Consider the following 72,089-nt stretch of genomic DNA (forward strand, 5'->3'; position numbering starts at 1 on the left):
CTTCCTTTTTGTATTTTCTTTGTTTTGTAGGCTTTTGGAAGAAAATAAAGCGTTTCTGGAAAAATTCCAAGCTTAAAGGGCAAATTGGGAAGATCTAGAAGATATGGTTAAGCTTAACCAATCATGGTTAAAGTTTAATCAAATAAAGGAAAGGATTAATTCGGAATTTCTCAATTTGAAGTCAAATCGGATTGGATGCAAAATTGGATTCTGAATACGTCTCGGTATTTTGGCCATAACTTTCAGCTCAGATATCAGATTGAGGTGATTCAAGCGGCATTGGAAAGATAACTCAAACTTATACAATTCATTGTGAAATAGCATTTTCCCAATTCGGAGCGTCGCAAGGCCAAAATCACGCCGCAAGATAGAACCGCAATTCTGGGCGAATCCTATTCCGATTTGGGCTTAGGTTTTCTTTAACCTAATTGGGCTTGGACTTAAATCTCCGAAATTCCTAGGATTACTAGGGCTTCTAGGACTCTCCTAAGCCCTATAAATAGACCTCTAAGCCTCACAATTGAGGGGGGATCAGACGAAGACGCGCCGGGGGCGCCGTTCTTGGTCGCTTTCCGTGTTTTCTGGGTTTTTGTAGCTTGGAACTCGAATTCTTTTGTAAGTTTTTAATTTTAATGAAGTAATTTAGTTTCTTTATGATTTCTTTTGTCATGAGAGGCTAATTCTTCAACTAAGGTTGAAGATGAAGCCTCACCATTGATTAGTTTTATATTTTTATGTTTCGTTCGTACAAATCCGTCGTTTAATGTAATGTATGTTCGTTTCAGTTCAATTGTGTGACAAAATTGTGATTGATTGTTGTTTATAAATCGTGAAAATGTTGGATATTTGTTGTGTTTCATCCAACGGATACATCGAATGATTTGATTGAGACTTATATCCATTGTGATTTACGGATACAATGGATGATTTGATCTCAATTGGATATTCGTTGTGATTTGTAATAGAGATGGATTCATCGAATGATTCAATTGGTTTATAAAAAAACAATAGAACATATATATAGGGTTTAATTGTTTGTCGGATGCATGAATGAAAACATAAGAATGTATACTTTGATTTGGTGAGGTGAATTCTAAAACCTTAGTCGTTTATCTTTTGATTATTTTTATTTTATTTAGTTTATGTTAGTTTATTTTCAAAGTCAAAATCATTCGGAACTAGGTTAAGATATAATTGATTTAGATAGAAATTAAATTTCACAAACACAATTCCCTGTGGATCGACCTCGCACTTGCACACACACTATATTGCACACGACTCGTGCGCTTGCGAGTACAATTAAATTTGTACATCAAATTTTGGCGCCGTTGCCTGGAATTTGTTTGTTTGTGAAAATTGATTTTTGTTTAAATTGATTTTATTTTTCTACTAGTTATTTTCATTTTACAGTTTGTTGCCTTTTATTTTTATTTGTTTCTGTTTATAGTTACTAATAAAAATAAAAAAAATAAAAAAGAGAAAAAGTTGTTTGTTTTTGTTGTTTCTGTTGCAGTTCTGCCGAAGGAACTAGTCCCTGCCAAAGCGCTTGATCGCACATCACCTACACTCGAGCGCATTCGAGCCTAACGCAGCAAGCATCCCGCGTGCCTGCACTCGACAATTCCGCAGGTGCGCGTGAGCGCACACCCCGAGCCCATGTACGCTCGATCTCACATCACTTGCGCTCGAGTGCACCTTCGCAGACTACACCAAAACGGGCCAGCACCTTGAATTTTGCCAAACTTATGTTTGGTCCGTTTTGTGAGTTTTTGTTTTGATTTTTTTTTTTAATTTTTTTAATTTTTGTTTATTTTATTTAAAAAAAAAAAAAAAAAAAAAAAAAACCAAAAAAAAAAATCCAAAAAAAATCCAAAAAAAAATTTTGGTTAATGTTTCATGTGGAAGTGTGCTTTGTTTAAAGAGTGAGGATAAGCATGAATTTTCCTTTAGGTAATTTTAATGCTACCCTTAGTTGTAGGACACCCGCTTTTTCCAACCATCCTCATCATTTTCACCCACATGGACCATGTTCATACTGCTCTAACCCTTATCATAGTTCAGGTAATTGTCCATCTTGGAGACAATTTTCCAATTTTTCACATGAGCAGATGAACACCAATTTCTCCAGTTTGGGGTCTGAATCAAATTTCAATTGCTACACCCTTGATTGGAGCAACCATTCTAATTTCTCGTGGCAAGCTAATGCTACGGGAAATTATGCTCTCCAATTTGATGAACTGCACCATCCTGAATATCCGCAGTTCGACAACCAATCCTCTACCCCTTCACCCTGCAATTATCCTCCACAAGATTTATCATTGGAAAACACCCTCAAAGAGTTCATACAGTCTAATGGCCAAACCTTGCAAGAGCTTAAAAATGCCACCATGGTCAACTCCCAAGCCATAAATGAAGTGAAGAATGCAGCCATGGCCAACACTCAAGCAATTGAAAAGTTGGATGGACAGCTTGGTTATTTAGTTGCTGAACTCACTAGAATAGAGGAAGAAGAGCTTCAAAGTCAGTTGATGGCTAAAAGGCACTACATGATTGATGAGGATGATTCTAGCAATCCTTATCATGAGCATGTCAAAGCCACCACCCCAATTAGGAGAGAGAAAATTGTTGATGAGACAAGTCTAGAGGACCTATTGGGAAAGTGCTTTGTTCAATTTGGATGTGACCTAGACCTTGACAAGTTACTTGAGCAAGCTGATGCCTTATCGGACTCCACTCCTAAGATGCGAATTGAAAATGGGGAAACCACTGAGATATCATTCCCTAACTCACCCTCATTAGCAGCTAAGCCTTTCATTGTGGGTAACCATGAGGAGAAAGAAAAAGAGGAGCAGGTTGATCACATTGAGCCCCCATCAACTCCAAATCGGTCCAGTGACAAGGGAGTGAGTACTGAAGCTCACTCCTTCATCAAAATCCCTCTTGAGACAATTCATGAACCCCAACCTTCAGTTCTTCAATGTCTCAAAGAGCCGTCTCATGCTAAAATTCTCAAGGATCTATGCACACAAGGTCACAAATCTAGGAACCATGTTCCTAAGAAGATCTTTCGAAGCAAGCAACTAGGCTACCTGAGACGGCAAAACATCCTTCCAGAGGGATATCAAATTCTTAAGAAGAAAGGATGGAAGGGATTGGTTGGACACCCAAATGATCGAGGAAAGTGTGGTATTCTTTCTTTCTTTTTATTTTCAGCACTTTATTTTGATTTATTTTCCTTTTTGTCATTTCATTTTGTGTCATTTTGTTTTTATTTCTATCAGCAATTAATCTTTTGATATTTGTTTCTATGAGAAAATATTGCTGCTAGATTTTGACAGGTGTTTTGGTGTTCAAGTCTGGGAGACGCCCTGGCCTTTGCACACTCGAGTTTCCGCATCCTACGGTATTGTGTCTCTTGCTACATTGGGGACAATGTGTCATTTAAGTTTGGGGGTGTGGACAAACACATTGTCTTTTTGTTTGTTTTTATCTGTTTGTTTTGTTTAAAAAAAAAAAAAAAAAAATTGTGCTATGTTGTTGATTGGTCATGAGTTACATCATAACTGTGGTTTGCATGTCATTAGTGTGTTTAACTTTTTGAACACTACATGTCATTAGAAATCCGAGTCCTTTGACTCATTTGGTGGATTAGAGAGACTTCACATGTCTGAGTTGATTATCACAAGCACACTAGCATAAAGTTTGTGAGGTATGAGATTTGGATTGATTAGGGTGTGCCTTGTAATTTGTAGGATGTGTCATTAGTGTGTTTAACTTTTTGAACACTACATGTCATTAGAAATCCGAGTCCTTTGACTCATTTGGTGGATTAGAGAGACTTCACATGTCTGAGTTGATTATCACAAGCACACTAGCATAAAGTTTGTGAGGTATGAGATTTGGATTGATTAGGGTGTGCCTTGTAATTTGTAGGATGAAGTGTTGATGAAACCTTGGCTTGAAGATAAAAAATTAAAAAAAAAAAAAAAAATTGTCATCATCAGTTTGAGCTTTTCATTGAGTAACCGGATCTCATGCCTCACTAAGCATTGAGTGTTCGCGTAAAAAGATGAGAAATTCAACTTGGTTGACTGTATGGCTAGTTTGGCTTTGTAGCCTTTTTGACTTGAGTAATTAAGCCTTAGGGATGTTTTACATCTAGTGCCCTAAAACCATCTGGTTTGGGAGTCACTGGCCCAATACTCGTTACATAGGTCAATTAGAAAGCTTAAGGGAGCCGAACATTGCACAGCCTACACAAAAAAAATGAAAATAAAAAAAATATATATAAAAATAAAAAATAAATAAAAAATGCATGTCTTGATCTAAGCCTTTGGTGTTTTCATTTGTGTAAATTCCTATGAATTTTGAGGTACACCAAACTTTGAGAAAAATTGAAGCCTCTTAACTTTGTGTTAGTCTCACTTTGCACATTTGGAGCTTGTGTTGTCTCAAATTTCCACCTTTGAGTTGAATGATTTGTGGTTGGCTTGATGATTTGATTGTGGTGTTTACTTTGTTAAACCTGCTCATGATATGAGAACCATATGTTTGTATGAAAATTGTGTTTGTCAATGACATAGTGCTAAAAATGTTTGTGGGTATCATTTCTATTAAACCCTCACGAGACTTCACTCGTCTTCTAGGGATGCCTAGGGGTTTAAAAGGCTTGTTGCATACGCTAAATGCAATCGTACATCCCACGAAAGATGAATTTATCTTTTGTTTACTGTTTTTCCATTCTTGTTTTTAGTTTTGTATTGCTAAGGGACTAGCAATATGTAAGTTTGGGGGTGTGATAAGTGCTAGAATATTCATATTTTCAGCCCTTAACTTGCATGTTTTAATCCTTTAGTTTTGGTTAATTAGGCCATTTTACTTCCTTTTTGTATTTTCTTTGTTTTGTAGGCTTTTGGAAGAAAATAAAGCGTTTCTGGAAAAATTCCAAGCTTAAAGGGCAAATTGGGAAGATCTAGAAGATATGGTTAAGCTTAACCAATCATGGTTAAAGTTTAATCAAATAAAGGAAAGGATTAATTCGGAATTTCTCAATTTGAAGTCAAATCGGATTGGATGCAAAATTGGATTCTGAATACGTCTCGGTATTTTGGCCATAACTTTCAGCTCAGATATTCGATTGAGGTGATTCAAGCGGCATTGGAAAGATAACTCAAACTTATACAATTCATTGTGAAATAGCATTTTCCCAATTCGGAGTGGTACAATGCCAAAATCACGCCGCAAGATAGGACCGCAATTCTGGGCGAATCCTATTCCGATTTGGGCTTAGGTTTTCTTTAACCTAATTGGGCTTGACTTAAATCTCCGAAATTCCTAGGATTACTAGGGCTTCTAGGACTCTCCTAAGCCCTATAAATAGACCTCTAAGCCTCACAATTGAGGGGGGATCAGACGAAGACGCGCCGGGGGCGCCGTTCTTGGTCGCTTTCCGTGTTTTCTGGGTTTTTGTAGCTTGGAACTCGAATTCTTTTGTAAGTTTTTAATTTTAATGAAGTAATTTAGTTTCTTTATGATTTCTTTTGTCATGAGAGGCTAATTCTTCAACTAAGGTTGAAGATGAAGCCTCACCATTGATTAGTTTTATATTTTTATGTTTCGTTCATACAAATCCGTCGTTTAATGTAATGTATGTTCGTTTCAGTTCAATTGTGTGACAAAATTGTGATTGATTGTTGTTTATAAATCGTGAAAATGTTGGATATTTGTTGTGTTTCATCCAACGGATACATCGAATGATTTGATTGAAACTTATATCCATTGTGATTTACGGATACAATGGATGATTTGATCTCAATTGGATATTCGTTGTGATTTGTAATAGAGATGGATTCATCGAATGATTCAATTGGTTTATAAAAAAACAATAGAACATATATATAGGGTTTAATTGTTTGTCGGATGCATGAATGAAAACATAAGAATGTATACTTTGATTTGGTGAGGTGAATTCTAAAACCTTAGTCGTTTATCTTTTGATTATTTTTATTTTATTTAGTTTATGTTAGTTTATTTTCAAAGTCAAAATCATTCGGAACTAGGTTAAGATATAATTGATTTAGATAGAAATTAAATTTCACAAACACAATTCCCTGTGGATCGACCTCGCACTTGCACACACACTATATTGCACACGACTCGTGCGCTTGCGAGTACAATTAAATTTGTACATCACGGACTTGAAAGAAATATTAGACAATTTTTCAGAAATCTTTGAGGAGTCTTGGGGTTTGCCTCCTAGAAGACAACATGATCACCGCATTCCACTCAAACCAGAGACGGGCCCAGTCAGTGTACGCCCATATCGGTATCCTCACTACCAGAAAAATGAAATCGAGAAAATAGTTTCTGGCTTATTAGAGTCAGGGGTGATTCGGCCTAGCACAAGCCCGTATTCATCACCAGTCTTATTAGTAAAGAAACACGATGGTTCTTGGCGCATGTGTGTTGATTATCGGGCCTTAAACAATATCACAATCAAGGACAAATTTCCTATACCGGTGATCGATGAGCTTTTGGATGAATTGCATGGGGCACAATTTTTCTCTAAACTGGATTTGAGGTCAGGTTACCATCAAATCAGGATGTACGCCGGAGAGGTGGAAAAGACAGCATTTCGAACTCATCAAGGGCACTACGAATTCCTTGTTATGCCATTTGGCCTCACAAATGCACCGTCAACACCAAGCACTCATGAATGACATCTTCTCCAAATTGCTCCGTAAGTTCGTTCTTGTTTTTTTTGATGACATATTAATTTATAGTGCGAATTGGAAGGACCATCTTGTACATGTAAATAGGGTATTAGAAATATTACGAGAAAACACGTTGTTTGTAAAGATGGAGAAATGTCAGTTTGGGTTGGAAGAAGTGCAGTATCTCTGCCACCTTATTAGCCAAAATGGGGTAGCCATGGACCCAGAAAAAATAGAAGCCATGAAAAATTGGCCTATCCCTAAAAACACAAAGGCTTTACGAGGGTTTCTAGGATTGACGGGGTATTACCGAAAATTTATTATGAAGTATGGGGAAATAGCAAAGCCTTTTACTCAATTATTAAAAAAGGATGCCTTTGGGTGGTCACCATTAGCGGAGCATGCCTTTGAGGAATTGAAGAAAGCCATGATTCGAGCTCCCGTCTTAGCGTTGCCCGATTTCTCTAAGGAGTTTGTAGTGGAATGTGATGCATGTGGGAGTGGTATAGGGGCTGTGTTAATGCAGGAAAGGCGCCCTATTGCTTACTTCAGCCAAGCTTTACAAGGACGGAACCTTCAATTATCAACCTATGAAAAGGAAATGCTTGCACTAGTCACAGCGGTGCAAAAGTGGAGACCGTACTTATTGGGCAACCATTTCATTATTCGCACTGATCACCAAAGTCTACAATACCTATGGCAGCAAGCTATCACTACTACAGCGCAGCAAAAATGGTTGGTCAAATTGCTTGGTTATGATTTTTCAATTGAGTACAAGAAGGGCGTAGAAAACGCAGTAGCAGATGCACTTTCAAGGAGAGCCGAATATGGAGAGTTGGCTGCCATTTCTCATCCCATACCACACTGGTTGGAGCCCATTCAAGAAGAAGTTGTTACAAAGCCACAATTGCAAGAGTTAGTGAAGAAAATTGAGGGGAAGAGGCAGTAGGGCCTTGGGAGTACAAAGGAGGGCTGATTTACTTCAAAAACAGAATATACCTTGATGGTAACTCTCCTCTTATATCTATGATCATCAGGGAATACCATTCTAGCACCCATGAAGGCTTCCACAAAACTATTCATAGAATAAGGTCAGTATTTTTTTGGGCTGGAATGAGGAGTCAGATTCGGAGTTTTATACAAGAATGCGATGTGTGTCAACGGCATAAGGCAGCTACTACTCAACCCAATGGACTATTGCAGCCCTTACCCATTCCGGAAGCAATTTGGACTGACATCTTTATGGATTTCATAGATGGGTTGCCAACTTCCAAGGGTAAGACAACCATATTTCTGGTAGTTGATAGATTGTCAAAGTATGGTCACTTTACTCCAATTAGCCATCCTTATACAGCCCCTGCTGTGGCCCAAGTTTTTTTTGAAAATATTTTCAAGTTGCATGGAATCCCAAAAACTATTGTATGTGATCGTGATCTGGCTTTCACCAGCTCTTTTTGGAAGGAACTTTTTCGCTTGAATGGAGTACAATTCAATTTTAGTTCTGCTTACCATCCCCAAACCGATGGTCAAACGGAAGTAGTAAATCGCACCATTGAAATGTATTTAAGGTGTTTTACAAGCTCCAAGCAAAGTGATTGGGTTCAGTGGCTGCCATGGGTAGAATTTTGTTATAATACAAGTCTACATTCAGCATTGGGGTGCACTCCTTTTCAGGTCGTCTACGGTAGAGAACCACCTACTTTGTTGTCGTATGTGCCGGGCACTTCAAAGGTAGCAGCAGTGGAACAACTCTTGGTGGATCGCGATGACATCATTAAAGAAGCCAAGGAGCATTTGAAAGAAGCACAAGCAAGAATGAAGAAAATCTATGATCAACACCACCAAGAGAGGGAGTTTAATGTGGGGGATTGGGTCTATTTGCGCCTACAACCTTATAGACAAATGTCGGTAGCAGTGAGGAAACACTTGAAGTTGTCTCCTAGATTTTATGTGCCATATCAGATTTTGGAAAAAATGGGGGCTGTTTCTTACAAGCTCAATCTTCCCTCAGGTTCCAAAATACATCATGTTTTCCATGTATCATTATTGAAGAAGCAAGTGGGGACAACTGTTGTGGTACAAGACACGCTGCCATATGTGGATAATGCAGAGGGAAGGGTGCTGCCAAGACCTAAAGTGGCACTGGAGTATCGCACCAGGAAGGGAATTACTGAAGTTTTAGTCCATTGGGAGGGGCTCTCTCCTGCTGATGCAACATGGGAGAATTTCAATGACATGCAGCTTCGGTTTCTATCCTTTGTCCTTGAGGACAAGGACAATTTCAAGGGGAAGGGAGTGTTACGTATAAGTGGCTAAGGGTTGGTGGGTGTGTCAACGTGGACAATGCAGTAATCTATTTCCATTAGGAGTCTTATCTTTATTGTTTTAGAGTTCTTATTATTTCCATTAGGAGTCTTATCTTTATTGTTTTAGGAGTTCTTATTCTTATCACTTGAGGAGATCTTATCCTTATTGCTTTAGGAGTCTTATCTTTATTGTTTTAGGAGTTCTTATCTTTATTGCTTTAGGAGTCATAAGTCACACACGTGTGGGACTATATTTCAGTTGTAATTCTATTCTTTAAATACTGCATTGCTATGGAATAAGAAGTCAATCAAGAATTTATTCAAACCTTGTGTTTGTGGGAGTTTAAGAGCTTCTCGAATTGCTCTACCAAAGGAGGTCCAGGATTCCTCGAAAATCCTACCGCTAGAATTGTTTTGCTTATTTTCTCAATAATAGGGAAGCTAAGGAGAGACGATCCTGGTAATTTTCCAGTTCATAAACCAGTTACGCGCTCGGAGTCCCGAAAACCATATTCTTGTATGGTTTCCAATGACTCTTTCTTTGATTCATAAACCAATTGTTGATTTGCTTATGAAATTAATTACTATTATTCTTGGATGTAACAGGATCTAAGCACATGTCCCAAACTCTATTTTTCCTTTTTGCATCTTTTTCTTTGGCTTTGACAAGAAATTTGCTGGCAATTTCCTTGTACTGAGAACCCAGAGGAAGAAATTTTCAATCGCGTTAAGAAAAAGAAAGATGAATGCAGGCCACAGTCAACATAAAAATTAAAAAGTAGGAAAAAAGCGCTGAGGTGACCGGCATTCAAAGTCAAAGGTAATCTATATATGTAACGAAATTTCTCATCACCCCTCCCTAACTAGAAGTTAATTTATATGCTAGCTGTTCCTCACAATTCTTTGAAAGCATTGAATTTAATGTTCAAGTGAGTCCATTATTGTCCATAGATCATTAAACGTGTGAAAAGAAGAAGAAAATATGCGACATTGTCCCACAAAGATCAACCATTTCCTTTACCAAATCGATGGTAAAGGAAATGAGGTATCCTATTCCTATTCAACGAAATTACTAATCACTTCCGGGGAATCGGGAAAGAAAGGTCGTCATCAAAAGGAGAGATGTGGTTAGTTGATGTTTGACGATGAATCCATGAAGTTAGTTGTGTTTATCTTTAAGCACATTAAACATTTTTTAAAACCATTGCACAAGAATAAGATGCCATATTATTTCCTTTACCATCGATTTGGTATATAACTTTGAATGAGTTTAAACATCTTACTGTTTAACGAATTTCCTTTAATTGACTGCTTGATTATCACTCTCCTCTGAATTCTTATGGATCAAAGTTTGAGGGATGCTGCTGAGCAAGGAAGTGTTGATGCCTTGTATGCATTGATACGGAGGGATGCAAATGTGTTGGACAAGATCGATGAAATTCAATTTGTTGAGACTCCTTTGCACATAGCTGCTTCTGCAGGGCACACCATGTTTGCCATGGAGATCATGAGGTTAAAACCCTCATTTGCTAGGAAGCTTAACCAAGATGGCTTCACCCCCATTCACCTTGCTTTGCAAAATAACAAAACCCGACTGGTGTACCTATTAGTTGCTGTTGATAAAGACCTTGTTCGTGTCCAAGGAAGGGAAGGTGTGACTCCTTTGCATTATGTAGCTCAAATAGGAAATCTTGATCCTCTGGCTGAATTTCTAGTTGCCTCCCCCATGTCTATAAAAGATGTAACAATTCAAGGAGAGACTGCTCTTCATATTGCCCTCAATAACAACCACCTACATGCTTTTGAGCTTCTTATAAGATGGCTTCAGCAGATCACAATTAAAGATGCCTCATTCTGAGAAAATGCATTGTTGAACTGGAAAGATGAGGAAGGGAACACTGTGTTGCACATTGCAGTATCCAACAATCAACCTCAGGCAAGTTCTCTCCACTCATGTTTTTCAATTAGGAAAATTTTGTGAGCGTTCTTTTTTGGGGGGGTTGGGGAGGGGGTGTCTTTCTTATTGCTCGAATGAATGATACTAAGGATTTATTTTTAGGAACATGTTAGCATTTGTCTTCCAATGATTTTCACTTCAGCTTATGGTACAAATCAGGGGCGAAACTACCCTTGGGCTTGGAGGACCCAGCTAGCCCCCCAAGCCAAGGGGTGGTCCCAAAAAAAAAAAAAAAAAAATACCTTTAAAAATAAACTTTTACCCCCACAAGATTTTTATTATTATTATTATTATTATTTTAATTTTGCCCTCCAAACTAAATATTCTAGTTTCGCCCCTGGTACCGATATTTTATGTCACTCTCTTCTTTTTTTCTTTAATTTGTTACTCTCTTCTTTTTTCTGTTTCTTTTTTTCTTTTTTTCTTTAATTTGTAACACTACCTTTTTTTCATCCATTAGTATGTAAAATTTTAGCATCTTTTTTTGGGAGGGTGGGGTTGAATATTGTAAACTCTTTTACAGAGATTGATCAGTAATTATACATCCATCACTACATTATACAGGCCGTGAGGTGGTTATTGAATGCTGGAGCTGATATAAACACTAAGAATTTAGGGGGTTTTACAGCTTTGGACATCTTGCAAGGACAAATACAAATCAACAACAGTGAGATTAAGGATATATATGTTATGTCGTGCTGGAGCTTTAAGTGCTTCTTCTCTTCCGACAGTAAAATCTCACGAAGTTTTCCTCAGATCTCCTATCCCAATTTATAAAAGGTTCGCAATATTGATGCTTCGTCAACAAATGAATATGACAAACGAGTTACGCAGTGTGTTGCTGCTGGTTGTGGTGTTGTTTGTAACAGCAACCTACCAAGCGGCACTCAGCCCCCCTGGAGTAACTAGCGAACATAATCTTGCCCCACACCAGGCTGGAAAATAAATCATGAATAAAACCTATTTTCTCCTACTCTTTTATGCTAATACTTTGTGCTTTGGTCTATCAGTCCTCATAATACTCTTTCTCCTCCCGATTGGTTTTACTAGTGCTTTGTGCTTCTCACCCATGATACTTCTCGATCTATCTGTGCTATCACATTTCAATTATAATCATACATCCATCTTCACATGCCCCCGTGAATCTTGGGTTGGCTTGTGCCACTATTATGCATTTCATGTTTCTAACTATTAATTTGTCCAAGACCCACAAAGAACTTGTACGGGGTTCCCATCTGGCCCAAAATTTAGTTTAGATTGGTAATGTTAGACTACAAGAAAGTGGGTACTGCAGAATTACACAGCTCGTTCGAGAAAATATCAAATGATTTCTTATGCTTTCACCTTTTTTATCAAGAAGCTTGTTGTACTTTCAATTGCATCATGTAGATATTTGTAATTGAATACTTTATCACATAGATGTACTTTATTTTTTAGGGTTAATAACTTTTTCAGTACCTGAGTTTTCACTTTTTTATTTTCCCCCCTAAGATTTAAAACATGACAAATCTAGTACCCAATCTATGAAAAAAAGGCAAAATCAATACCTCCGTTAGTTCCGTCAGTCCTACTTAACGGGTTTAGTAGGAAAATCAACAAGGAAAGCTTAGAACCCTAAAAAGTAAAAATAATTAAAAATTTAAAAATTTAAAAAATAAAAAAAAAACGAGCTGCCTCTGTTTGGTTGCCGAGAAAACAAGGGAAATAATGTGTTGCCGAGTTGACAAAAATTTATTTTTATTTCAGACACTATTACATGTCCAAGTTCTTTCGGGTAATTTCAGAGACTAGTTCCAAGCTTTCCTTGTTGATTTTCCTACTAAACCCGTTAAGTAGGACTAACGGAACTAACAGATGTATTGATTTTGTCTTTTCCCCATAAGTTGGGTACTAGATTTGTCATGTTTTAAAACTTATGGGGAAAAAAATAAAAAAGTGAAAACTCAGGTACCAAAAAAGTTATTAACCCTATTTTTTATTCAACCAATTTTTCTAACAAAATGCAGCTATGATACCATGTTGCAATAATGATGATGCGGAATATTGAGCGGAAGCAAGAGAGAGAATATGCACAAAGAACTTTACGGGTGGTTCAGTGTTAAACACTTACGTCCACCACTTGGAATACCCCTAAGGGGTACATTGTGCTCATTAACTTGATTTGTCTACAATACAAATATTCCTATTTATAGAGTAATGTCTAAATACAATTATAGTAATCAAATCCCCTTAATTTGATTATAATCTCAATATAATATAAGGTGTGATGTCTTTTTACTTCACTTTATCCTACACTTTCAACTGTTATCAAGAAGTGTATTGTTTTAATTTCAGTTTTATCAAATTTCTCTTTGTAATCGAAGAGTTTATGAAATAGATAATTTCTTTTATATAATTATATTCTGACTCTCCTTTTAACAAAATACTTATAAAGTCTTAATTATCCTCCAAAAAAATTATCACAAAAGCTCACCATGGTCGTGGAGGGCCATAGAGCCCATTTGGCACTCATGAGAATTAGAGAGCAGTCTCATAGTTGACTTTTGTTTAACTCGATAATTCCTACTATCGCACGAGCCAGCCTACGAATCTCGTCGAGGTCAATACATTGTTTATTAAGTTAAGCCGTTTGATTTAAACAATGTAGAATAAAAAATGGGCATAGAAGTACAATTTGGATATTTTTTTATTTTGTCCCTGTTCTAATTTCAATCTTTTTTTTTTTTTTTTTTTATATCATTTATATATTGTTTCAGACGGTCCTTAAATAATCCCTCACGCTTGGAACAAGCGGCGTAAATGCCTCCTTTTTTTTTTCTTTTTTCTTTTTTTTTTTTCTTTTTTTTTTTTAACAATATAGTCAGGCTGAGACAAAGGGGGACCTCGACTTGTTATCTTAAAAACAAACACTAGTGTTATTTTTACAGCGTCCTTTTAAAAAAATACCCTAACCAAAAGAAACTAATAATGTGATACATAAGTTTATATGATTCGGCCTATGACTTGCGTCCACAGGATAAAACCTTAAGGCTGCATTAAACTCTTATTTCTCTAAGTGAGTTTACAATATAACACGCTGATATGTTTATAGGATAATCATTTTGGATATAAATATACTTCTACTTTAGGGTTATTTTTTCAGCATATATCCTTAAAAAAATATACCCTAACCGAGAGAAACTAATAATGTGAGATAGAGATTTACGTGATTCGGTTTACGATGTGATAAAGCCCTAAGGCGGCATTAAGTCCTTATTTCTCTTAGTGAGTTTACAATATAGCATGCTCCTATTTATAGGATACTTATAAGGGATATAAATAAACTTCTACTCTAGCTAGTTAGGTTAGTTAGGTGAACATAATATAATAGTCTTCAACTGTGACTATTATTCTTGAACTCAATGATATATTCCAACAATAACATCTCTTGGCATTGTTTTTGTTAAATACCATAAAATTAGTGTGGCCAATTTATGTTATTTTTATGTAAATTAATAATTTTCTTCGTTTCTTTAAAAAGATTGTCGTGAAGTTAGGAAAAATTTACGACATTGCCGAAGAAACAACATCAAAGATTTCTTTCAAAAAAACATCAAAGATTGACACATACAATACAAGCAACAATTTATTTTTCCTATAACATGATAAAAGTTGCAAACCGGGATCAAGCGCCAATTTCTTATTTCAGGACATAAAACATTAAGTAAAAAGAAAAAGAAAAAATCTAATTTCTGAATAACTGGAATAGATTGTTAAAGAATTGATTTAAGTGATTAAATTTACATCTTCCTATAAGCTTAAGCGTTTTGGATAACTGGTAATTTAACATGGTATTAGAGCCAAAAAATCCTGGAATCGAACCTTGATTCTGTCAATTTACCCCCGAAGGGGAGTGTTAAAGTATTTGATTAAATTCACATTGCAATATCACTACAAGAAACTGACTCCTCAGGGGCGACTTATTAGGGGCGACTTTATAGTCGCCCCTAATACTCAACTATTAGGGGCGACTTTCAAAAGTCGCCCCTAATAGTTATGTATTAGCGTCCACATCCAAGTGGACGCTAATAGTCGACCCAAAAGATGAATAATAGGTTACTTATTAGGGTCGACTTTGTCGACCCTAAAGAGTGTGTGGAGGAATTAAAAAAAAAAAATTTATTCACTAATAGCGTCCACTCAAAGTGGACGCTGAAGAGTGATCATTAGGGTCGACTCTAAAGTCGACCCTAATGCCAAAGTATTAGTCGACCCTAAAGAGTATGTGGAGGAATTAAAAAAAGAAAAATAAAAAATAATTTTATTCACCTATAGCGTCCACTTTTAGTGGACGCTGAAGAGTGATCATTAGGGTCGACTTTAGAGTCGACCCTAATGCCAAAGTATTAGGGTCGACTTTGTCGACCCTAAAGAGTATGTGGAGGAATTAAAAAACGAAAAATAAAAAATAATTTTATTCACCTATAAGTGGACGCTGAAGATTGATCATTAGGGTCGACTTTAGAGTCGACCCTAATGCCAAAGTATTAGGGTCGACAAAGTCGACCCTAAAGAGTATGTGGAGGAATTAAAAAAAATAAAAAATAAAATAATTTTATTCACCAATAGCGTCCACTCAAAGTGGACACTGAAGAGTGATCATTAGGGTCGACTCTGAAAGTCGACCCTAATGCCTAAGTATTAGGGTCGACTTTGTCGACCCTAAAGAGTGTGTGGAGGAATTAAAAAAAATAAAAAAAAATAATATCGATCTCCAATAGCGTCCACTAAAGTGGACGCTGAAGAGTGATCATTAGGATCGACTTTCAAAGTCGACCCTAATGACAAAGTATTAGGGTCGACAAAGTCGACCCTAAAGAGTATGTGGAGGAATTAAAAAAAATAAAAATAAAATAATTTTATTCACCAATAGCGTCCACTCAAAGTGGACGCTGAAGAGTGATCATTACGGTCGACTTTCAAAGTCGACCCTAATGACAAAGTATTAGGGTCGACAAAGTCGACCCTAAAGAGTTTGTGGAGGAATTAAAAAAAAAAAAATAATAATAATTTTATTCACCAATAGCGTCCACTCAAAGTGGACGCTGAAGAGTGATCATTAGGGTCGACTTTCAAAGTCGACCCTAATGACAAAGTATTAGGGTCGACAAAGTCGACCCTAAAGAGTATGTAGAGGAATTAAAAAAAATAAAAAAAAAAATAATTTTATTCACCAATAGCGTCCACTCAAAGTGGACGCTGAAGAGTGATCATTAGGGTCGACTTTCAAAGTTGACCCTAATGACAAAGTATTAGGGTCGACAAAGTCGACCCTAAAGAGTATGTGGAGGAATTAAAAAAAATAAAAAAAAATAATTTTATTCACCAATAGCGTCCACTCAAAGTGGACGCTGAAGAGTGATCATTAGGGTCGACTTTCAAAGTCGACCCTAATGACAAAGTATTAGGGTCGACAAAGTTGACCCTAAAGAGTATGTGGAGGAATTAAAAAAAATTAAAAAAAAAATAATTTTATTCGCCAATAGCGTCCACTCAAAGTGGACGCTGACGAGTGATCATTAGGGTCGACTTTCAAAGTCGACCCTAATGACAAAGTATTAGGGTCGACAAAGTCGACCCTAAAGAGTGTGTGGAGGAATTAAAAAAAATAAAAACAAATAATATCGATCACCAATAGCGTCCACTACAGTGGACGCTGAAGAGTGATCATTAGGGTTGACTTTGAAAGTCGACCCTAATGAAAAAGTATTAGGGTCGACTTTGTCGACCCTAAAGAGTATGTAGAGGAATTAAAAAAAATAATTTTATTCACCAATAGCGTCCACTCAAAGTGGACGCTGTAGAGTGATCATTAGGGTCGACAAAGTCGACCCTAAAGAGTAGGCAGGAAAATTTAAAAAAAATTTAAAAAAAAAAAAAAACAAATGTTGATGCCCAATAGCATCCACTAAAATTTTGTATATATCACTGCATTGTTTAAAATTTTCAAATAAAGTGACACAATATGCACCGTTAAATATAACAAAATAAAATTTTAACCGTAAAAGTCAAGCTCTCCCTTTCACTTAATATTTCATATGTACAGTTGTTTCAATATATATATATATATATATATGTTTTTTTATAAAAAAAAAAAGGAAAAAGTCTTCTATTTCAATTCCATCCTCCTAAAGAAAGATTTTAATTTGTATATATTTGCCATTTGGTTAGGAGTTTCATTTGGAGGATAAAGTTTTCATTCGGACTAATTTGAAGACTTCAGTTTTAAGTGGATTCCCCAAATGATTCCTAACCAAATGGGATTTAATTCCCCGAATGAAAACTTAATTCTTAATTCCCATTTCATAATTCATATTAAATTTTACATATTAAATTTTACATATCTAATAGTGTATATATATGATATGATGAATATATTGAAACAAAACTAAAGACAAATAAAAAGATTAACTTAAAACATACTAAACAAAATAAAAAGGGTGAACTAGGGGGTGCCTCCCATGAGCGCTAAGTTTAAAAACTAAAGACAAATAAAAAGAAACAAAACTAAAGACAAATAAAAAGATTAACTTAAAACATACTAAACAAAATAAAAAGGGTAAACTAGGGGGTGCCTCCCATGAGCGCTAAGTTTAATGTCTTCAGCCAGACGGTGGTCCCTGCTCACTGCTGTCCAGAAGATGATGCTCCTGCAGATGGCGGTGGCAACCGGGTGAGAATGGACTGCATCAATTCTTCTAAGGTGTCTAGGCGTTTGTCCATCAATTTGAAAGTTTTGGATGCCTCCTTTCTTTGGCCAGCCAACTCTCTCCGAAGGCCCGCTATTTCTTCAATAAGTGAGCGGTTTTGTTCCTCCTCCTCAGATGCCTCTGGCTCAACTTCAGGTTCATCTTCGGCCATCGGCTCGGCCTCACTCTCTTCCGCACCAGGTGCTGGTCCCCGGGGCATGTGGGACAAGCTCTTGTTCCATTGGCGAATGCCAAATATGGGAGTAGTAGTGACTGGCTCATCAGCTGCGGTACCCTTGATGCCTTTCTTCCGGAGGATGTACGAGATTAAGTATGGGAAAGGCAACCCCCATGAATGTGTGGACTCCGCTCCTCCAACGTGCACCCCATTCCAAAATTTCTGAATTTGCTTCCAAATTATGTCGGGAATGGAGTACCAAGCATCTTTATGGAAGGCGTAGAGTGTTTGAAGAAATTGATCCCGCCTCTGAGATTTGTGCCCCAACGGAAAAGCATTACGGTGTAATATGGAGTCCACAAACCAAAGCCGTTGAGGTAGCTTCGATCGGCTGCCGGCATTATGATGGGAATCAGCATATTGCCCATCGCACATGTCCTCAATGATTTCCGCCACGTAGAGTCTGGCCGGTTGCTTAGCAAGTTGTGCGGCTTCTGGAGGGTGCTCGTGATTGCATTGAAGGGCAGCAGCAATGTCGGCCCGTGTTACGTCAATAGCTTTGCCTTTCACTTTGGAAGAGAGGGCCGCCACGTTGTTGCAGTCATGCCACAGGTTGGCATAGAACTCGATCACCAATTTTCTGTAGGCAGTGGTGGTGACCGGCTTGAAAAGCTTGTTGAGCCCCCGTCACTTGAACTCGGCGACCGCCCATTGAGTCGCCTCAAGATTTTGAAAGTCTTCGCGAATGGCGAAGGTGGTCTCAAATGGCAGCTCCCGCTCCTCAAAAGTGGGCGGGGGACAAATGGCTCTGGTATCGGACCCTCGGGAGGACGAAGCTCGAGCTCTTGGCATGATGAGGTTGATTGGGGACTTTTGACAAACACTTGGTGTGCACTAGAGATAGCCAAAATTGAAGAACAAACCAACTCCGCTCAAAACCCCCTGCAAAAACAACAAAATCCAACCACAACAAAGCAATGTGGGTGGATGAACACCCACAATTGCAGAAATATGAGAAAAAAGAAAATGTTGGGGAAGTAATCGGGGTTGGGGTGTTGATGGGAATGGGGATTGGGGTGTAAATTAAAGGTGGTGAAAAATACCTGGTATGGTTGCCGGAGATGAGAACCGTGAGGTGGCTGTGTGGTAGAGGTGGTGAAAAACGGTGGAGGAGTGGAGGAGTGGTGAAAAACGGTGGAGGAGTGCCGGAGGTGGGTGCTGGTTGGAGAAGAAAAATATGTGGGTGTGGGGGGAAAGTGACCTAAAATAGGTCACGTGATGTGCTGGCCGAGTGCGATCGATCGCACAAATGGTGCGATCAATCGCACTCGGCCAGCATATGGCATGGGCGTGTTAATTGTTTCTGTTACTGCGATCGATCGCACCTTGGGTGCGATCGATCGCAGTCACAGAATGTACAAACGTGTACATTCTGTGACTGCGATCGATCGCACCCAAGGTGCGATCGATCTCAGTAACAGAATGTACAAACGTGTACTTTCTGTGACTGCGATCGATCGCACCCAAGATGCGATCGATCGCAGTAACAGAATGTTAAAAGAGAGGCAGAATTTAATTTTTTTATTTTATTTTAATTTTATTTTAATTTTTATTGAATAATGTACAACAACTTTGATAGTGATACAATGAAATGATAGGATCAAGTGACAATCAAAATTGAAACAATTGAAATTAAAGGTTCATTCAAATATCCGGTTGATCATAGTACATTTGTTCAATCGATCATGATAGGATCAAATGATCGATGAAACTTGAAACAATTAAATTGAAGGTTTGATCGAATATCCGATCAATCATAATGAATTAGTTCGATTGATCGTGATAAGATCAAATGATTGAAACAATTGAAATTGAAGGTTTGATCAAATATCCGATTGGTCCTACCTAGTGCATTCGATCGATCGATCGTGATAAGATCAAATGATCGAACAAAATTCAAACAAATTAAATGTTCGATCGAACATTGAATTGAAGTCTAAGCATTTTATATTATATTAGTGCATTACTTAAATTGATCGGGATACAATCAATACAACTTGACATGATTGAAGGTTCAATCAAACATTTGATAAAATCAATTTGGATCGATACTATTACATATTAGTCTGATCGATCGTAATGGGATCAAATGTTTGATCAAACATCCGATTGATCATAATGAATTAGTTCGATTGATCGTGATATGATTAAATGATCAATCAAACATCCGATCGATCTTAATAGATTAGTTCGATTGATCGCGATAGGATCAATCGTTCGATCAAACATTTGATTGATCGTAATGAATTAGTTCGATTGATCATAATAGAATCAAATGTCCGATCGATCGTACTGAATTAATTCGATTGATCGTTATAGGATTAAATGTTCGATCAAACATCCGAGCGATCCTAATGAATTAGTTCCATTGACTGTGGTATTATCAATTGATAGATCAAACTAGATACACTTGAACGTTCAATCGAACATTCAATTGAAGGTTCAATCCAACATTCAATTGAACTATTAGCTTTTTATATTATCTTAGTGCCTTAGTTATATTGATCTTATATTATCTTTGGATTTTGTATTATTTTATAACTAATTATAAGAGAAATATCAACTTAATGATCTTTATCATAAAAATTTTATGAACGGAAATTTTTAGTTAATATTATAATAGTAAAAACATATTATAAGAGAAAAATTACAAATAAATAAATAAATAAAAATTAAAAAATTGGTAGTATAATTTTTTTTTTTGGAAAATTATAAAAAGATACTAAAGTAGCCTCCCGAACAACCAAATTGTATAAAAATGCCACTTATTTTTAATATTCATATAATACCCCTATTATTTTAACAAATAAATAATAAAATAATTGAAAAAAAAAACGAAATTTTTTTCAAAAAATAAATTACAACTTGCTTCATGTTTTTTTTATATTTTTCTCATTTATTTTGGAGCCTTTTTATTTTTTTATATTTTTCTCAATTTTTTTTTTTTTTTTAAGAACAATGCCCCAAATAGCCACTAATGGAGCTTCACCAAATAATTTGCCGCCATCTGCTAAAAACTGGCGGGGGCTCAAATTTTCGGAGGAAATACATGAGATACCCTAAACGTACATGAGCTGCAGCACTCTCACTCTCACTCTCACTCTCTCTCTCTCACTCTCACTCTCACTCTCACTCAGTTCATATTTTCGGAGGAAATACAGGATTCAGCACTCTCACTCACTCTCACTCTCTCTCTCACTCAGTTCTCCGACGCAAGGTTCTCTCTCCAGCAGCTCTCTTTCCGGCGCACCTCTCTCTGCCAGCTCTCACTCCGGCGCACTTAACGCTCTTCTGCAGCTTTCTCTCCGGTATGAGTTTCTCCTCTCTTCTTCTCTTTCTATTGGGCAGCAGCAATGTTCATGGGTTGCAGTTTTGCATCTAAAATGGTTGATTTTTGTGGTTTCTATACTGTTTCCTGTGATTTTTAGTATTGGGATATTTTCAAACATAGTAGAAGGCTAATATTTGATCATTTCAAGCTTGTGTTGGGTGTAAATTTATTCAATTTTGCTCTTCATTTTGTTGCCTATATACTCTTAACAATTTAGGATCGGTCAAAATTTAACCTATATACTCTTATACTCATCCATAGTGATTATATACATAGAAAAGGCAGGATATACGAGGCATGCAAACCAAATCAGTAAATAAGAGGATTAAAGAACACTTGGGGGTACCTTCATTCTTTTGAAGCTCTCATTTTTGGCCCTCTATTCCTTAAAAGTTGCACGAAGTGTTGCTATCTCCTGTTTAGTGAACGCAAGATTAAATAAAGGTTACAATAAATTATTAAAGGGGGCCCAAATAATCAATAAGAAGCACCAATGACACACCTTTTTCAAGTGTATCCTTTCCTTCAACAGAGAACTCTCCTGCTCCTTGAGCTCAGCAAATGTCTATAAAATTTCAATGATCTTCGTATCAGAACATCTCAAATTCATTACATTTGTGTCAGGATGTAATGGTTTATATAACTTAGAGAACATACCTTTTTTCTTCTTGACATCTTGGTAGCTGTCGATTCATTGGCAGCAGTACCCTGAAAATATTCGCCCCCACACGCATCAGTAACCTCAAAAAGACAAAACCATACAATATATCCGCAACAAAGTAGAGAAAAAACAAAAACAAAAAGCACAACGACCACACTTTCGCCCTCTACAAAGACACCAAGTATATCTTTCTATTCGATAGCAATAATTTATTGCATGAATCCACTATAACATAAAATACAATTCTCTTTCATTTCAAATGAAATGCAGATTGAACTATTTCTTTGTTGTCTTTTTAAATGATTGATTAATATAAAAAATCACACGACAATGATTCATCACGCTAAAGCAAAAAAGCAAAAAAAGAAATATGAAAACAAGTATTTGGCTCCAAATCCGACGCAAGATAATTTGTGGTACAGGTACGTGGATTAACGGTGACAAAATGTTGCAATCCGAGTCATGGATCACACACCAAATGAAGAGCAACAATGTAGGAAGAGAAGAGAGAAATTGATCATTCTTGAACAAAGTGTGTAGTATGGAAGACAAGCAATAAGAAAAATACACATCTAAAACTTTGTTTATTATCCCCATTCATAAAGGTCATTCATTTATGACACGACCTGCAAACCCGACACAAACTCAACATGGATTTAGTGAGTTATAATTAAAAAGTCTGACTCGTTTAATTAAATGTGTAAACTTAGCGTTGATCCGTATAGTCTTATACGCATACCTTGACACAACCCGAACTCGAAACACAAGAAGTTGCCACCCCTAACTATTCATGGCCAGGGTAATTAATAGTACTGCAAATTGGGGAGGATATATGAAAAATAAAATTTATGACATTACCTATAAATTAACATTCTAGAGCCATGTTGTATTATTTGATTAGTTTGATGTAACATATGGTTAATTAATTGGATGACATATTGACAGAGAGACATTTAAAAGTAGATAAAAAAATTAAACATTTAATTGTCAAAATTGAAATCGCACGAAAACCCTAATAACTTAATTAGAAAAACAAAAGGGGAAGCTAGTAAGATTTGCTATAGTCATGTTGAGGCCTTAGTCTTTGTGGCTATGGTTTTATTCTCTAGCAAATCATCAGAACTGAAAATGAGAATAAAAACAGGTTATTGGCTGGGATAGCTTTTAAGTTGTGGGGGCTCTTTGGAGTGGGAGTGTGGAAATATATAAGGAGGAGATGATAATTTTTTCTCTAGATTTGAGGTGGAAGATGGGTCCAAGGTGAGGTTTTGGCATGACTTCTAGTGTGGGGGGGAGCAACCCTTGGAGATTTCCTATCTGGATTTGTTTAGTATTGCACATTGTAAGGATGCGTGGGTGGTGGATTATATACAATTCCGAAAAAGAAATGTACATTGGAACATATACTTTTCCGTAACATATGGAACTCAAATACTCTTTCTTTGAGCTGGTGTATTCTAATAGAGTGAGCAAGGAGGAGAGGATGGAATTTGTTGGATCACCACCAAAAGGTGAAAGTTTGAACTGAAGTCATTCTATCATGTGTTATCCATTCTTGTGAGTTCTCATTTCTCTCCGGAAGAGTATTTGAGTATGTTGAGGGTCCTTTAAAAGTGACATTCTTTGTGTGGAGAATGTCACTTCTTTTTGGGGTAGAAAATATAGAGGGTCTTGTAATAAGAGCTATATTACCCTTTGCAGCACTTTTAGGGTAGAAAATATAGAGGGTCTTAATCTCAACAAGTGTTGGCTTCAGATTGTTGGATAGTGGTAGAAGGAAAAATGTACGTATAGAAGTAAATGTTTGATTAGTGGTTTTTACATGTTTTTATGTGTATGTATTCATATGCACGGGTGGGTGGGTGCACACACGGTCATGTATAGCCATGTCATTAATTGTTTACTTGTATAAATGTGGGGTTTGTAGAGATATGTGTTGATTGGAGTAAAGCATAAACTAACTTGTTTGTGGGATAGCTGATAGTGCGATCGATCACACTCACTACAAGTAAAACCTCTCTGGTGGTGCGATTGATCGCACTATCAGGGGCTTCAGCACGTAGTGCGATCGATCGCACAACCAGAGAGGTTTTACTCTCTGGTGGTGCGATCGATCGCACACGTGATCGTCTGAAAACTTGTATTCCCACTACATCTCTCCCTTCATCTCTTGTGGTTGCATTAAACCTCTCTTCTTCTCTTATAACCTATTAAACCTTGCTTCTTCTCTTATTATTACTTGTTTATTAGTATTAAGTCTTATTCTTATATTAGGATTATGTTATTAATTTTCTAGTTCACATCAACTTATGTTATCAAAGTTGGTATAGTACATGATTGTATTGTCTTTTCCATTTAAGTTCAATAAGAAAGTAGCACAGTAAACTTGAAGCAAGACAACATTCTATAATAAATATCAAAGCTAACAACAATGGTAAAAAATGTAAAACTGTCATTGAGCTAAACAAGTAAATAAATTACAAATAGAAATTTGTTCTAAACTACTAACCCACTTCTAGAATATTTTGTTAGGTAACATGGCATTGAGCTAGCATCAATATTTGAGAACAGACCTCCCATTTAATTCTATTAATTCTTAAGAATCTGATCTTCTAATTCCCTTGTGTGCGTACATGTACGCAATGAATAACCTCTAATAGGGACATCAATATGGATAGGAGTTGGATGCGGGAAAGTACTCGATGTTCAGAGCGATTTCAAAAAGGTGTGGAAGAATTCATGGGAATGGCAGTTAAATCAGTTGATTCACGTGATATGACAAAGTGTCCATGCCGTGATTGTGCAAATCGATATTATTCTCATATTAGCGAGGTGAAGGGTCACTTGTATATGAATGGATTTACTCCGGCATACACTCGATGGATATTTCACGGGGAAGAAGATCATTTTAGGGTAAACACTTCTACAAACATGCACACACATACAACTGAAATGATGGAGGAGGTTGATGCAGTTGAAGAATTGTTAGACGATGTATGTATGGGGACATTTGTTGATGCTAACATCGGAGAATCCTCTACTTCACAGGGCCCCCCAACTGATGATCACGAACAAACAAGCTCCTTCTACCGATTTTGGGAAGATGGTTTACGAGAACTTTATCTAGGCTGCAAGAAATTTACACAAATTGCTTTTGTACTGAAGATGCTTCATATAAAGGCGTTCTGCAACATGAGTAACAAGGCGTTTGATATGATGATTGACTTGATAAAGATGGCCCTCCCAGATGGAGAGACATTGCCACGCTCGTATAGAGAAGCAATACAGTTTAGGCGACACGTGGGATTCGGTTACGATAAGATACACGCATGCAAGAATGGTTGTGTGCTTTTTTGGAAAGAACATGCAGACAAAGTGGTTTGCCCAAAGTGCAACAATTCAAGATGGATTGATGGCAAAGGCAAAAAAAGTAATATTCCTCAAAAGGTCTTACGGTATTTCCCAATAAAATCAAGGTTACAACGGTTGTTTATGACAAAAGAAATGGCCAAGGAAATGCGGTGGTACAAAGAAGGTCAAGAAGATGATGGCAATACTCTCAGACACCTGCTGATTCTATTGTATGGAAAGAGTTTGATAAAAGACATGAGTGGTTTGCAAGTGATTCCCGCAATGTGCGGCTTGGTTTAGCAAGTGATGGTTTCAACCCATATGGTAATATGAGTACAACATATAGCATATAGGCAGTAATGTTCACGGTGTACAATCTCCCTCCGTGGATGTGTATGAAGAGTCCAAATTTGATGTTGTCCCTTATTATCTCTGGGCCTTCAGATCCCGGAAAGAATCTTGATGTATATTTGCGCCCATTGGTTGATGACTTGAAAGATTTATGGAATGAAGGCATACGCGTGTACGATGCATCAAAGAAAGAGACATTTCAATTGCATGCGACATTACTATGGACTATAAATGATTTTCCCGCATATGGAAAATTATCTGGGTGGTCTACAAATGGAAATCTTGCATGTCCAGTATGTAATAAGGATACATCGTTCAGGTATTTGAAGTATGGGCATAAGGTGTGCTTTATGTGTCATCGTCGGTGGCTTCCTCAAGAGCATCCATGGCGCAAAAGAGGAGATTTGTTCGATGGTACAGAGGAGCATAGATTGGAACCTGAAGAATTGTCTGCAAGTCAATTGTTGAAACAGCTAAGGGATGCTGAGGGTTTACAATTTCGAAAAACAAGCGAGAGAAAGAGAAAGTACACAGATGTTGTGTTGAATTGGAAGAAGAGAAGTATTTTCTCTGAGTTGCCTTACTGGTCAAGTTTGAAAGTACGTCACAATTTAGATGTAATGCATATTGAGAAGAACATATGTGAAAGTATCTTAGGTACGTTTATGAATATTGATGGGAAGACCAAGGACATAGTCAAGGCACGAAGAGATTTACAGTTGATGGGTATACGTAAAGAATTGCATGTGCAGCCAAATGGTGAAACTTATAGGATGCCACTTGCGAAGTACACATTGACAAGAGATGAGAAGAAGAGTTTATGTGAGTGGTTGTTAGGTGTTAAATTTCCTACGGGTATGCATCTAACATTGGTCGATGTGTGAACAAGCTTCCTGGTAAAATTTCGGGTATGAAAAGCCACGATTGTCATGTCTTCTTACAGCGCTTGCTTCCTGTTGCAATTCGAAATTTCTCTACGTCGGAAATACGAACAACATTGACCGAGTTGAGTACCTTTTTAACGCAGTTATGTGCACGGACGTTGAAAGTTGATATCCTGAAACAAATGAAAGTCGATATTGTAATAATTTTATGCAAAATGGAAAAAATATTTTCGCCAGCTTTTTTTGATGTTATGATCCATCTAGCACTTCATTTACCTCGGGAGGCCGAGCTTGCCGGTCCTGTACAAAACCGTTGGATGTATTTGTTCGAAAGAGAACTTGGAAGATATAAGAAGTGGACGCGTAACAAAGCGCGTCCAGAGGGGTCTATTGCCGAGTGTTACCTAGCTGAGGAGAGCTTGACCTTCTGTTCCAGGTATCTTTGGGGGATTGAGACAAGATGGAACCGTAAACGGAGAAATGTTGACGTTGAGGAAGTAGAAATGAGCCAGCGCTTGGATGTGTTCTCCCAACGAGTTCGGCCGTTAGGAGCAGCTAAATTAGTAACACTGAATGCTAATGATTTTGGTAGGGCACGATGGTATGTGCTTACCAACTGTAACGAAACGGCCTCATATTTGGAGTAAGTTTAGTAATGGTCTTTGTGTTTTACCTGTTACGACATGTTATAATTTTAGCGTTGATGATCATTTACGAATACGTTTATTTTTCATGCAGTGAACATTATAATATGATCAAAAGAGAAGGCGGCCGTGACATTGATAAAAAGCATGAGGCTAACTTTGAACGTTGGTTCCATAAACGTTTATACAATAGTGGGTGTACTGCAGACAATGGCTCAAAACAATTATATGATCTTGCATGCGGGCCTGATCGTCATGTTAGATCTACAGAGGTTGCATCGTGAATGGGGTTAGGTACCACACGAAAGAATGTGCAGAAACTCGTACTACCCAGAACAGTGGTGTTTCTGTTTAAGGTGAGGACGAAACCTCAATAACTGAGTATTATGGTGAGTTAAAAAATATTCTAGAGTTACGTTACCCTGGCCAAAATCTCGTGTACTTGTTTGAGTGCGATTGGTGGGACACTGGGAGTGCAACAGGAGTACAAATGGACCAAGGCTTCACGATTGTTAATACTTCTCGTACATGGTGTGAATCCGACCCGTTCATCTTAGCATGTCAAGCTTCGCAAGTGTTTTACTTGGATGATCCCAAATTGGGTGGTAATTGGAAAGTGGTGCAGAAGTAGATCAATAGGGACATCTATGATATTCCAACAGTACAAAAGGGAGATAATACAGAAGATGACGAAAGACTCAGTGATGACGTATACCAGGAAGGTGAATGTGTTGGGGGTAATATGGTCTTTGTTGATGAAGCAAATGTTGAAGCCTCCACTCAATTACGTAGAGATGATGCGACAATAGCAATTGATGAATTATATATTCAACTTGATGCAAGCATGTTTGCCAACGATAACTTGCCGAACGAGGACTATGATACAAACTTTGATGAGGAAGAGGAGTTATGTAGCGACAAAGATATAGACTCTGAACACGAAGAGGACTCTGAACACGAACAATCATCTTCAAGTAACAGTGATACAGATTCTGAATATGAATCTGATGATGATATGTGTTGAACATAAGCTCACATTTGGTGTAAGTACAAAGTGTATTAGCATATTTAATGAAGTTGATGCTCTCTCTCTCTCTCTATATATATACATGTATTGTGATGTTTGTTTGTTTTTTTACTAGTATAATTATTGTATGTTTGTCAAAAATATTGAACATACTATATGGTTATAATTTGACTAATATATTTTTTTTCGTTTTTGAGTTGTTTGCAGATTGATCATAACAATGACAACAACAGGACGTAAACGTGTTCCAGCAGCACGAGGCCGAGGCCAAGGTCAAGGTCGGGGCCTTATTGACGAGTATGAGAGTCCGACTCCCAATTCTGGGTTTGGTGATACAGATATGCAAATGGCGCCCTCGCCCCCCCTCCTCCTCGAGTCAATGGATAGGCATCCTTCGCACGAGTCTAATGATCCTATTCACTCAGTGGCAGGATTGGATTCACAGGGAGGCGCCCCTACTGCATCTTGTAAGTTCATGAATTATATGTTTATGAAATGTTATTTTTGTATTATTTTGGTTTGATATAGACATTTGACAATATAACTTACTACGTTACCATGTTTTGCATAACAGCTACCACGTCTGTCAGAAGTGTAAGGGGTAAGGCCAAGTGTAAGAAGTTGAGTGAGCACGTACTTAAGCATGGTCCCTTAGTGCTAAACATCCCAAATAGACACCGGGCACCTATAGGCGATAATGCATCATGGTTTGCAAGCAAGATTGGGGAGATTATTCGTAACATGTGCGAACTCCATCACGGTGAATGGAAAAAGGTCCCAGTTGAGGAAAAGAGCAAGTTATTATTTCATGTTCAGGTATGAATATCAATGTAATGTTTATGAATATGTTTTGTAAGAAAAAATAATGTGACACATTTTTTACCATTGTTTTCTTATCTATTATGTATCAGTCAAATTTCGCACTGAATATGGAACGATACGAGCACGTCAAAGCTGTTGAAAATAAATTGGGTCGTGCATATGCTAGGATTCGTTCGAACTTGTATAGAGACCACTACAAAAAATAATTTGAAGGCATTGATAAAGACGATGATGAGGGGATTGCCAAGGCTAAGGCTATTGGGAGGGAAAACGTGCCAGCAGGATATGGTTCTGAACAGTGGAACCTAATATGCGACTCATTTGATGACGATAAATGGAAGGTAAATATATATTATTATACTGATTAGAAAATTCAGATTGATATAATTTGCATGCACTTGAGGACATTTTATGAATAATTGTGTTTTTTTTTTCTCCAAATTTTATAGAAAAAGTCTGCACGAAATATAAAAAACAGAAGCAAATTGGAAACAAATCACACAGCTGGCACTTGTTCATTTGTTAACGTCATTTACAAAAAGGTAAGTGTCTCTTTTTTATAATTTAATTCAAGTAACATTATTTAGTGTAAACTTTGATTATATGTATTATGTGTAGGAACAAGAAACAAAAGTGAAGCCCAATCCTGTTGAACTATATGAGGCTACCCATACAAGAAAAAAAGATAAAGAGTTTGTGAACGACAAATGCAAAACTCTATATGTAAGTAAATGTTTACGCTCCGATCATTAAGTTGATTAGTGAAGTACATGAATAGTAAACTTGCATGAAGTATATATTAAACTAAAGCCAACTATGACTTGTGCAGCTTCAGATGCAAGAATTAACAACCAGTGAGGCCTTAGAGGAAGGCAGTGTGGAGGGGACAAGTGTCGAGGACCGAATGCAAGAAATAGTCACACAAGTGCTAGGGGGCCGACGATCTGGTCACGTTAGAGGAATGGGATGCGGTCTTATTCCTACCCCTTTAAGTACTTCATCTCAAGCGTTCACCCACTTCGACAACCATGACGAGTGTAGGAAAAGACAAGAAGATACTCAAAGCGAGCTTCAACAGACTAGAATCGAACTTCATCAGTATAGGGAGAATTTGCAAGCCAACGTTGAGGAAACCAACAAATTGAAAGCCACTGTTGAGTTCTTAATGTCACGTATTGGAGGGTTAGTGAAACTATATCTATGCATTAATTTTACAAAAACACACATACTAAGTAATCGTTAAAAAGCTTATTAATCATTATATGAAATTCTATTCTTCTTAGGTCTGGAGGGAGCTTGCTTGGAGGTGCATCAAGTGAAGCCAACAATTGAGGGAGCTTTGGAATAACCATTTATTTATGATGTACTTTTTGATACCATCTATTTCAGATATTTTTTTTTGATACTATGTATTTGGATAGTTGTTGGTACTTTCTATTTGCTATTGTGTATTTGAGTATTTGTTGATCGTGATCTGTTTGGTAATGTATATTTGTTGGTACTTTTTATTTGGTTTATATTATGTTAAGATATTCGCAAAATTTTTGGTTCACGAACTTTTGAGTTAGTAAATCTCCCTTGACATGTTTATCAAGGTTAAAGAGCTTTGAGTAAACAATGCAAGGGAGTAATAATATCTTTCTAAATTTTATTTTTAAGTGTATGCAGGATGATAAGAGTACAAGAAAGTTAAACCACCCAAGCAGGTTCTTACTTTAATATGTTTCATGAACAAACACATTTTTAGTATTTCTTTCTCTATCATGTTGGGTTTCATTCTTATTGTCTTGATATCATATATTGGTTCATTGTGGTACATTACTCAAATTGCTTATGAGGATGAATTGGCAAGGAAGAGGATGCAGATAAGTATTTTATTTTGGGTTTTGGAATTTTCCTGGCCATAGATTGTAAAACATATATTTAATAGTTTTCTCCCTTGGCAGGTTTGGTTCATGGGGCAGTTTTCACATATTTTTGATGATTTTGATGAGGTTAGTCATTTTGAGTTACGTTGCTTGTGAGCATTTAGATTAGTTTGAAGATTGTTGTCTGATGTGGTGAAGTAGTGTTAATGCATAGTACTCTTCTCTAAAAGGTGTTAAACTTTTAAACTTTGCCAATATTTGTGGTTTTCGGCTTCTGTTTCCAATGATAGGTGTCGTTTTGTAGTTTTAAGCCATTATTCATGATATGTTTGCCCTTTATATTATATCATTTTCATAATTATAAGATAAAGAGGTATAAGATGTGTTAGTTGTGGTGAATGAATGGGAGAGAGTGGTTGATGGGTTTGTTTTGTTTTGGTGATTGATAGCGTCGAGAAGGAACGAAGCGGCGGGGTGGCTGAGGAAGATGGTGGGAGTAGTGGGGGCGAAGGATTTGCCGGCGGAGCAGTTGGAGCAGGAGTTCAGGCTAGGATTGAGAGGTGGGATCATTCTCTGCAATGTGCTCAACAAGGTTTACTCTGGAGCTGTGCCCAAGGTTAGCCTTTTCCTCATCCTTATCTTCATTTAAATTCTGTGTCTTTTTTGTTTTTTCAATTTGGGATGTTTAAGCAGTAGTTTGATTTCTGTTTAGGTGGTGGAAAGTCCATGTGATTCTGCTTTGGTTCTTGATGGGGCCGCATTGTCCGCATTTGGCTGCTGTATTTTATGCACAGAAAAGGAAATATTCTGATAAGTTAGGACCTCAATGGAGCAAGGAGGAGCTTGAGCATTTTTATCAAGCCTATTGGAAATATGGAAAAGACTGGAAGAAGGTATGCCTTTTTGTGTTTTATTTACTCTTTTGGGATTTACTTAATTAGCCATAATTGGTTGTCTTTCATTATATAAGCAGCTTCTAATTTTTGTGGTGTAACTTGATATCTAATTTGGTTATGCATACATATGCAAACATTTTTCTTGCTTTCTCCCTATAATACTGTTTACAATAAAATTTTCTGTTCTAATGAGACAATTTATAACGTGCTCCAGTTTTGTTTTTGGTCTCTTTTCTATTATTGACTTCTGTGCATATCCAGGTGGCTGCTGTAGTACATAACGGATCCGTTGAGATGGTGGAGGCTCTCTACATTACAAACTGGGTTGGTAGCGTCCATTACTGTTAGATTGATTTATAACTAGAATCCGTAAAAAACAAAGCTTTCTGCAATTTAGGAGTATTATGGCAATTATACCAACAGTTCTGTATGTGACTCTACCTTTTCCTTTCCTTGCATAAGCAGTGAATATTCTTCTTTTCATGCAAGCTAATTTTTAAAATTAAGCACTATTTTCACCTTTCTTGTATAATCTATTGCGCTTTATTTTAATGTAATTGATTTGCATGAACTAATGATCAGGGTATGACCTGGTTTAATATTTCTTTTGTTTTTTTCTTAATACTTGTCACTGCTTTGTCTTGAACGCGTTCTTATAGATTTGAATAAGGGTCATAGTGCTCATTTACTTCTATTAATTGCAAGCTGGAGGATTGAATCTACTAAACCTCTTGGCAGAAAATAGTTTCTTTTGCATCCCAGTTATTAGATAGTTTGGAGCGGGTTTGTCATTCAGTTAATAATTTCTTCTAGTTTCAGTAGTTAGTTATGGTGAGATTCTTGATAACTAAAGTTAATAAATTTGTATGAAATTTGATCTTAAATTCAGAAATGAAACTGGTTTGCATATGTAAGTAATTTGGTTCCCTGGGTCTGGGTCTGCGCTCGATCGCACACGATTGTGCGATCGATCACAACATCACAAACACCTTCTGGTACTGCGATCGATCGCACACGATTGTGCGATCGATCACAAAATCTCGAACACCTTCTGGTACTGCGATCGATCGTACACATTGTGAGATCGATCGCAGATTATTTTTTTTAAAAAAATTTTAGGACAATTAGGGTCCACTTTGTGGACGCTAATGGTTAACTATTAGCGTCCACTTTAAGTCGACGCTAATGGTTAACCATTAGCGTCGACTATGGGTTCCGTTTACATCACCTTTAGGGTCAAAAAATTGTGACTTTTAGGGTCCATAAAGTGGACGCTAAAAGTTATCAATAGGGTCGACCCTAAGCCGACGCTGATAGATAATTTTTTTAAAAAATTTTTTTAGGACCATTAGGGTCCACTTTGTGGACGCTAATGGTTAACCATTAGCGTCCACTTTAAGTCGACGCTAATGGTTAACCATTAGCGTCGACTATGACTTTCTTTTACATCACTTTTAGGGTCAAAAAATGTGACTTTTAGGGTCGATAAAGTGGACGCTAAAAGTTATCATTAGGGTCGACTTGAAGTGGACGCTGATAATCACACGTATGAGCATTAGGGTCGGACTATTAGCGTCGACACCTTTAGGGTCCAAAAGTCGACGCTGTTGGCAACAGCGTCCACTTTAGGACTTTTAGGGTCGACTTAGAGTCGCCCCTAAAGACCTAAATTCTTGTAGTGTATATCCAACAATCAACCCCAAGCAAGTTCTAGATTTGATATTATAATTAAGCCTTTTGGGTTTTATCAGTGGACGTAGGTCATATAGACCGAATCACGTAAAATATTTTGTCTATTTTTATTATTTCTATTTTATTATTTTCGCATTTAATATTCATAGTATTATGAATTTCTTTATGGTATCAGAGACACCGGCTTATATCAAAATGGTCTCGTGGAGTCTATTTTGTCTATTTCTTTTATTTCTTTTATTTCTTTTCTTTTAGAGGTAATTACCTTTTCTCCCATAAATTATAATGCATTGTCAATTTTTGCAACCTAATCTAGAAAAGCTGAATACACACGTAGAGAGACCATTTTGCAGAAAATTAAAAAAATAATAATAATAATTCTAAAAAAGAGTATTACACAATCATTTTCTTGGAAATTACGAGTAATAAATATATATGTACGTAAGAAGAGCATTCTGAAGAACGGCAAACTTTTTCCAGAAATAGAAGACCATTTGTGCGTTGTTTGTTTTTTTTTTTTTTTGGAAGAAAATAAGTTATTTCGTTTCTTTAATACATAAGACAAAAAAAAACATGACGTTTTTTTAACCCTTAGATATAATGGATGACCATATTTAAAAATTTGAGAAATTCGAATTCTCTAAGATTTTGAAGAGATCCAAATACAAAAAATAAATAAATAAAAACAAAGAACAAATGACATTTTAAAGGAGGAAATAAAGAAATAAGGCCGGGCTAAATCAGACTCTTAATCCGTGTTCAATGTTAGGGTACGTGGCTTGGCCCGACCTATCACTCCATCAATAAAGGTTGCACTAGGCCAAATAAGGCTTTCAATTTATAAATAAATACAAGTATATTAACTACAAACTAGGAATAATCATATAAACTTTAAATAGTTTTAGAAAATTAGAAATTAATTTAAAAAGGTTTTAGAGAAGGCCGATACACTAGAGCGAGGAAAAATAGCGTCCGAAATTCGGTCAAAACATCACTGAAAAGGATTTCTTCAAGTACAAGCCCATCTTCTGTTTTTTTGGGACCCCCCCATTCCCTACTAGCTTGCCATCTTTTTTTTTTCTTTTTTTGTTAGTAACAGTGGTGTTATATGACTATTAATATTCTATCGTTTGAACTTTGAACTTTTCCCAAGAAAAAGAAGAAACGAAGAAGAAGCTAAGTACAGGCGCACATATCATTCCGAAACAACGTTAAACACGTTGCTTCAGTGATGTGTGTACACTACTATACGGCCAATCTTCTCATGTTTTAAAGCCATTTCCTTTAGTTGGATCCTCAGCCCACATGACATGCTTATTATAGGAATACTTTGATTTGCCTCTGCGCTGAAGTCTCCAGAGGTTTCCTTTTTCTTTTTTTCCTCGGCACACGTGCTTATTGGAATACTTCCTGCCTTTCTGCTCAAGTCTCTCCAGAGGTTCCCTTTTTCTTTTCTTCCTTTTTCTTTCATTTGTGTACTTCTGGATTCCTATAGGTATATCTGTATGGATTAACCGATCAACTTTTAATGGATTTGGGGGATTTGTTTTTTTTTTTTTCTTCAAAGGATGGCATTTGTAAAAATAATATCGTTTTTTTATTTCTTGAACTTGTGCCTTTTATGCTGCTTGCATGAGTGTCAAAAAGAAAACAAAAGAAGGTTATATATATATATAAAGTGTTAGAGAGCCAAACAATTGAACTCAGAAAAATTTTTAAACTGATGTGGCAAAGGTTTGTAAACTAAAAAAATGCAATTTTCTTACCCTTGTCTGCCACTCACAGTCTGCCATGTCAGTTTGAAAATTTTTCTGAGTTCATTTGTTTGACTCCTTAACACTTATCTCCTAATGCTGAAATGCATATAATGAAACATTACATTTCATTGGGGGTGGAACTAGAGTTTTAGGTTTGAGGGGCAAAACTAAAAAAATAAAAAATAAAAAATTGGAGGGCAAAAAAAATGTTTTAAAAGATATATTTTATTAAAAAAACAAAAAATTAAAAAGAATTTTAAAATTTTGGAGAGGCCACAACCCCAAAGCTCCACCTAGATCGGCCCTGCATGTGATGACCATTGTTGGGGATAAAATTCACTATGGGTCCCACTATTCCTCAACAACCCTTAATTATTTCATAAGGTCCTACATTATCTCAACTACCTCACATTATCTCTCCACTATTTCAAATAATTCTTCAATCATCTGAAAGGAGAAGATCAAAAAAGCAGTTATACAGAAAAACCCTATAAAAGGGAACAAAAGACATCAGTAAAGTGGAATCTTTTCTCTATACAATGCTAGGTCCAACTACGTTTTGATCCCATATACGACTGCTAACTTAAGCATCGAAGAACATGAAAGATCACATCAATTGAAAACTGTTAAAGGAAAAACGTGCATCAACAATGGTGTTCATGTGTCAAGAACAGTATTAGATTATAAAATAAAATTTTAAAAAGCATTATATTGACCAGAAACGTTTCTATATATAAATAGCATTGGCTTATAAAAATACTTTCGTAGAGGATCCGAACTCCGAAGTCTCCTTCACTGGGAAAGAAAAAAGATTTCTATCTTTTTTAATCATCTCATTCAGACTTTATTGATTATGGTATTATACAATAATATATTAGCCAATTAGTTTTTGCTGACAAAGACGCTAAAATAAAATTTTCTAAGCCAACAAATGCAAATGTGGACAAAAAGATTGAATATGTAAACAAATAAATCACAGTACCTCTGACCCGCCAGACAAGCCCAAGCGCACGGACGTCCTTTACGTTTCATTGTTGGGAAACAACGTAAAACTCGTTGCTTGAGTGACGTGTGCAGATGTACGTGATCCAAATCCTATAAATATATATAGATGTCGACGCCATTAATCTTGTCATTTCTGCAATATTATAAAGCTTTAAAGCCATCTCCTTTACAGAGTTTGGGGGATATCACTACCTTGGGAATGGATCAGAGTTTATCAAGATGGCTTCACCCCAATGCACCTTGCTTTACAAAATAAGCAAACCCAAGTGGCCCTACTGCTACTTGATGTTGATGAAGACCTTGTTCATGTCCAAGAAAGGGAGGGTGTGACTCCTTTGCATTACGTAGCTGAAATAGGAAACGTTAGTCTTTTGGCTGAATTTTTAAAAGCATGCCCCAAATTTATTGAATATGTAACGATTCAAAGAGAGACTGTCCTGCATATTGCCCTCAAATAGGACATGTTCGATGCTTTTCTGCTCCTGTTGGGATGGCTTCGGCAGGCCTGGTTTAGAAATGCATCAGTGTGGGAGAAGAAGTTGCTCAACTGGCAAGACGAGGAAGGCAACACTTTGTTGCACATTGCAGTATTCAAAAATCAACCCCAGGTAAGTTGTCTCCACTCATATTTTCTACTAAAGAGACTGAATAGAGTTGGTACGTACAATGAAGGTATATACATCTTAACGTGCAAAGGGTTACTGTAATGATTTAATTACAGGAATATGCGAAAATTTGTCTTCCAACGATTTTACTTCAATTTCTGGTTGGGATATTGTGTTTTGTTTTTTTTTTTTTTTTTTTGAAACTTCACTTTGGCCTCCTGAACTTCCAGTCAATTTTACAAATCCTTTTGAACTTTCAAATCTCTCACTTTAGACCCCTGAACTTTCTATTTCTATCACTTTGGACCCTTCTGTTAGTTTTCAACGTTAAACTCAAACGGTTTGACATTTTATGCCTATTATACCATCACCCAGTCCACTTAAAATTTCGAAAACACCCCAAAACTACAGCATCTACCCCAACCCAAAACGACGTCGTTTAGGGCATTAATTTTTTTTTTTTTTTTTTTAAAAAAGCAAAATATTAAAAAAAGAAAATAAAAGAAAAGAACATCGGGATGGCTTTTGGGCTTTTGGGGGTGGCCGGACCACCCCCAAGGGCCTGGGGGTGGTTTCGGCCACCCCCATACCAGCCGTAGGGGGTGGCCGAAACCACCCCCAGGCCCTTGGGGGTGGTCCGGCCATCCCAAAAAGCCCAAAACCCATTCAGTGAATGGGTTTTTTTTTTTTTTTTTTTTTTTGGCCTTTTGGGGGTAGCCAAACCACCCCCTTGTCCATGGCGGTGGTTCGACCACCCCCAAACCAGCCATGGAGCCACCCCGATTTTCTTCTTTCTTTGTTTAAAAAATAAATAATTTTAATGCCCAAAACGACGTCGTTTTGGGTTGGGTGGGTATTGTAGTTTTGGAGCCCAAAATGATGTAGTTTCTGGATTAGGGTATAATGGGCATAAAAAGTCAAGCCGTTTAAGTTTAACGTTGAAAACTAACAAAGGGGTCCAAAGTGATAGAAATTGAAAGTTCAGGGGTCCAAAGTAAGAGATTTGAAAGTTCATGAGGGTTTGTAAAATCGGCTGGAAGTTCAGGGGGTCAAAGTAAAGTTTTCCATTTTTTTTTTAATCTCCTTAATTGATATCATTTGTTTTTATTTTTGTTTTGTTTTGTTTTTATTTTTTTTTTCAAGTTTACTTTAACATTTGGGGGCCGGGGTTGAGTAGTAGATATATATAGGCTATTATGCATTGATGAGATCATGATTGTACATCTTTATATATATCTTGCAGATTGTGCGACTGTTATTGAATTTTAGATCCTTCTTCCATTGTAAAGTTGATATAAGTGCCAAGAATTCAAGGGGTTTTACAGCGTTTGACATGTTACAAGGGCAAACACGGGACAAGCACACCCAACAGATGAAGGACATGCTATGTCATGCTAGATGTTTTAGTATGTTGCATCTTTCGAGAATTGAGTCTCTTGCAGATTACTTGAAATCTCCTGTCAGATTTGACAAGAAGATATACATATTATTCCTCCGTCAAAGAACAAAAATCACAAATGATACGCGCAATGTTTTGTTGGTGGTTTCTGCGTTACTTGTAACAGTTACCTTCCAAGCAACAGTGAGCCCTCCTGGAGGAGTTTGGCAAGAGGACTACCTTCCTACGACCAATAACTCCAATAGTATTACCCCGACCACTGATAATAGTGAATACAATCCAAACCCACACTTTGCGGGCACAACAATCATGGATTTAACCACTTTCCTTATACTTGCGGTTTTAAATCTGACATCCTTTTGTGTAACAGTCTTTACAATATTCGTCCTCCTCCTTGGTGGTTTTAGAAGTGGACTGTTCAGCATACCCCTTTATATCTTCTCTCAGTGTTTTGTCGCGTCATTGTTGATCACAGCTCCAGTAACAACCCTTCAGGTAAATCCTCCTCTGACGATTTTTTATTTCATTTGTTCTCCTCTTCTAATTGTGTGTTTGGAAGGCATTGTGAGGCTGAGACAAAGAAAACTTGTCCAGGCCTTTCTTCTGAAAGCAAACTGCTTGACCCAACTCTTACATAGACCAGTGGGATTTCGCTTATTCCCCTAGCGGGGAAAGTAATTAATCATGGATGAATCCTCTTTCTAGCAACAACCTATTTTTAGTAGTCTGTGTCTTACTACGACATCATTTTGCATAATAATCTATCTCCATTCTCCTCCCATGGACTCTTGTTAGTCTTTATTGCTTCATAGCCATGAATATGATTCTCCTCCTTTAATAAACGTTGGTAGTGATCAACACTACAAGAAATTAGGTCTTTAGGGGTGACTTTGAAAGTCCAAAAGTGGACGCTGTTGACAACAGCGTCGACTTTTCGACCCTAAAGGTGTCGATGCTAATAGTCCGACCCTAATGATCAAATGTGCGATTATCAGCGTCCACTTAAAGTCGACCCTAATGATCACTTTTAGCGTCCACTTTATCGACCCTAAAAGTCGCAATGTTTTGACCCTAAAGATGATGTAAATGAAAGCCATAGTCGACGCTAATAGTCAACCATTAGCGTCCACTAAAAGTGGATGCTGATAGTTAACCATTAGCATCCACAAAGTGGACCCTAATGGTCCTAAAAATAAAAAATCAAAAATAACTATCAGCGTCCAAACTAAAGTGGACGCTGATAGTTAACCATTAGCGTCCACAAAGTGGACCCTAATGGTCCTAAAAAATTAAAAAAAAAAATTAACTATCAGCCTCTACTTAGAGTCGACCCTAATGATCACTTTTAGAGTCCACTTTATCGACCCTAAAAGGTGCAATGTTTTGACCCTAAAGATGATGTAAACGAAAGAATTAGTCGACGCTGATAGTCAACCATTAGCGTCCACTAAAAGTGGACGCTGATAGATAACCATTAGCGTCCACTTTGGTCCAAAAAAAATGAAAAAAAATTACTATCAGCGTCCAAATCAAAGTGGATGCTGATAGTTAACCACTAGGGTCCACTTTTGTGGACCCTAATGGTCCTAAAAAATAAAAAAAATAATAATAATCTGCGATCGATCGCAGCATCAATAGGTTTTCCACATTTTGAGATCGATCGCACTTGGAGTGCGATCGATCGCAGCATCAGCAGGTTTTCAACATTTTGAGATCGATCGCACTTGGAATGCGATCGATCGCAGCATCAGTAGGTTTTCGAAATTTGGAGATCGATCGCACTTGGAGTGCGATCGATCGTAGAATCAGTAGGTTTTCAAAATTTGGCGATCGATCGCACTTGGAGTGCGATCGATCACAGCATCAGTAGGTTTTCTAATGATTTCCAGTTCAAGTGAAGAACCACTTGGTTTTGTTCACTGCAAATAACATCAAAAGTCAACTGACCATATCTAGTCTTAGCAAAAGAGTCATTAATAGAGCTTAGATCTTGAAGGCTTAAGAATATAGCATATTTGTAACTCTGACAAATGACAACTAAAAAGCCAAACTGCAGTCCATTCTTATCCATGCAACACATATCAACTGATGTTAAAAATTAGACTTTCAGTCAGCTCATTATTTATCAACCCACTTAGCTTGTCTCAAGTGTCATGGAGAGATCAAGACCACATGAAATTAGTCAAAATACAACCACCAACCTCTTGTTGAATGTGGACACCGAAATCTCCAAATACAATGTTCCCATACGCATCTTTAGCATTAGTTTTCTGAAGAAAATTCTACATCAAAAAACAACGACATACTGAATTTTCCTTTTCATCTTGGGGAAAAATATAAGGAAGAAGTTATAAGATCTATGCAATGCAATGAAATGAACACAGGCAGTTTTTCATAGAATTTCATGAAGCCAAAAAAGGACTGCACAATTTAAATCACCTGATCAATTAATAGTATTCAACCCACAAGCAAAAATATGAATTCCTTACGTAACACACCTGCCCTGCTACCTCTACGACACATATAACAACTGAACCCTTTGTCTCAATCAGGTATTTCAGATGACTCAAAACACCATTAGGCCCGTGCAAATTAAAAGATACCTTAGATGTTCATATCAGTAGAATCAGTAACAGCTCACAAAGATAACTATCCAATTAATTGCTAGTAATAAGTACCTCAGGAATCAAACAAATGTCAATTTGTCTACTAGCTAGGGATGCATGCATAGCTATATATCCACTGCTACGGCCCACAATTTCACAATGCCAACACCATGATAAGCACTGTGCGCCTAATAACAAGATTGAGGCAAAAAAAAAAAGTTCACTATGAAGAAACCAACACTGAAAGAATTCAGAAGGAAAACTTATCCGGAGAAACATAACTCCATGCATGGGCAAGTAAAATGCACGAAGAGTACCTCTATAAGAAACATTGCATTTATGTTTAAGTACACAACAACATTGTTTGATGAATCAATTAATGAATGAAATAATCAAACTAATCTAAATGCCCACAAGAAACGTAACTCAAAAAGACTAACCTCATCAAAATCATAAAAAATATGTGAGAACTGCCCTATTAACCAAACCTGCCAAGGGAGAAAACTATTAAATATATGTTTTACAATCCACGGGCAGCAAAATTTCAGAACCCAAAATAAAGTACTTATCTGCATCCTCTTCCTTGCCAATTCATCCTCATAAGCAATTTGAGTAATCTACCACAATGAAACAATATATAATATCAAAGACAATGAGAATGAAACCCAACATGATAGAGCAAGAGATACAAAAAATGTGTTTCTTCATGAAATATATTAAAGCGAAAACCTACTTGGGTGGTTTAACTTTCTTGTACTCTTGTCATCCTGCATACACTTAAAAATAAAATTTAGAAAGATATTATTACTCCCTTGCATTGTTTACTCAAAGTTCTTTAACCTTGATAACCATGTCAAGGGAGATTTACTAACTCAAAAGTTCTTGAACCAAAAATTTTGCGAATATCTTAACATAATATAAACCAAATAAAAAGTACCAACAAATATACATTGCCAAACAGATCACGATCAACAAATAGTCAAATACACATTAGCAAATAGAAAGTATCAACAACTATCCAAATACATAGTATCAAAAAATATATCCCAAATAGATGCTATCAAAAAGTACATCCTAAATAAATGGTTATTCCAAAGCTCCCTCAATTGTTGGCTTCACTTGATGCACCTCCAAGCAAGCTCCCTCCAGACCTAAGAAGAATAAAATTTCATATAATGATCAATAAGCTTTTTAACGATTACTTAGTACGTGTGTTTTTGTAAAATTAATGCATAGGTAGAGTTTCACTAACCTTCCAATACGTGACATTAAGAACTCAACAGTGGCTTTCAATTTGTTCGTTTCCTCAACGTTGGCTTGCAAATTTTCCCCGTACTGATGAAGTTCGATTCTAGTCTGTTGAAGCTCGCTTTGAGTATCTTCTTGTCTTTTCCTACACTCGTCGTGGTTGTCGAAGTGGGTGAACGCTTGAGATGAAGTACTTAAAGGGGTAGGAATAAGACCGCATCCCATTCCTCTAACGTGCCCAGCTCGTCAGCCCCCTAATACTTGTGTGACTATTTCTTGCATTCGGTCATCCACACTTGTTCCTTCCACATTGCCTTCCTCTAAGGCCTCACTGGTTGTTAATTCTTCCATCTGAAGTTGCACAAGTCATAGTTGGCCTTAGTTTAATATATACTTCATGCAAGTTTACTATTCATGTTCTTCACTAATCAACTTAATGATCGGAGCGTAAACAGTTACTTACATATAGACTTTTGCATTTGTCGTTCACAAACTGTTTATCCTTTTTTCTTGTATGGGTAGCCTCATATAGTTCAACAGGATTGTGCTTCACTTTTGTTTATTGTTCCTACACATAATACAAATAATCAAAGTTTACACTAAATAATGTTACTTTCATTAAATTATGGTACGAGATACTTACCTTTTTGTAAATGACGTTGACAAATGAACAAGTCCCAGCTGTGTGCTTTGTTTCCAATTTGCTTATGTTTTTTATATTTCGTTCAGACTTTTTCTATGAAATTTGGAGAAAAAAAAAACACAATTATTTATAAAATGTCTTCAAGTGCATGCAAATTATATCAATCTGAATTTTCTAATCAGTATAATAATATATATTTACCTTCCATTTACCGTCATCAAATGAGTCACATATTAGGTTTCACTGTTCAGGACCATACCCTGCTGGCACGTTTTCCCTCCCAATAGCCTTAGCCTTGGCAATCCACTCATCATCGTCTTTATCAATGCCGTCAAAATATTTCTTGTAATGGTCCTTATACAACTTCGAACGAAGCCTAGCATATGCACGACCCAATTTATGTTCAACAGCTTTGATGTGCTCATATCGTTCCATATTCAGTGCGAAGTTTGACTGATACATAATAGATAAGAAAACAATGGTAAAAAATGTGTCACATTATTTTTTTCATACAAAACATATTATTAAACATTACATTGATATTCATACTTAAAAATGAAATAACAACTTGCTCTTTTTCTCAGCTGGGACCTTTTTCCATTCAACGTGATGGAGTTCGCACATGTTACGAATAATCTCCCCAATCTTGCTTGCAAACCATAATGCATTCTCGCCTACAGGTGCCCGGTGTCTATTTGGGATGTTTAGCACTAAGGGACCATTCTTAAGTACGTGGTCACTCAACTTCTTACACTTGGCCTTACCCCTTACACTTCTGACAAACGTGGTAGCTGTTACGCAAAACATGGAAACGTAGTAAGTTATATTTGGAAAAGTATATTGTCAAATGTCTATAACAAACCAAAATAATACAAAAATAACATTTCATAAACATATAATTCATGAACTTACAAGATGCAGTAGGGCCGGCTCCCTGTGAATCCAATCCTGCCACTGAGTCAATAGGATTATTAGACTCGTGCGAAGGATGCCCATCCACTGACTCGAGGAGGAGGGGGGGCGAGGGCGACACTTGCATATTTGTATCATCAAACCCAGAATTGAGAGTCGGACTCTCATGCTTGTCAATAAGGCCCCGACCTTGACCTTGGCCTCAGCCTCGTGCTGCTGGAACACGTTTGTGTCATGTTGTTGTCATTGTTATGATCAATATGCTAACAAGTCAAAAACCACAAAATTATATTAGTCAAATTATAACCATATAGCATGTTCAATATTTTTGACAAACATACAATAATCATGCCAGTAAAAAAAAAAAAAAACACCACAATATATATATATATATATATATATATATATATATATAGAGAGAGAGAGAGAGAGAGAGAGAGAGAGAGAGAGCATCAACTTCATTAAATATGCTAATACACTTTGTACTTACACCAAATGTGAGCTTATGTTCAACACATTTCATCATCAGATTCATATTCAAAATCTGTATCACTGTTACTTGACGATGATTGTTCGTGTTCAGAGTCCTCTTCGTGTTCAGAGTCTATATCGTTGTCGCTACATAACTCCTCTTCCTCATCAAAGTTTGTATCATGGTCCTCGTCCGGCAAGTTATCGTTGGCAAACATGCTTGCATCAAGTTGAATATATAATTCATCAATTGCTATTGTCACATCATCTCTACGTAATTGAGTGGAGGCTTTAACATTTGCTTCATCAACAAAGACCATATTACCCCCAACACATTCACCTTCCTGGTATACGTCATCACTGAGTCTTTGGTCATCTTCTGTATTATCTCTCTTTTGTACTGTTGGAATATCATAGATGTTTCTATTGATCCACTTCTGCACCACTTTCCAATTACCACCCAATTTGGGATCATCCAAGTAAAACACTTGCGAAGCTTGACATGCTAAGATGAACGGGTCGGATTCACACCATTTACGATAAGTATTCATAATCGTGAAGCCTTGGTCCATTCGTACTCCTGTTGCACTCCCAGTGTCCCACCAATCGCACTCAAACAAGTACACGAGATTTTGGCCAGGGTAACGTAACTCTAGAATATTTTTTAACTCACCATAATACTCCGTTATTCAAGTTTCGTCCTCACCTGAAACAGAAACACCACTGTTCTTGGTAGTACGAGTTTCTGTACATTCTTTCGTGTGTTACCTAACCTCATTCACGATGCAACCTCTATATGATCTAACATGACGATCAGGCCCGCATGCAAGATCATATAATTGTTTTGAGCCATTGTCTGCAGTACGCCCACTATTATATAAACGTTTATAGAACCAACGTTCAAAGTTAGCCTCATGCTTTTTATCAATGTCACGGCCGCCTTCTCTTTTGATCATATTATAATGTTCACTGCATGAAAAATAAACGTATTGGTAAATGATCATCAACCCTACAATTATAACATGTCGTAACAGGTAAAACACAAAGACCATTACTAAACTTACTCCAAATATGAGGCCATTTCGTTACAGTTGGTAAGCATATACCATCGTGCCCTACCAAAATCATTAACATCCAGTGTTACTAATTTAGCTGCTCCTAACGGCCGAACTCGTTGGGAGAACACATCCATGCGCTGGCTCATTTCTACAACATCAACGTCAACATTTCTCCGTTCACGGTTCCATCTTGTCTCAATCCCCCGAAGATACCTAGAACAGAAGGTCAAGCTCTCCTCAGCTAGGTAACACTCGACAATAGACCCCTTTGGACGCACTTTGTTACGCGTCCACTTCTTATATCTTCCAAGTTCTCTTTCGAGGTAAATGAAGTGCTAGATGGATCATAACATCAAAAAAAGTTTGCGGAAATATTTTTTTCCATTTTGCATAAAATTATTACAATGTCGACTTTCATTTGTTTCAGGATATCAACTTTCAACGTCCGTGCATATAACTGCGTAAAAAAGGTACTGAACTCGGTCAATGTTGTTCGTATTTCCGACGTAGAGAAATTTCGAATTGCAACAGGAAGCAAGCGCTGTAAGAAGACATGACAATCGTGGTTTTTCATACCCGAAATTTTACCAGGAAGCTTGTTCACACATCGACCAATGTTAGATGCATACCCGTTAGGAAATTTAACACCTTTCAACCACTCACATCAACTCTTCTTCTCATCCCTTGTCAAGGTGTACTTCGCAAGTGGCATCCTATAAGTTTCACCATTTGGCTGCACATGCAATTCTTTACGTATACCCATCAACTGTAAATCTCTTCGTGCCTTGACTGTGTCCTTGGTCTTCCCATCAATATTCATCAACGTACCTAAGATACTTTCACATATGTTCTTCTCAATATGCATTACATCTAAATTGTGATGTAGTTTCAAGCTTGACCAGTAAGGCAACTCAAAGAAAATACTTCTCTTCTTCCAATTCAACACAACAATTGTGTACTTTCTCTTTCTCCCGCTTTTTTTTCCAAATTGTAAACCCTCAGCATCCCTTAGCTGTTTCAACAATTGACTTGCAGACAATTCTTCAGGTTCCAATCTATGCTCCTCTGTACCATCAAACAAATCTCCTCTTTTGCACCATGAATGCTCTTGAGGAAGCCACCGACGATGACACATGAAGCACACCTTATGCCCATACTTCAAATAGCTGAACGATGTATCCTTATTACATACTAGACATGCAAGATTTCCAATTGTAGACCACCCAAATAATTTTCTATATGCGGGACAATCATTTATAGTCCATAGTAATGTCGCATACAATTGAAATGTCTCTTTCTTTGATGCATCGTACATGCGTATACCTTCATTCCATAAATCTTTCAAATCATCAATCAATGGCCGCAAATATACATCAATATTCTTTCCAGGATCTGAAGGCCCTGGGATAATAAGGGGCACCATCAAATTTGGACTCTTAATACACATCCACGGAGGGAGATTGTACACCATTAACATTACTGCCCATATGCTATATGTTGTACTCATATTACCATATGGGTTGAAACTATCACTTGCTAAACCAAGCAGCACGTTGCAGGAATCACTTGCAAACCACTCATGTCTTTTATCAAACTCTTTTCATACAATAAAATCGGCGGGGTGTCTGAGAGTATTGCCATCATCTTCTCGACCTTCTTTGTGCCACCGCATTTCCTTGGCCATCTCTTTTGTCATAAACAACCGTTGTAACCTCGATTTTATTGGGAAATACCGTAAGACCTTTTGAGGAATATTACTTTTTCTGCCTTTGCCATCAATCCATCTTGAATTGTTGCACTTTGGGCATACCACTTTCTCTGCATGTTCTTTCCAAAAAAGCACACATCCATTCATGCATGCGTGTATCTTATCGTAACCGAATCCCAAGTGTCGCATAAACTGTAATGCTTCTCTATGCGAGCGTGGCAATGTCTCTCCATCTGGGAGGGCCGTCTATATGAAGTCAATCATCATATCAAACGTCTTGTCACTCATGTTGCAGAACGCCTTTATATGAAGCATCTTCAGTACAAAAGCAATTTGTGTAAATTTCTTGCAGCCTGGATAAAGTTCTCGTAAACCATCTTCCCAAAATTGGTAGAAGGAGCTTGTTTGTTCGTGATTATCAGTTGTGGGGCCCTGTGAAGTAGAGGATTCTCCGATGTTAGCATCAACAAATGTTCTCATACATACATCGTCTAACAATTCTTCAACTGCATCAACCCCCTCCATCATTTCCCTTGTATGTGTGTGCATGTTTGTAGAAGTGTTTTCCCTAAAATGATCTTCTTCCCCGTGAAATATCGAACGAGTGTATGTCAGAGTAAATCCATTCATATACAAGTGACCCTTCACCTCGCTAATATGAGAATAATATCGATTTGCACAATCACGGCATGGACATTTTGTCATATCACGTGAATGAACTGATTTAACTGCCATTCCCATGAATTCTTCCACACCTTTTTGAAATCGCTCTGAACATCGAGTACTTTCCCGCATCCAACTCCTATCCATATTGATGTCCCTATTAGAGGTTATTCGTTACGTACATGTACGCACACAAGGGAATTAGAAGATCAGATTCTTAAGAATTAATAGAATTAAATGGGAGGTTTGTTCTCAAATATTAAGGGAGGGAAAGTTTAAAAGGAGCATGGGTAATGAGAGAATTCTAGAAGTGGGTTACTAGTTTAGAACAAATATACACGAAATGATGCTAGCTCAATGCGATGTTACCTAACAAAATATTCTAGAAGTGGGTTGCTAGTTTAGAACAAATTTCTATTTGTAATTTATTTACTAGTTTAGCTCAATGACAGTTTTACATTTTTTAGTATTGTTGTTAGGTTTGATATTTATTATAGAATGTTGTCTTGTTTCAAGTTTATTGTGCTGCTTCCTTATTGAACTTAAATAGAAAAGACAATACAATCATAATCCATACCAACTTTGATAACAGAAGTAGATGTGAAGTAGAAAATTAATAACATAATCCTAATATAAGAATAAGACTTAATACTAATCTAAAAGTAATAATAAGAGAAGAAGCAAGGTTTAATACAACCACAAGAGAAGAAGAGAGGTTTAATGGAACCACAAAAGATTATATGTGTTTATATATGTTAAAGCTTGTCCTTAGGGGATCGAGCGCAGGTCACGTGCGATCGATCGCAGTACCAGAAGCTCAAGGTGAGAATCAGAGCAAACTGCGATCGATCGCAGGATCCATCGCAAGATCGATCGCAGGATCAGTAGCTGAAGGTGAGAATCAGACTAATTTGCGATCAATCGCAGGATCGATTGCAGGATCGATCGCAGGATCAGAAGCTCAAAATGAGAATCAGAGTACTCTGCGATCGATCGCAGATATGCGTTCAATGCCATAAAAAACAAAAGGAACAAACTTCATTGTAGCCTGTATTTCATGTAAACTTGAAACAGGACATGTTCTGAAAAGGGAGCATGTGCCTAGGCATAAACGGGGGAGGGCATAAATATAGGAGGGTAGGAAGCAACTGTCATTATCTTTGTCATATGCATGCATTGGTGATGGGAGTTTGGGAACACGGAAACATGAATTTATTGTTCTCTTTCTCTCTCTCTCTCTGCCTGCTTGTGATGATCTGGATTTCCAGCTTTTAACAATGCTTTCAATCTCTCATCACTTGGAAGTTTGAAAGCTCAAGATGAGTCAAGGCCAACGCTCATTTCTTTCTCTTTCTTTGCTAAATTATCAAGATGAGGGATGAGGAAAATACAAGGCTTTCTATCATATCAAGGAACCATATATATATATATATATAGCAAGCTACAATCACTATAGATTTGATGCTTGGATTTGAAGCTTTGTGCTTTTCTGCACCAACCATGTCATTATTTTGCCCATCATTTCTCTTTGCTATGACATCCATTTTGCCTTGCAATTAGCTCTACCTCTACTCTATCAAGAGCCCCCTTTTTACCTATCTTAAATTGCCCACTAATCACTCATCTAGGCCCAACACGTGAAATATTTAATTCTAATTGGAAGTGAATTGACAAACGGAATTCAAATTCATGACATGTACTCTAATACCATGTCAAATCACAATTCATCCCAACAACTTAATCTGGTAAAAAATCACAGGGCTAAGTGACTACAAGTTAATACGAAATTATTGTTTACCAAAAAAGGAAAAATCAACTAAGTGGAGTATCAAATTGAGGCATCACACAATTTCATGTTAGCTTCATGTACAACACATTATAAGTACCGCCACAGTGAATGCTTAATGGGGTGTAACTGCATAGTCGAGTTGGACTTTAAGATCTCTATTCTATTATTATACTATATTAAATTAACGGTTATCTCAAAAATTTGAGTTCATAAAAAAAAAACTAAAAAAAAAAGGTACACTCTACTTTGCTGATGTAACATAATCAATTAATCATTATTGATGCTTTCGAGTAAATACATGGAGTAAATAGGCATTCACAAAGAAAAACATGGAGTTTATGCTTTCGAGTAAATACTTTTTCCTTCTTGACATAATTTCACTTTTATTCTTTTTGAAATTTTGTTTTTATGAGTAAATACTTTCTTTCTTAACAACCAGAAACAAGCTGAAACACAAAACCAACCACCAGATATTACAAACTAGTCTCAAAAGGAGAAACCACAACCAACAAAAGCCAAATTTAGAAAAATTTAGGGGTCCACGGCAGTTTTTGAATGAAACCAATCAGTTCTATAGGGAAAAAATAGAAAGAGAAGAAGAGAGGAGTACCCAAATAATTAATTTCTTCAAATCACAATTCATGGATACTATTTGAGTGATTGAGAGGCATTTAAGGTTTGCAAGGGTTTAGGAGAAACTCATACCGGAGAGAGCTACAAGAGAGCGTTAAGTTCGCCAGAGTGAGAGCTGGAAGTGAGAGACGTGCGCCGGAAACAGCTGCCAGAGAGAGAGAAACTTGCGTGGAGTGAGATAGAGAGAGAGAGAGAGAGAGGGAGGGAGAGAGTGAGAGTGAGAGACAGAGTGAGAGTGAGAGACGATTGGCGGGAGGTTTGGGATTTGGTGAAAAATTTGTTCCGAAAATTTTAGAACCCCCCCGCCAGTTTACCGCCATCTATTGGTAAACTAGTTTGTGCAGCTAAATATTTGGGGTATTTTATTTACAAAAAAAAAAATAAAAGAGAAAAATATAAATAAAAACCCTCCAAACTACGAGCCGTTTGTAATATAGTCCTTCAATGTTCAAAACGGACTAAAGTAGCCTGTCAAAATACCAAATTGTATCAAAAAGTATACTTATTTTGTTATATTTCTATAATACCTATATTCTTTTAACAAAGTAAAATCAAATGTACGGTTCTTTAGATATTTTAAAAAAATAAACAGTTTATTCCCTGAAGTCAAATTTTGTACCTTTAATTTTACTTTAATACGATATGAAGCAATTTGTAATTTAGGCAAACTACAGTGACTAATTATATATTATTCATTCCAAAAAACATTTTCTTTTTTTGTTTTTATTCACCCATTGGTTTTCTTGTATTTTTTAAAAAATTGTTTCGTTTTTTTTTCAATTATTTTATTATTTATTTGTTAAAATAATAGGAGTATTCTAGGAATATTAAAAATAAGTTGCATTTTTATACAATTTGGTAGTTTGGGAGGCTACTTTAGTATCTTTTGAACATTTGAGGGTTATATTGCAAACGACTGGTACTTTGGATGGCTTTTTTATATTTTTTCCAAACAAAAAATATACTTCCAATTTTTTAAATTTAATTTTTTTATTTATTTATTTTAAATTTGTCTCTTATAATATGTTTTTATTATTATAATATTAACTAAAAATTTTCGTTTAATAAATTTTTCTGATAAAGATCATTAAGTTGATATTTATCTTATAATTAATTATAAAATAATACAAAATCCAAAGGTAATATAAGATCAATATAACTAAGGCACTAAGATAATATAAAAAGCTAACAGTTCAATTGAATGTTCGATTGAACCTTCAATTATATCTAGTTTGATTTATCAATTGATCATACCACAGTCAATCGAACTAATTCAGTATGATCTATCAGACATTTGATTCTATCACGATCAATCGAACTAATACATTAGGATCGATCGGATGTTTGATCGATCATTTAATCATATCACGATCAATCGAACTAATTCATTAGGATCGATCGGATGTTTGATCGAACGATTGATCCTATCGCAATCAATCGAACTAATTCATTAGGATCGATCGGATGTTTGATCGATCATTTAATCATATCACGATCAATCGAACAAATTCATTATGATCGATCGGATGTTTGATCGAACGATTGATCCTATCGCGATCAATCGAACTAATACATTAGGATCAATCGGATGTTTGATCAATCATTTAATCATATCACGATCAATCGAACTAATTCATTAGGATCGTTCGGATGTTTGATCGATCATTTAATCATATCACGATCAATCGAACTAATTCATTATGATCGATCGGATGTTTGATCGAACATTTGATCCCATTACGATCGATCAAACTAATATGTAATAGTATCGATCGGAATTGATTTTATCAGATGTTTGATTGAACCTTCAATCATGTCAAGTTTTATTGATTGTATCCCGATCAATTTAAGTAATGCACTAATATAATATAAAATGCTTAGAGTTCAATTCAATGTTTGATCGAACATTTATTTTGTTTGAATTTTGTTCGATCATTTGATCTTATCACGATCGATCGAACGAATGCACTAGGTAGGACCAATTGGATGTCTGATCAAACATTCAATTTCAATTGTTTCAAGTTTGATCGATCATTTGATTATATCATGATAGAAGTTGTTGTACATTATGCAATAAAAATTAAAAAAATAAAAATTGCATAATATATATATATATATTTGAGCCATTCTGTTATTGCGATCGATCGCACCTTGGGTGCATTCAATCGCAATAACAGAATCACCACGCACACCCTTGGCCGAATGCGATCGATCGCACTCGGACAGCACACCACGTGACCTATTTTAGGTCACTTTCCCCCCCACCCCACAAAATTTTCTTCCCCTGCGCCGTACACCTCTCCAAGCACCCACGCACCTCCGGCACAACCAGAGCACACAACCACTCATCCACCATTTTTAATCACCTCTACCACACAACCACCACACGGTTCTCTTCTCCGGCAACCATACCAGGTACTTTTTACCACCTCTACTTTACACCCCATTTCCCATTCCCATCAACACCCCAACCACGATCACTTTCGCAACTTTTTTTTTTTCTCATATTTCTGCAATTGTGGGTGTTCATCCACCCGCATTGCTTTGTTGTGGTTGGATTTTGGTGTTTTTGCAGGGGGTTTTGAGCGGAGTTGCGTTGTTTTGCAATTTTGGCTATCTCTAGTGCACACCAGGTGTTCGACAAAAGTCCCCAATCAAGCTCATCATGCCAAGAACTCGAGCTTCGTCCTCCCGAGGGTCCGATACCCGAGCCAATTCTCCCCCGCCCACTTTTGAGGAGCGGGAGCTGCTATTTGACACCACTTTCGCCATTCGAGAAGAATTTGAAAATCTTGAGGGGACTCAATGGGTGGTCGCCGAGTTCAAGCGAAGGGGGCTCAAGAAGCTTTTCAAGCTGGTCACCCCCACTGCTTACAGAAAATTGGTGATCGAGTTTTATGCCCACCTGTCTCATGACTGCAGGAGGCTCGCTGCCCTCTCTTCGAAAGTGCAAGGCAAAGCTATTGACGTAACACGGCCCGACATTGCTGCTGCCCTTTAATGCAATGATGAGCAACTTCCAAAAGCCGCACAACTTGCTGACCAACCGACTAACTTCTACGTGGCGGAAATCATTGAGGCGAAGGGATATATGCCGATGCTCACCATAATGCCGGCAGCCGATCCAAGCTACCTCAACGGCTTTGGTTTGTGGACTCCGTATTACACCGTAATGCTTTTCCCTTGGGGCACAAAAGTCAGAGGCGGGATCAATTTCTTCAAGCACTCTACGCCTTCCATAAAGGTGCTTGGTACTCCATTCCCGACATAATTTGGAAGCAAATTTACAAATTTTGGAATGGGGTGCACGTTGGAGGAGCGGGGTCCACACATTCATGGGGGTTGCCTTTCCCATACTTAATCTCCTACATCCTCCGGAAGAAAGGCGTCAAGGGTACCGCAGCTGATGAACCAGTCACTACTACTCCCATATTTGGCATTCGCCAATGGAACAAGAGCCTCTCCCACATGCCCCAGGTAGCTCCAGCACCAGCAGCTGGTGCGGAAGAGTATGAGGCCGAGCCAATGGCCGAAGATGAACCTGTAGTTGATTCAGAGACAGCTGAGGAGGAGGCCCCGAGAATTTTTCGTGAAGCACGAAACCGCTCACTTAGTGAAGAAATAGCGGGCCTTCGGAGAGAGTTGGCTGGCCAAAGAAAGGAGGCTCGGAAAAATAACAAATTCATGGACAAACGCCTAGGTGCCTTGGGAGAATTGATGCAGTCAATTGTCAACTGGTTGCCACCACCATCTGCAGGAGCATCATCTTCTGGACAACAGTAAGTAGGGACTACCGTCTGCTTGAAGACGTTAAACTTAGCGCTCATGGGAGGCACCCCATAGTTTACCCTTTTTATTTTGTTTAGTATGTTTTAAGTTAATCTTTTTATTTGTCTTTAGTTTTGTTTCTTTTTACTTGCTTTTGTGTTTTCTTATGGGAATTACCCCGTATTTGCACATGGCCGGTTTTTGAATTGCAAGGTATCAATATATTTTCACTTAAAACTGAGAGGAATTATTTTACGGTTTAGATTTTATTTTGTTATATTTAACAGTGTAAAATCTTTCCATAAGGTATCAATATATTCATCATATAATATATATACACTATTAGATCTGTAAAATTTAATATGAATTATGAAATGGGAATTAACTCTTCAAATTAGTCCAAATGTAACTCCTAACCAAATGGCAAATATATACAAAATAAAATCTTTCTTTAGGAGGATGGAATTGACGGTGCATATTGTGTCACTTTATTTGAAAAATTAAAATAATGCAATGGTATATATACAATTTTAGTAGACATTATTGGGCAGCAATAAAATATATATATATTTGAGCCTTTCTGTTATTGCGATTGATCGCACCTTGGGTACGATCGATCGCAGTAATCGAATATTGGCTTTGAACATTCTGTTACTACGATCGATCGCAGTAACAGAATCACCACGCACATCCTTGGCCGAATGCGATCGATCGCACCATGTGTGCGATCGATCGCACTCGGACAGCACACCACGTGACCTAGGTCACTTATTTTTATTTTTCTACATACTCTTTAGGGTCTACTAAAGTAGACCCTAAAGAGTAGGTATTAGCGTCCACTATCAAAGTGGACGCTAATAATGCGTCTTCAGTGTCCACTTTTAGTGGACGCTATTGGTCATCAATTTTAATTTTTAATTTTTTTTTTAATTTATCTACCTACTCTTTAGGGTCGACTTTGTCGACCCTAATAATTAAGCATTAGAAAGTCGACCCTAATAATGTGTCTTCAGCGTCCACTTTTAGTGGACGCTATTGGTCATCATTTTTAATTTTTAATTTTTTTACCTACTCTTTAGGGTCGACTTATAAAGTCGACCCTAATAATGTGTTTTCAGCGTCGACTTTTAGTGGACGCTATTGGTCATCAATTTTTATTTTTTATTTTTTATTTTTTTTTTCAATTTTTCTAACTACTCTTTAGGGTCGATAAAGTCGACCATAATACTTAAGCATTAGGGTCGACTTTAAAAGTCGACCCTAATAATGTGTCTTCAGCGTCCACTTTTAGTGGATGCTATTGGTCATCAAGTTTAATTTTTTATTCTTTTTTTCAATTTTTCTACCTACTCTTTAGGGTCGACTTTCAAAGTCGACCCTAATAATGTGTCTTCAGCGTCCACTTTTAGTGGACGCTATTAGTCATCAATTTTAATTTTTAATTTTTTTCAATTTTCTTACCTACTCTTTAGGGTCGACTTTGTAAGTCGACCCTAATAATGTGTCTTCAGCGTCCACTTTTAGTGGACGCTATTGGTCATCAATTTTAATTTTTAATTTTTTTAGTTGCTCTTTAGGGTCGATAAAGTCGACCCTAATACTTAAGCATTAGGGTTGACTTTCAAAGTCAACCCTAATAATGTGTTTTCAGCGTCGACTTTTAGTGGACGCTATTGGTCATCAATTTTTATTTTTATTTTATTTTTCAATTTTTCTAACTACTCTTTAGGGTCGATAAAGTCGACCCTAATACTTAATCATTAGGGTCGACTTTAAAAGTCGACCCTAATAATGTGTCTTCAGCGTCCACTTTTAGTGGACGCTATTGGTCATCAAGTTTAATTTTTTATTTTTTTTTTCAATTTTTCTACCTACTCTTTAGGGTCAACTTTCAAAGTCGACCCTAATAATGTGTCTTCAGCGTCCACTTTTAGTGGACGCTATTGGTCATCAAGTTTAATTTTTTATTTTATTTTTTAATTTTTCTACCTACTCTTTAAAGTCGACCCTATTGATCTTTTATTTGATTTGATTTTTCTTTTTTTTTTCTTTTTTTCAGCTTTTAGCGTCCACTCAAGTAGACGCTATAGTCGACGCTAAAAGTTTTTTTTTGGCCCATTAAATTTTTCCCGCCCCTTTAATAATTCCTGCGTGTATATTAGGCTCGACTTATTAGCGTCCACTGTAAAGTGGACGCTAATAGTCAACCTTTCGACCCATTATTAGCGTCCACTTTTATGTGGACGCTAATACTTAACTATTAGGGGCGACTTTCAAAAGTCGCCCCTAATAGTTGAGTATTAGGGGCGACTAAAAAGTCGCTCCTAATAAGTCGCCCTTGATGAGTCAGTTTTTTGTAGTGCAAGTTTGTTCTGCTTTCGTTGCTTCTAATTGTCACTTTGTTCAAGATCCATAAAGAACTTGTATGGGATCCTTCTGGCCCAAAATTTACATTGGATCGGTGATATTAGACTACATGAAAGTGAGGTGCGAGCTCAGCAGTTGGTTATCTAGCCCGTTCATGAAAGAAGAATTCATGGAAAAAATTAGGGAAAGTATCAAAATTATTTCCCATTCTTTCACCTTTTATCAAGAAGCTTATTGTATTTAATTTCAGCTTTATCAAATTTCTCTCTGTAATTGAAGACTTCATCAAATAGATAATTTCTTTTATATTCTGTCTCTTCTTCTAACAAAATACTTACAGCATTAATTATACTCCAAAATATATATATATATATATATATATATATATATATATAAAAGCTGTTATGGTTGTGGATGGCCATGGAGGTTGGTAAGAAATTGAAGGAAAACGAATTACGAAAATGCTTGGTAGTTGGTTCAAGCATAAGCATTTTCTCTGCCGGGCCTTGATTTAAAAAAGCCTGGCTTGGCCCAAGCTAATAGGCCATAAATAAAGGCCTGGTTAGGAGTGAGAACAGGCCCTCAATATGCCCTCAATATGGGTCTGGCTCAGCCCAACCAGGTTTTTGGCTTTCAATTATCTAACTTTTTAAATAATTAAAAAAATATAATTAGAAATAACTTATAGATAATTGTAAGTAATTATATTAACTAAAAATAAAATTTTTTAAATTGTTTTATAAAATTAGAAATCAATAAAAAAAAATTTATAAATCGTTATAGATATGCATATGTATTCAAAAATAATTTATAGAAAAATTTTAAAAAATAAAAATAAAAATAATAAACTAGTATATATATATATATATATATATATATATATATAATTACTTACAATATTTGAAGAAATTCATGAGCCTAACTCATCTCATAAAACTGGTTCTATAGGAGAGGGTTGCTTATTTCTTATAAACATGCCCAAAGTCTTGTACACAGGCAATGTGGGATTATTCCTCAACACCTTCCTTCACGTGCAAACCGGTATTTTTCCTGGTCCTTGTCATGGGGTAAGTAATGTTGGCCCCATTTGTCCTGTGGTAGGCTCTGATACCGTGAAGAAATTTATGAACCTAACTCATCTCATAAAATCGGTTCTATAGGAGAGGATTGCATGTTCCTTATAAACATGCCCAAAATTTTATCTACAAGTAATGTGGGATTATTCCTCAACATTGACAACTTATGCAGGTACTGTAACAAACACGAGAATGCAAATTAGTTTTATGTCTTTTGCTTATTTTAGTTCCATGCAGCACATGTCACATCATTGCTATTCGGCCTCGTGCATAGCTTGCCCCCCAACTGACTTGGTTTCAACAGAACTTCAAGTTCTTATCATGACATGGATTATAATGGAGATAAGATTAGTATTAGTATTGAGGCATAATAAAGGCATAACTTTAACCAAATTTTTCTCTTATTTTTAGTATGAAAAGAAAATATTATTCCGAATTCTAAAGTGTGAATGTGACACTTAAACAAAAATGTAAAAAACTATGGACTCGAATGTTGTTTACACTATTAATGTTCTTATATATATATATATATATATATATATATATATATATATATAAAGAAAGTGGATGTTGTTGAGGTTTAACAATGCAACTCTGCTCACTTGGACGGCTCTTAGAACATGTCTTGCAGTGAGCGATTTTGTATGCCATAAAAGGATTTGGCTTCCCTCACTGGACACCAATTAGTTTTTAGATGAGATGGTTAAATGCTCGATCCAACAAATGGTATCAGAGCTAGAGTCATGGGTTCGAGAGTGCGATTTCGAATGTCATAAAAGGATTTAGCTACTCTCACTGGACACTAATTGATTTTTAGATAAGATGGTCAAAGGCCCAATCTAACATATGTGCATGTGACACTTAAACAAAAATGTTAAAAAATTAATGAACGCTTAATAATGTTAAGTAGCATTTCTCTTGTCTCCATGGGGTAGTTCAATCAGGTAGGACCACGCCTAATGAAGCAGAGGTCACTAGTTTGAATCATCTTCCCCCCTCTTTTGTGCGGACTTGTCAAAAAAAAAAAAAAAATTAGCATTTCTCTTAAAAACATATATTTTGACGCTGGATTTTCTTGGTCTTTCGCTGTATTTTCTTGGTCTTTCTTTATTTTCCTCGAGTCCTTGACCCTGGATTTTCTTGGTCTTTTTTTATTTAATTCGAGTCCTTGGATTTTCTTGGTCTTTCTTTATTTAATTCAAGTCCTCAACGCTGTATTTTCTTGGCCTTTCTTTATTTAATTCAAGTCCTCTACTGATTACCAAGAGAAACAAAAAAAAAAAAAAAAAGGTCCTCTATGATCTTTTACAATTTAAAAGAAATTATAGATTTTCATATTGTTGTAAGAATTTGGGAGAAAATTATATAAACATTAAAGAAATACTAACATCTGGCCATTGTTGTTTAAGCACTTGAATTGAATACTCATTGAACGTTTGTAGAATTCGCAATCCCATAACCCTTAATTCGCAATCCTAAAACCCTCACTTTGTTGGAGAGTGATAGATAAGGATTTTTGGCCTATCTGTTTTTCACGTTAAAGTTGTGATCGATGGATATCACATGCTTGTCTTTTATATAAGCCAAGACCCCTATCCACTTATCTTACGTTGCTTCCTTCCATCAAGGGAGACAACACTTGGTGAAAATAAAACACTTTTTTTCCTTTAGTAGTTAACTGTACTTTAATTACCCAAAGTTTTTTTTTTTTTTTTGTTTAATAAAACTATATATACTATACTATATACATATAATATATGTGACATGTGGGCCACCTTAAGTCTCCTGATAGAAGATTAATTCTAATATTCTCCCACTTGGCTCACATGACACATTTTAAAATCGTTTGGGTAACTAAAACTGTATATGGCCAAATTGAAAACTACTAAAGCTTTAGTTTCGCTTTAAAGAGAGATACAATACACGAATCATGGCGGTTATGTTATTATATCAACATTTCCTTCTTTGTATTACAATGTTTGAATCTTTCAAAAATAAAATATGTATATGGTATAATTCTTTATGAATAACTTCCAATAAGTTATTCTGGGTCTAACTGTATTGGAGCAAATATTTTATGTGCACAAAAATAAACGTTGTTTTGACAATGAACGAGTACTCTAAATAACAAGAATTTAATGAAGCATAAAATGAGCTCACTAATCTCATGCTCTCTACATGTTTCAAAAATGTCTTTATTGAGAGCCCTTTTGTCATAGGATCTGCAATCATAGAAGTTGTACTTGTATGCTCTATAGAGACTTCTTGTTCCTTAATTTTCTCTCTGACAGCAAGATACTTTATGTCAATATGTTTGGTTCTGCTCCCACTTTTGTTATTCTTTGAAAAGAAAACTGTTGCCAAATTATCACAGTAAATTTGTAACGGCTTGGATATTGAATCCATAACTTGAAGCCCTGTGATAAAATTTCTTAACCATTTTGCCTGTGAAGTCGCTTCAAAGCATGCCATGAACTCTGCCTCCATAGTAGACGATGCAATTATCGTCTGTTTGGTGCTCTTCCATGATATAGCACCTCCTGCCAACATAAAGACATATCCTGAAGTGGACTTTCTAGAGTCTTTACAACCCGCAAAGTCTGATTCAGAATATCCAACCATTTCTAGATAATCTACATTCTTATAAGTCAGCATATGATTCTTGGTTCCTTGTAAATATCTCATAACCTTTTTAGCAGCCTTCCAGTGTTCCATTCCAGGATTACTTTGATATCTTCCTAACATCCCTACTGCATATGGAATATCAGGTCTTAAACAAACCTGTGCATACATTAAACTGCCAACAGCAGATGCATAAGGAATGCTTTCCATTTCTTTCTTTTCCAAAACATTTTTCGGACATTGACTTAAATTGAATGTATCACCCTTCAATATGGGTACCACATTGGGTGTACATTCATGCATTCTGAATTTTTCCAAAACTCTTTCAATATAGGCTTTATGAGACAGACCTAACATCTTTTGAGACCTGTCTCTATGAATCTCAATGCCTAAGACATAAGAGGCTTCACCTAAATCCTTCATTTCAAAGTTTTGGGAAAGAAATTGTTTAGTGTCATGCAGTAGACCCAAATCATTAGTTGCAAGTAAGATATCATCAACATATAGGACTAAGAAAATAAATTTACTCCCACTAAATTTTTGGTATATGCAATTATCCACAATGTTCTCCGCAAATCCAAATGAAGTAATAACATTGTGAAATTTTAAATACCATTGACGGGATGCTTGTTTTAGTTCATATATAGATTTCTTTAACCTGCAGACTAATTGATCACCTTTATCAGAACAAAACCCTTCAGGTTGTTTCATGTACACCTCTTCTTCAAGACTCTCATTAAGGAAAGCTGTTTTCACATCCATTTGATGTAGCTCTAAATCAAAATGAGCTACTAATGCCATGATTATTCTCAAGGAATCCTTTTTAGAAACTGGAGAGAAAGTATCATGGTAATCAATACCTTCTCTTTGTGTGAATCCCTTAGCTACAAGTCTAGCCTTATATCGATCGATGTTACCATTTGAGTCTTTCTTGGTTTTATAAACTCATTTACAACCAATGGCTTTAACTCCTTTAGGTAACACAACAATTTCCCAAACTTGATTTTTAGCCATAGATTCTATTTCTTCTATCATGGCATTATACCAAAATTTTGAGTTTTCATCACTCATGGCATGTGAAAATGAAATAGGGTCATCCTTAGGTCCGACATCAAAGTCAGATTCTAATAAGTATACATCTAATCACCAGAAATGCTTGGCCTCCTTACTCTTGAGGATCTTCTTAATTCTGCAGTCTCATCCACATTATGTAGATATTGATTTGCAGACTCCACATTGACATGTTCCTCTTGAGGTGGTGGTAGTTCTTGAATTGATTGTTCTTCAAGGATATCTGGTTGATTTTCCTGAAAAACAGTCAACTTATTTTGATTCACGGATGTTGTATCTGAATTCCGTGTTTCCTCCCACTCTATCTTCTGAGGAACATTACTCCCACTAATGTCAAGAGCCTCAATAAATTTTGCATTTCTAGCTTCAACAATTCTAGGCGTATGTGAGGGACAAAAAAATCTATAACCCTTAGAATTTTCTGCATAGCCAATGAAATATCCACCGACTGTTCTCGGATCTAATTTCTTTAATTGTGGATTGTAGACCCTAACCTCAACTAGGCAACCCCATATATGAAAATGTCTTAAACTAGGTTTCCATCCTTTCCATAACTCAAATGGTGTTTTGGGAACAACCTTAGATGGAACTCTATTTAAGATATATACAGAAGTTTTTAAGGCCTCATTCCATAAAAATAAAGGAAGATCACTATTGCTAAGCATACTTCTTACCATATCCATAAGGGTGCGGTTTCGCCTTTCAGCAACACCATTTTGGTAAGGTGAACCCGACATTGTATATTGAGCAATAATCCCTTCTTCTTTGAGAAAATTGGCAAATGGACCCGGTCTTTGCCCTGACTCTGTGTATCTACCATAATATTCTCCACCCCTATCAGATCTTACGATCTTAATTTTCTTTTCTAATTGTCTCTCTACTTCCCTTTTATATGTTTTGAAAGCATTTAGTGCTTCAGACTTATTAAAAATGAGGTAAAGATACATAAACCGTGAATAGTCATCAATAAATGAAATAAAATATCTCTGACCGTTCAAACATGGGGTACTAAATGGTCCACAGATGTCAGTGTGTATGATTCCAAGTATTTCTTCACTCCTCTTGGTACCTTTACTGGTCTTGTTGGTTTGCTTTCCTTTTATGCAATCCACACAAGTACCAAAATCTGAAAAATCTAGAGCCTTAAGGACTCCATCATTTATTAGCTTTTTGATTCTCTCTACGGAGATATGTCACAATCTCCTATGCCATAACATAGAGGATGACTCATCAATAATGTTGCGTTTACTGCCAATATCATGCATAGTTAAGAGACTTTGTTCATAAATGGGATCTAAATTTAATTTATATAAACCATTGACTAAGATTCCTGAGCCAACATCTGTAGAGTTTTTAAACAAATAGACATTTGACCCAATAAAATTAAATTCAAACGCCAAAGGTACTAGTTTAGATATAGAAATTAAATTTTTTGAAAATGAAGAAACATAAAAGGTGTTTACAAGGTCTAAAATATATCCATTTTCTAAAACAAGTCTAAAGGTTCCTACAGCCTCGACATGCGAACGCATCCCATTTCTTGAATAGATGCCTTGTTCACTTCCCATCGGTTTCCTTAGGCTGAGAAATCCCTGCATGATATTGACAACGTGAATTGTAGTACCCGAATTAATCCACCATGTATTATGATGAGTATCTATCAAGTTAGATTCATAACACACTAGAGAATCAAGATTACCTTTTTTCTCGAGCCATTTTTTGTACTTTAGGCAATCCTTCTTTTTGTGCCCCTTTTTCTTACAGAAGAAACATGCATCTTTATTTCCATAAGGCTTGAATGATGTTTGTCCATTCTTCTTCCATTCAGCACCTTTTCCCTTTTTATGAGTCACAAAATGTGCACTCTCCAAATTTTCATGTTTCAACCTCTCCTCTTCTTGTACACACATTGTTAGAAGTTCATTAATGGACCACTTTTCCTTATGTGTGTTGTAAGAAATCTTAAATGGTCCATACTCAGCAGGGAGAGAATTAAGTATGAAATGAACAAGGAATGACTCTGAAATCTCAATTTCTAAGGACTTAAGTTGTGCAGCAATGTCCCTCATCTCCATTATGTGATCACGCACACTCCTAGATTTGTCATGTTTCATAATTGACAACTTGTTCATTAGAGTGCTAGCTAATGCCTTATCAGAACTAACAAATTGTTCTTCAATGGCCTTTCAGTAGTCCTTTACCTTATCACATGGAGGAATTGAACCTCTAATGCTCTTACTAATATGTGACTTAATGAGCATTAGACTTAATCGGTTTGACTGCTCCCACTTTTTATATGTAATTTTTTCTACTAACGAACTTGTTTTAGTGGGCACGGGTGATTCCTCCACACGCAATGCAAAGTCTAGGTCTGTGCACCCTAATATCAAGAGAATTTTGTCTTTCCAGCCCGAAAAATTATCTCCATTTAAAAACGGAATATGAGAAGATTCATTATTTAAAACAGATGAAACAGTAGCTGCAATAACCAAGAATAGGCATTAACGCTTTGAAATAAACACAAACTATAGTATGAATCAACCAATGTCAAATTCATAAACAAATCAAAATCTCCCTGTGGGTAAAGATCGCATTATGCATAAGATTTGTTTGTGTATCTTCATAATAAGACTAGTAAATTTTATAAATGCTTAAGAAAAAATAGATCCTACACCTGTGGGTATTAGGTATCCAATTTTTCTAATATCTTTTTTACTATCTTATTCTAATTAAGTCATATAAAATGATCACTTCCCTGTAAGGCCAAGTAATCACTATGACAACTTAATTGCAATATGAAATGCCATTATAAAATTTCACATCATTGTGTTTTAAGATGCTGTGGCTATTCTTAATGCACAATAAAAGGCACTTTCCATCATTAATTTTGTAATTTCAAAATGGCACAACACTGTATATATAAATAAATAAATGCACATCAAACCAAATGACACATTGCCTTGATGGTAAACCCGGCCATGCAAAAACAAGGTCTATGGGGTCGAATCCCACTGCTGGCAACTCCCCATTAACTGAGGGATTTTTTGTTTTTTTAAGTGGCGCGTGTACTGGACGCGCCCAGCACGCGAGTGGGCCTGCATTCGGGTAGGGAACTTCATCCCCTACCTTCAGCCGGCTCTGAAAAACGGATCTGGGTCGGGTCTCGCCGTAAACGGGTCTAAAAACGGGTTTTCTCATTTTTCATCAAATTTTCGCACTGAAACCCGATTTTATAACATGGTTTTGGTTCGGAATCATCAAGACTACTAATTTATGGGTTTGGAAACATATGGGTATTCAAAAACAATGAAAAGAAATCATCATTTTAAAGAAAAATGGCATGGCCGAAAATCTTAATCTTGTTTTTTCTTTTTTTTTTTAACGATTCCAAAAATTGTAAAAATAGAGTATTTTGCACAATAAAAAACAACAAGATTAATCTTCTAAAACCACTAAAGCATCACAAGCATTAAATTTTAAAGATCCGGCCAAACCATAAAACCATACCCAATATGAAACTTGAAACCCAAAACAGAAATCTCACAACAACCGTAGTCCTAATACAAACATTCAATCATTCTACTAAAATTCAACAGATTGATACTATCATACTAAACAACATGGCACAGAAGTAGGCTCTCATACCACTAATGTAAGAATTTGGGAGAAAATTATATAAACTTTAAAGAAATACTAACCTCTGGCCATTGTTGTTTAAGCATTTGAATTGAATACTTCACAATCCCATAACCCTTAATTCGCAATCCTAAAACCCTCACTTCATTGGAGAGTGATAGATAAGATTTTTGGCCTATCTGTTTTTCACGTTAAAGTTGTGATCGATGGATATCACAGGCTTGTCTTTTATATAGGCCAAGACCCCTATCCACTTATCTTCCATTGCTTCCTTCCATCAAGGGAGACAACACTTGGTGAAAATAAAACACATTTTCACCTTTAGTAGTTAACTGTACTTTAATTACCCAAAGTTTTTTTTTTTTTTTTTTTGTTTAATAAAACTATATATAATATACTATATACATATAATATATGTGACATGTGGGCCACCTTAAGTCTCCTGATAGAAGATTAATTCTAATAATTGTAACTTCTAAGCATCGAAAGTTTGAAAAATAAAATATGTTAAAAAATGTGGCATATTATTAAGGAAGCTAGAAAGAACTTGTTTCTCAAAAGTCTTCTTCTTCACTTTTATAGAAAATAATTATTCTTCAGAAAATTTTTACATAATTTTTGCTTAAAGTTTTTTTTACAACGTAAAGAACAAAGAACCTGATGAAAATTTACTCAATTCTCAACTGTAACGTCCCACATTTTTAATATATGACATTTTTTAAGTGTTTCAATGAATAAAAATTGCTTAACTTTCATAATGTGAAAATCTACAATTTTTATAAAAGTATAAGAAATCCTAATCCATTCACTGCAGTGTAGTCGGTGGCGCCAAGCATTTTCAATCATTGTGAGCGGCTCTAATTTTAATCTTGTGACTCATTTTCATTGGTATTAAATTATTAATCGTAGAATCTTACAGTAATAGCGTGAGCATCTCCAGCAAGAGTTTTCATTTTACTACTCAAAATAAAACTTTTTTTTCATTTTAGCTACTAGTTTTTCACTACACACTCCAACAAGAACATCTATTTTAACTATCTACTCTAATTAAATATTATTTTTCAGTATTATTTTATTAGTTTTTTATAATTTTCTCGTCTTCCCCATAAAAAGAGATAAAGAGAGAATGGGAGAGAAAAGATTAGAAAGATAGAAAGAAAAATAAAATATAATAAAATATTACTTACAAGTTGCTATAGTAACTAGTAAATATGAAAGTTCACTGTAGCAATAGTAGGAAAACCTTCTATTTTACAGTATCTGTTGAAGCAAGAAAAGTTAACAAAATAGCTAAATTTAACTAGTTTAGAAACACTGTTAGAAATGCTCTAGGATCTTCAGCGGCATTATTTATTTTGGCCATTTATAATCAATTTTACATAATTTTGAAAATAATTTAATCGAGTCAAATTTGATTGGAGATAGTCTAACCAAGTGTTATATCTTAACATGCATGTTGAATCTCGGCTCTGATAACTATAGATATGCCACACAATTAATATAGTCTAAGTTATTATTTGATAATTATAGTCTAAAGTGATTTTTAGTTCATACTACAAGAAAAATGGTCATTAGCGGTGACTTGAAAGTCGCCGCTAATGAGGGGTTATTAGCACGGGAAATACCTGTGATTTTCATAAAGAATAAATTTAGAAGGCTTACTTGTGTCCTACTTGTATCATACTAAGAATGATGTGGCTATTAAAATTACTATTTGATCAAAATTCAATAATGATCAATAACAAGCTCAATGGTGATTTTAATAGCCACATCATTCTTAGTAGGACACAAGCATGCCTTCTAGAATTACTCTTAACGGAAATCCACGTCACTGACACGTGGACCAATTAATTTTCGATACCTGTCATAAGTGCCAAGTCATCAGCTATGACTAGATATGCATCCTGCCACTTAATTAAAAAAAAAATCCACTTAATAAAGTTAAAAGACTGGTTCTTTCTTTCATTTTTTTTTTTTTTTAAAAAAAAAAAAAAGAAAGAAAGATATTAAAATTAAAAATTAAAATTGAACACCTTGAATTAAAACATAACCCATTAAAATGAATCATTCATTTCAAGTTTTTTCAACGCCAAAGCCAATATCTTATACATCCTTCAACGCTAAATCCTAGGCTCTGGCGACAAAGGTCATCTCTAGGTGAGATAGTCTCTGGCCATGAACCCACGCTCCGGCCACGAAGCTTCCTCCCCAATCCAACGTTCTTTTATAGCCAAATCACCGTACCAACGCACTGTTTTTCCACGGCCAAATCTCGAACGAAACCAACCCACAATCTTTGACGAACCCAAACCTACCGTTCTTCCACAATCAGACAACTTGCAGTTTTATACAAAGCAAAATTAATAGAAATACCAAAGTATTATAAAAACTTCCATAAAAACTTCTCTATACTCTTAGCCGTTATATTCACTAAGGCCTCCACTTCTACCCACTTTGTGAAATAATCCACAGCTACTACTGCAAACTGAACACCCCCCCTTTCCACGAGGTAGTGGTCCTACTATATCTACCCCCATTGCGAGAAGGGCCATGGTGAGGAGACTGGGCTTAATTCCTCCGGGGGTTGCTTGGTAATGTTAGCGAAACGTTGGCATTTGTCGCAATTTCTGACCATCTCTACCGAGTCCCTGGTGATGTTAGGGCAATAGAAGCCTGCTAGAACTGCCTTATGTGCCAACATCCTTGCGCTTGAATGACTTCCACAAATACCTTTGTGAATCTGACGAAGTATATAATTACATTCTTCCTTGGAAACGCACTTCAGAAGTGGTAACATGAAACCTTGTTTGTATAAGGTTCCATTTACTATGGTAAATCTAGCAGTTTTTTTCCTTAGCTGGATAGCCGATGTCTTTCCTAGTGGGAGAATTTCTCTCTCCAGATACTCCACCACTTCCTTCTGCCAATCCGGTACCGCCTCTGCTGTTGAGACCGAGATTGCCTCGGTTATGGTAGGTCGGTATAGAGTTTGGACTGGCTCTTCCGATTCTCCCATAGACTCCTCTGTTGATGCTATCCGAGCAAGGTGGTCTGCTCTTTCGTTTTCTTCCCTTAGGATTTTTACAATGCAGAACTTCTTGAAAGAATTCTGTAAGTCCTGTACTTTTGACAAGAATAGCTTCATTTTCTCCCCTTTGGCTTCGAATTCCCCTTGGATATGCCCAACAATTACTTGAGAGTCACTTTGTAGCTCAATAAACTAGGCTCCCATCTCTCGGGCCAAGCCGAGTCTAGCTATTACGGCCTTGTATTTAGCTTCATTGTTGGTAGTTCTAAACTCCAACCTTATGGAACTGCGCAGCTCTTCTCCTTCTGGGGTGGTTAATATCACCCCAGCTCCACCATGTCTTCTTGTGGATGACCCATCCACATAAACTACCCAACTTTCGTCCCTCGGCCATTGTTCTGCATCTGGCAGATTAGTAAATTTTGCCAGAAAGTCTGTCAATGCCTGACCCTTGATGGAGTTTTGAGGGAGGAATTCGATATCAAACTCTCCAATTTCAATTGCCCAGTTGGCCAGTCTTCCGGATAAGTCTAGTTTGGGAAGCACCTTTCTGAGAGGGTATTCAGTGAAAACCTTTATCGTGTGAGCTTGGAAGTATGGTCGGAGTTTCCTTGACGCTATAGTAAGAGCGAAGGCAAGCTTTTCCATTTGGGGGTATCTCTCCTCGGCCCCTTTCAATGCTCGGCTGATAAAGTATACGGCCTTCTGCACTCCTTCCTCTTATTGTACAAAGGTTGCACTTACTGCCGTTGGAAAGACAGCTAAGTATAAATACAATACTTTTCCTGGGACTATTCGACTTAGCAAAGGTGGGTTGACTAAATACTTCTTTAATTCCCCAAAAGCTTCCTCGCATTCATCAGAACATTCAAAGGCCTTTCTCAGGATTTTAAAGAATGGCAGACACTTATCGGTTGACCGATAAATGAATCGGTTAAGTACTGCTATTCTACCTGTTAACTGTTGGAGTTGCTTCGTATTCTTTGGAGACTGCATATCCAAAACTGCTTGGATCTTTTCTGGATTAGATTCAATTCCTCAGTTTGACACCATATAGCCGAGGAACTTTCTCGAGGATTCCCCGAATGCACACTTCGCAGGATTTAGCTTCATTCCGTACGCTTTCAACGTTTCAAACATTTCATGTAGGTCAGCTGTATGGTCCTGTGGTAATGTGCTTTTGACTAACATTTCATCCACGTACACTTTCATGTTCTGTCCGATCTGCTCTCGGAACATCTTGTTTACCAGGCTCTGGTAGGTTGCCCCTGCATTTTTTAGACCGAAGGGCATGACCTTATAACAGTACAGGCCTTGGTCAGTAATAAACGCAGTCTTCTCTCTATCTTCTAGGTGCATGTAGCTCTGGTCGTAACCAGAAAAGGCATCCATAAAACTGAGTAAACCATACCTAGACATTGAATCGACCTGTGCATCAATGCGGGGCAGAGAAAAGCTATCTTTCGGACAAGCTTTGTTAAGGTCGGTGAAGTCTACACACATTCTCCACTTTCTATTGGATTTTTTTAACCAATACTCCACTGGCTAACCAATCGGGATAGTGTACTTCTTCAATAAACCGAGCTCTGAGTAGCTTCTCTACTTCTTCGGCTATCGCCATGTTTCAATCAGGAGCAAACTTTCTTCTCTTCTGCTTCACTGGTTTCATACTTGGATCCACATTGAGCTGGTGAAGTATGTCTTTAGGGGTAATGCCTGACATATCTTCGTGCATCCACGCAAATACCTCCAAGTTTTTTTTTCAGAAAAGTGACGAGGCCTTCTTGGACCTCCAAGGGGAGTTGAGACCCAACCTTCACAACTTTGCCGTTTACTACCATCACATCTTCTAGCATCTCGGCAGCTTCGCCCTTCGGTTCACCTTCCTTTTTGCTTTCCACGGTGCTAACCGTCAAAGGTGTTGCTTCCGAAGGCTTCTTCAAGGAAGTGATGTAACACTTCCTCGCCGCAGTCTGGTCACCCTTGACCTCTCCAACTCCTTCTCTCGGGAACTTCATTTTCAAATGGTAAGTTGAAGTTACGGTATTCAACTTATTCAATGCCGGCCGACAGATTATTGCATTGTAAGTAGATGGTTGGTTGACCACCAAAAAGTCTACCATGACAGTTGACTGCTTGGGAGCCGTTCCTGCTGTTACAGGAAGTGAGATAATCCCAATAGGTTGAACTTGCTCCCCTGCAAACTCGACTAAGGGAGAACCAAATGGTTTGATCCTACTGCGATCAATGCTTATCTGTTTGAAAACTGGCCAGTAAAGGATGTCAACCAAACTCCCATTGTCCACTAAGATACGATGGAGCACATGGTTGGCCACTATCACCGTTACCACCAATGTGTCGTCATGGGGCACCATTACTCCCTTCGCATCTTCTTCAGAGAACGATAAGACCATGGGCTCTCGCTTTAAGGCCTTGGTAGGCCTTTCAAGAAAGAGAACCTCTTCGGTCTGCACCCTTCTGGCATGGGCTTTTCTGTCTGAGTTAGACTCTCCTCCACCAGCTATACCTCCTGAAATGGTTAGGATTTCGCCTACTACATCATGATTCCGAGGAGGGGGATGCGCCTCTCGATCGTTCCTCGGCTCAGCCTGCCGATTATGCACTGGTTCAGTATACCGATCATCTCTCGGGCCATTGTCATGTCTTTGCCTCTGCTCTCGGCCTCCGACAGCTTCTAGGTTTCCCTCGAGCAACAGGGGCTGCTGATGATCCCTTCCTCTGGCCCTCTCACCTGCCAGGAACCTCACCAGTTTACCATTCCTAATGAAGGATTCTATTTCGTGACGAAGAGATACACACTCCTCGGTCAGGTGGACGACTTCATTATGATAGTGGCAAAACTTGGTGTGGTCTCGTTTCGACGCGGGACCCTTCAGTCTTGTTGGCCATCTGAAGTTAGGGTCACTCCGGATCTCCATCAACACCTCGGTCATACTGGTGTTCAATGGAGTGAACTTGCTAAATTTCCTCGGAGACTCGTTCTTTGGTTTGAGGGCTCTCTTATCCTGCTGCTTCTGGTTTCTTGCCTGCTTTCTCCCGGAGCTCACTGGTGCTGCCTTCGCACTACTCTTCTCTTGCCGAGTCGCCTTATCTTGGAACTTCATCAGGGCAGCAACAGTTTCCTCTTGATTGATGTACTCTTCCACCTTGTTTAGAAAATGACAAAGAGTCACCATTGTAGATTTCTTCACTAACTCGGCCATCAGTGGCCCCACGGCTCTCACCCCATGCATAAGAGTGTCGAGTACCATTTACTCACTCGAACTCTCTACTGTCAACTTCTACTTATTAAATCTGAGCATGAAGTCTTTTAGGGACTCATCCTTCCCTTGAACCAGAGAAAACAGGTAAGCTGGGCTCTTCTTCCTTTTCCAAGTCGCCAAAAATTGGCTTAAAAAGAGACATCCCAGGGATTTTAAGTTATCCACCGACTTAGCAGAGAGTCTTGAGAACCACTCCTTGGCTGCTCCTGCTAGAGTTAACGGAAACGCCCGGCATGAGATCTCATCTGGAGTACCATGGAGGATAAAGTGTGCTCGAAGGCTTTCCATATGCTCCGTAGGGTCTCCATTGCTGTCATATTTGTCTACATGAGGCATTTTGAATTTGTCAGGCAAGGGGAAGTTATCACCCTATCCGTGAAGGGTAGGTTGGTGTTCTCCATGAGTTCTTCCGCCATCAACCCGTTCTCCCCATTGGCCATTTTGTCAGCCATTTCAGCATACTTCCTCTTCAGGTCTCCCAGCTCAGCACTTACATCAGTTTCATTATGGAGAGTATGGGATCTCTTGCGATGAGATCGGTCGCGATGAGCCCTTCCGCGGCGTCTTTCACGATGAGACCTCTCACGGCGAGGTCTCTTGGGATGAGACCTTTCAGCATGGGACCTCTCGTGGTGATCCTCGTTCTCAGCACTAGATTTCTCGTGATGACCCTCGTTCTGGGCCGTAGTATGACGGGTGCCATGAACTGAGCTCGCACTACCTTCAACCTACTTGCCTTGGCGGATGACTTCTCGTCTTTCCCTTTCACGCCTTTCTTTAAGCTCCTTCTCCCGCCTTTCTTCTCGCTTACGCTCCCTTCGGCCATTGCTGCCTTCAGTAGCCGTGAGCTTGGTAGGGAGATCATTGTTCTGCTTCTTCAATGCGTCCATGGAGGCAGTCATCTGCCTCATGAACTCAGCGAGGTCAGGAGGTGTTGCAACTGTGCCGGGCAGCTCGGCTCGGCCATCTGGAGAAGGATGCGATGCATGTGTAGTTACCATTTCGGATTGTTGTCTGGAACTGATGAAAATCTCAACGTTCCCACAGACGGCACCAAATTGTTGATGCACAGTTTTCCGAGGATGAAACGTGGAGCACTCTCCAGATGGTTTTGCGATGTCCAAGGATGGGTCGGGCCTTCACACAAGAACAAACAATAGGATTAAAGTCTCCGGTGGTCTCTCGGCGGGGATACTCTAATGCCTACGTTAGTGATTTACGAGAGAGAAAAAATGTAAGCAACAATAAAACTCAGATAGTAAGAGTTGCGA

General features: G+C 37.1%; 2 protein-coding genes, 1 long non-coding RNA gene and 3 pseudogenes across 3 annotated transcripts; 4 read left to right on the plus strand and 2 right to left on the minus strand.

Annotated features, from left to right (window-relative positions):
* Positions 1–10,358: 10,358 nt before the first annotated feature.
* LOC132174200 (ankyrin repeat-containing protein BDA1 pseudogene) lies at positions 10,359–11,922 on the plus strand (annotated as a pseudogene).
* A 17,558-nt stretch (positions 11,923–29,480) lies between these two features.
* LOC132173359 (uncharacterized) lies at positions 29,481–30,362 on the plus strand. Its single transcript, XM_059584833.2, has 4 exons — positions 29,481–29,555; positions 29,632–29,736; positions 29,843–30,195; positions 30,297–30,362. The coding sequence occupies exons 3-4, from the start codon at positions 29,849–29,851 to the stop codon at positions 30,343–30,345; spliced, it is 396 nt and encodes a 131-aa protein (XP_059440816.1). The 5' UTR covers positions 29,481–29,555; positions 29,632–29,736; positions 29,843–29,848; the 3' UTR covers positions 30,346–30,362.
* Positions 30,363–31,428: 1,066 nt separating this feature from the next.
* Positions 31,429–32,105, plus strand: LOC148586940 (uncharacterized). The gene is made up of 3 exons (XR_015911776.1): positions 31,429–31,497; positions 31,594–31,774; positions 32,039–32,105. It is a non-coding gene; the product is annotated as an uncharacterized LOC148586940 (long non-coding RNA).
* Positions 32,106–35,876: 3,771 nt separating this feature from the next.
* On the plus strand, positions 35,877–38,873 carry LOC148586941 (uncharacterized; annotated as a pseudogene).
* A 23,776-nt stretch (positions 38,874–62,649) lies between these two features.
* Positions 62,650–64,578, minus strand: LOC148586942 (uncharacterized; annotated as a pseudogene).
* A 2,455-nt stretch (positions 64,579–67,033) lies between these two features.
* LOC148586943 (uncharacterized) lies at positions 67,034–67,651 on the minus strand. Its single transcript, XM_088514410.1, has one exon. It carries the CDS (start codon positions 67,649–67,651, stop codon positions 67,034–67,036), a length of 618 nt encoding a protein of 205 aa, XP_088370536.1.
* Positions 67,652–72,089: the final 4,438 nt, after the last annotated feature.

Source organism: Corylus avellana, chromosome 3 (genome assembly GCF_965113065.1).
Source record: "Corylus avellana chromosome 3, dhCorAvel1.hap1.2, whole genome shotgun sequence".
NCBI classification, from domain to species: domain Eukaryota; kingdom Viridiplantae; phylum Streptophyta; class Magnoliopsida; order Fagales; family Betulaceae; genus Corylus; species Corylus avellana.

Coding starts and splice junctions, on each gene's coding strand:
- LOC148586943 (XM_088514410.1), bottom strand. CDS start 67,651: ATGAAGCTATTCTTGTCAAAAGTACAGGACTTACAGAATTCTTTCAAG.
- LOC132173359 (XM_059584833.2), top strand. CDS start 29,849: ATGCAAGAATTAACAACCAGTGAGGCCTTAGAGGAAGGCAGTGTGGAG. Junction 30,196..30,296: donor TTAATGTCACGTATTGGAGG/GTTAGTGAAACT, acceptor TATTCTTCTTAG/GTCTGGAGGGAGCTTGCTTG.